At 43.6% G+C, this 72,089-nt stretch overlaps 1 protein-coding gene across 1 annotated transcript; it reads left to right on the top strand.

Annotated features, from left to right (window-relative positions):
• Nucleotides 1–1,620: 1,620 nt before the first annotated feature.
• On the top strand, nt 1,621–30,212 carry HIF1AN (hypoxia inducible factor 1 subunit alpha inhibitor). The gene is made up of 8 exons (XM_075841581.1): nt 1,621–1,910; nt 11,447–11,697; nt 15,580–15,728; nt 17,919–18,064; nt 21,587–21,693; nt 23,391–23,454; nt 25,132–25,242; nt 26,817–30,212. The coding sequence occupies exons 1-8, from the start codon at nt 1,725–1,727 to the stop codon at nt 26,859–26,861; spliced, it is 1,059 nt and encodes a 352-aa protein (XP_075697696.1). The 5' UTR covers nt 1,621–1,724; the 3' UTR covers nt 26,862–30,212.
• Nucleotides 30,213–72,089: the final 41,877 nt, after the last annotated feature.

Below are 72,089 nucleotides of genomic sequence, written 5' to 3' on the forward strand. Positions count from 1 at the left end.
ACTGTAATTATATAGGATATATTTAAAATAACGAAATTGCAGGGCAGATATAGTTGTTTTCAATTCATTGTATATTTAATGGGAACCTGACTGGTAGTTTTGACCCCTTGAACCGTCACCATGCGGTAATGACTTGACAATATTTAGTTTTTTTTTCAGATGCAGCAAAATCTATAAACTCAACTTTTAAAACGGCACACACACTATATGCTAATTACTCGTTAAAGGTTCATGGGGTGGTGCCGCTATCCTGAAGAGTCACATAGTCCTGCCTCCAAACCCACCTTTCCATGTTTGATTGACATCCCCCTGGCTGATACAACTTTCTCAGATGCATCATTGCCTTGTACTACTTGGGCACGCATCATGCAGCAAGGTGTACTCTGCCCGTCTTCATTGCTGCACCGTGCATGCCAGGGGTGTACAAGGCAACGGTGCATCCGCAAGAGTTTGAGGAAGCTGGTAGAACAGCCAGGGGGATGTCAATCAAAATCTGAGGGTGCCAATTTTCAATTTTCGCCTCAAATAAGCTAGAATCAGTCCTGCTGACAGCTGCTCACGAAGATGCATATGGAGGAGACTGTAACCCGGAGGAAGTAAGGCCCCATGTAAATCAAATTTGTGATGTCCATTGGGCGTGTATGTAAGGAAAGCTCCTGACTTACAGGCTAAATGTGTCCATAGGGCCCTGTTAGCCCAAAAGAGGCCAAAGAGTGTCCTTTTGGCTTATGCCAGGCTGGTATATGATGGAATAGCGAAGTAGACTATGCTTTTCCATTCGACATAAAAAAAATTAACATGGGAGCCTATGGGTCATAGATGCCACAGTATGGCATACATCACAGGTATATGTTTAACGTAGATGTCATGCCCCTTCATGACGTATACGATAAATGGATACTCTTATTGTCTGTGGGTGACGGATGTGTTAAATGGATGTCTTATAGTGGCAGCCGTTACCCATAGACTATAATAGTATCCGTGTAACGTATATGTCATGAACAGGGTCATGAGAGTTCATGGCGTATTCGTTTAACGTATACCATTAAAGTCTATGGTGATGAATCCATCACAGCCCATGTTTAACATAAACGTCGTATATGTTAAACATAGACTAACAACGTGATGTGAATGGGGCTTTAGTCTGGATTGGGGTAGGAAAGCTGCAGTTTTTACTTGTGGGTTGCAGGTTGCACTGTGTATGGGGACTTGTGGCAGGCACTTTGTATAGATGGGCATAGGGCAAGAACTTTTTGTATCAGGGCATGTGTACTTTGGGTGCATGTGACTGGCACTTTGTACGTGAGACATGTAGGCTGTTTATTTGGTGTGGCATCTGGCTGGCATTCGTTGAGATCCGTTATATCGGTCATGGCTCCAGTAAGTGAAGATATGAAGGTAGTGTGAATAGCGCCTAAGATAGACTTTACATTTTTATTGTGTTGTTTAATATAAAACCCTCCTAACTCCCCCTCTCATCTCTCACAATGACACTGCATTGTCCACTTCAGACACGGTTTACCTTATGCCATAAACCTATACCTCACCATCTATCAGATGGCTCTACACGCAACACCCCTGGCTGCCACTAGGTGTCCCTGTTGTGTCTAGCAGGATATTGCCGCTCTTGCCTGTCAGCGCTCGTCTCTGTGCTCCGCTCCGGGCCGGGCTGTTGTTTAGGTCGGTATTTGTTGTTGCGGGTAACGTTGTTGCGCCGCCCGGGGATGGCTGAGGCCGGGGTATCGGCTGCGGAAGTGGTGGATGAAACAAGTAGATCAGACGAAGGGGAGGCCGAGCTCCGGAGCCCCGGCTGGAGCGAGTCTCAGTTACGTTCATATCAGTTTCAAACCCGCCAGATCCCACGACTACACCATTCAGATCCCAGGGCGGAAGAACTCATCGATAATGAGGTGAGGGCTCCGGCAGTGAAGGGAGACGTGCACATGAAGCGGTGGCCAATGACATAGGGCTTCAATGGCGTTGGTTGCGAATTGAATGGAATGATCTTTGGGGGTCCCCCAGGTAAACGCTGGCACCATGTCCCCCCCCCAGGTGGAAGTGGCTCTATTCTGCTTCTAACAGAAGCCGTGACAGGTCAGTCACATGACAGGTAAAATGGTGACTGATGATGGACCCCACTGAGTTCTAGTTGGGTCCAGCGCTTCTCTGTCGTTTTGAGGGCAAGGATAGCTGTGTGATGCGTTATTCTCGGCCCCAAAGTGATGGAATCCGGTGCAGAACTCCCGACGGGATCTTAAGGGATTGTCCACACGTAACGGAATTAGTTCCGCAGAAACTAGCGGAAAAACCGCACCATTTCCTGTGTTTTTTACTGTAGAAAATGGTGCGTATTTTGCTGCGCCGTGCCATTCTTTGATACCAGATACCATGCACAAGAGTGACGCTATTTCTAGAAAAAAACAAAGTATCATGGAATTTAAAAAACAACTTTCTAATTGGTTTTTATTCAACTATTTTTTTTTTTAGATACGGCTTCTATATATCCTGGATACATAGATGTATCTTGCGCTCATGGCCAAATCCGTCGGGTCAGCGGGACTAACGGCATCGGTGACAGCAGGTCCTCCGTGTCTCTGACATGCAGCATCCACCGGTTATCCATCACATCTATAGTTCATTACTTAGGTGTGATTGATATCAGGTGTATCCTGCATATCTCCGCTGTCACCAAAGCCGTCAGTCCCACTGACCTGACGGATTCGGGTTTGAGTGCAAGATACATCTTCTACGTATCCAGGATACATAAAAGCTATATCTGAAAAAGTAAAAAATAAAATAGAATAAAAAGTTGTTGTAAATGCCATGATACATTGTTTTATTAAAAACAAGCAAAGAAAGTGTGTTCAAAGGTGTTCATAGCCTGTAATGCATTCTGTTGTCTAGGGAAGAGGATGGGTTAACACGCTTTCCTGGTGGTCTAGGGTAGTGGACTGTCTTGGTCACCTGGGGTAAGGAGGGTTTTAATCCCTGGTCTATGGCAGTGAAGGGGTTAGTGCCTTCTTTCCTATTGGTCTAGGTAGTGGAGGTGTTAATAGCTGGTGTCCAGTGTTTTACTCTCCTCCCCGGCTCCACAGATCTTTCTTGTGTCTTGTAGACAAGTGTTCCGTTTCCCCTTCCTGCACTCAGCTTGTAGATCAATGCAGTTCGGGAATTACGACTGTGCACGCAGTTCTCTCCGTGATCGGGCAGAGTTTAACCAATAGGGAAGCAGTCAATCTGGGTCTGGTGATCTTGTGATTTCAAACTATCAGGCTGGGTTCACACCTAGCAAACTTTTTCCACTGCTGATTTTGCTGCAAATCCATGGCAAAATCCGTTGTGTTACATGCAGATGGTGTAGGGGATTGTGCTGCGGACGTGTCGTGGATTTCTCTTTATGCATCGCAAATGGGAAATCTGCAACATTTCTGGATAACAATGAGCATGCTGCCTATTTGAAATTCCGCAATGTCTGAATTTGGCTGAAGCAGAAGCATTAGCAAAAACATTTCTTCCTGCTAAAAAATGCTAATAATTGTGGTATTGTTCTCTTCTGCCAAGTTGTTTAAAGAGGCTCTGTCACCACATTATAAGTGGCCTATCTTATACATGTGATCGGCGCTGTAAAGTAGATTACACCAGTGGTTTTTATTTAGAAAAAGAATCATTTTGGATGGAGTTATGACCTATATTAGCTTTATGCTAATGAGTTTCTTAATGCCTAACTGGGCGTGTTTTTACGTTTTGACCAAGTGGGCGTTGTACAGAGGAGTGTATGACGCTGACCAATCAGTGACCAATCAGCGTCTTACACTTCTCTCCATTCATTTACACAGCACATAGCAATATAGCTATATCGCTATCTGCAGCCTCATATACACACACTTACATTACTGTAGTGTCCTGACAATGAATATACATTACCTCCAGCCAGGACGCGATGTCTGTTCACAATCCCGACACTTTGGTTACGTTTGTGTGGGACTTAATGACAGCAAGCGTGATCTTGCGAGTGTCGGGATTGTGAATAGACGTCGTGTCCTGGCTGGTAGTGATGTCTATTCACTGTCAGGACACTTCAGTAACGTTAGTGTGTGTGTATGAGGCTGCAAGATCACTATGTGCTGAATACATGAATGGAGAGAAGTGTAGGACGCTGATTGGTCACTGATTGGTCAGCGTCATACACTCCTCTGTACAACGCCCACTTGGTCAAAAAGTAAAACACGCCCAGTTGGGCATTGAGAAAGTCATTAGCATAAAGCTAAAATAGGTCATAACTCCGTCAAAAATGATCGTTTTTCTAAATAAAAAACACTGCTGTAATCTACATTACAGCGCCGATCACGGCTGTAAAATACAGAGCTGTTTTTTGATGCTTTTTTTTTCTATTGACACAATGAAAAACGGCTCAAGAATTGACATGTACTAATTTTTACGGGGCGCTCTTTTATATGCCGTTTTTTCAAATGGCCGCGTAAAAAAAACGCCCTGTCTGAACGAAACGCCGTTTTTCCTACTGAAATCAATGGGCAGATGTTTGGAGGCGTTCAGCTTCCGTTTATTTAGGCATTTTTTTAGGTGTTTACGCCTTGAAAAACACCTGAAAACACTGTTTTTCACACAGTGCGGTTCTGCCGCGCAGCCAAAGAACCACACAGAAAAAAAACGGGTGTTTTTACTGCGATGCGCCACAGTTTCCATGCTAACTGCAAATGCATGTTTTTTTCAGTGTGGTTTTTGGCCTTGTGGTAAAAAAAAAAAAAAGCAGCAAAACCGCACTGTGTGAAGACACATTAATAAGTGTGCGCCATAAGTCCGCGTCGCAACAATTCCGGCGGTCCCTGCTTTCATTTTCAAATCTACTTTGGAAGGATGATAATATATAGGGGAAATGTATTTTGTTTGTTTTCGTTTCCTCTATTAACCCTTTATGACCACTGAAATAGTTACAGAAATAAAATGATATCTGCTGTGAAGTGAAGGTACAAAATATGACTGGAAAGCCTGAGGTTCTAAAATAGTTACAGCTTTCAATTCACAATGTTAAGTAGCATGAAGCCCCCCTATACCCCAGGACGACAAATAATATGATGTAATGTTTAGGCCAGGTTCACATTGTTTTTTTTATTGGTGCTGATTTAGACGTGGAAACCGCCTCAGAATCCGCAGCAAAAACCGCCCCAAATCTCACTCCAAGTCTCATTTCAATAGGAAGTGGAGGTGTTTTGTTTTCCCCGGACTGGTTTTGTACGCCCGTGGAAAAAAGTGTCATGCCCTATCTAGGTTTCCGCTTCTGAACTAAAAAACGGCCGCGTTCTTTTTACATTTGCTAAGTAAAAAAACCTACAAGAAAATAAGCGTAAAAAAAAAATGCATGCTTTTAAAAAGGTCCCTCAATGGATCGGAAGGAAATTTTGAGGCAGATTTTTAATTCCTGCCGAGAACCTTTACGTGAACCAGGCCTTACACTGCTCGATGGCGTTGAAATAACACAACGCACTTAGTGTCGGTAGACCAAACATGACATGGATTATGGATCAGAGCTGCGCTGCCACTGCTTGTCAGTGGTAAATGTATAACAGACGGGTGACGCTCCCAGGACTATTGCAGCCCTGTATGGAGATCACGAGTCTCCTCTTTGTAGGAAACCCTTATCAGATAAGGTGCATTCTTGGATCCTGGTTAATGAACCGCTCGCTACGTGTGTTTTATTGTGTAGCAAAGCTTCCAGGTAAATGTGGGTGGTGTTTGTTACCTAATCTCAGGCGGCGCCATTATCATTCACAGCACATAGATTACTTACGTGCCACAAATATGAAGGCCACGCTTGTAAACGAGCCCTAGATACAGTCCTCATTCCCTTCTATTATTGGACTGCCATTGTGTGTATAATACCCTAATCTACTGTATAAGGCCTCATTCACATGACCCCTATGGATCCGTAATTGCGGATAAAATACTGACGCGTTCATTTTATCAGCCGTGGACACCGTCCTGTATATTTATGGGTGCGTGTCCGGGTCATAGAAATGAGACGCAAAAATAGGACGTCCTATCTTTCACGTTTACGGACCACGCTCCTATACTAATTACTGTGAGCACGGTCCACAAATGCAGATGACGCTCCGCGGGCAGCCCGTGCAGTACCTACTGACCGTAAATACTGCGCGGTGGTGGGCATTAGTGCAGTAAGGCTTTGTTTACACGCCGAAATCCACCTCTTATTGATTTCAATGAAACATGTCACTTATTGACACTGGTTCAGCGCGTAAAGAGGTCGCATCAAACTGTAAATCCGCAAACACTAGTTTGGCAGGCCCATGTGAACATACGTGAACTGTAACTTAGATTTGGCATACAGTACTTTACAGATATAGAGACCACCCTTTTGTCTATTTAATTCCCAATCAAAATGGACGTACAAGTTGTAAAAAAATTTTGATGTGGGGAAAAAAGCAGAAACCTATATTTATCCCAAAATTGGCAAAGCCTCCAACACTGAATAAAATAGTCATTACAGGAGTTCAGAGAAAAAAAAAAGCTATTCGGCCTCATGCACACGACCGTATTTTTTCCCACCCGTAAATACTGGCGTAAATACGGGTCCGGTGTCACACGTATTCCACCCGTTTTGCACCAGTATTTACAAACCCGTGCCCGTAAATATGGGTCCGGTGTCACCCGTATTCCACCCGTATTTACGGGCACGTTTTTGGCGGCAAAATAGCACTGCACTAATCGGCAGCCCCTTCTCTCTATCAGTGCAGGATAGAGAGAAGGGATAGCCTTTTCTGTAATAAAAGTTAAAGAAATTTATACTTACCCGGCCGTTGTCTTGGTGACGCGTCCCTCTCTTCACATCCAGCCCGACATCCCTGGATGACGCGGTAGTCCATGTGACCGCTGCAGCCTGTGATTGACCTGTGATTGGCTGCAGCGGTCACATGGCCTGAAACGTCATCCAGGACGTCGGGCCGGATGTCGAGAGGGACGCGTCACCAAGGCAACGGGCCGGAGACCGGACTGGAGGAAGCAGGAAGTTGTCGGTAAGTATGAACGTCTTTTATTTTTATTTTTTACAGGTTTATTCTGATCGGTAGTCACTGTCCAGGGTGCTGAAAGAGTTACTGCCGATCAGTTAACTCTTTCAGCTCCCTGGACAGTGACTATTTACTGACGTCGCTTAGCAACGCTGCCGTAATGACGGGTGCACACATGTAGCCACCCGTTATTACGAGAGCTCCATAGACTTCTATGGACTGTCCGTGCCGTTATTACGGCCTGAAATAGGACATGTTCTATCTTTTTCAACGGCACGGGCACCTTCCCGTGAGAAAACGGGAAGGCACCCGTCGCCAATAGAAGTCTATGAGCCCGTTATTACGGGTCGTAATTACGACCCGTAATAACGGGAGTTTTTACGGTCGTGTGCATGAGGCCTTAGTCTGTAGTGAAATATGAGAGCGCCTACAAATGCGCTATTCCCTGCTCTTTTCTCTACGTGCTCCTCTATAGAACTTAAAAAACGCAACTACAAAATGACACGGAATAAAAAACCGCATGTAGAAAACGCCGCGATAAAGGCTTGAAATTCATGGCTTTCTTTTTTACTTTCGGTTTTAAAACACTGAGAAAAGTATGTGTGAAGGAGGCCTCGTGGACCGATGAGTTGGTGACTTGTGAATGTTAAGGAATTGACACCTTTGTACTTATCTGACAAACATTTAGGCCTCATGCACACGATCGTAGCCATGTGCACAGCCGTGATTTCTGGGTCGACCGGTCACGGAGTGACAGCCGCGAGCCGACCGCAAATCTGTGCACATGGCCGCGCCCATTATTTTCAATGAGCCCGGACCACAGAACACGGTCCGGGCTCCGGGGCCATACACGGACCGTGAAAACCACGGTCGTGTGCATGGCCCCATAGGAATGAATGGGACCGCAATTCTGTGGATTTTCGGTGGAATTGCGGCCGCAAAAGCACGTTCGTGTGCATGGGGCCTTGGTTTTTAAACATTCTACGAAAAAATAAAGACCCTCAAGCATACCGCTGTGAGGGTATGTTCACATGGCTTATTTTCATGGCGTAAATGCCCCAAAAAATGTCTGTAAAGACGGAAGCTGAACGCCTCCAAACATCTGCCCATTGATTTCAATGGGAAAAACTGTGTTTCGTTCAGATGGGAAATTTTTTTGGTGTCAATAAAAAAACAGCTCCAAAAACAGCTGGAAAAAATGCATCAAAAAACGTTTGATGGTTTAAAAATGGCTTTTTGGTTTTTAATTTAGCGTGTGAACGTACCCTGAAGATCAAAAAACGCCTGCAAATAAGCCTTGTGAACTTACCCTCAAACTAGAGATGCTGCCGGTGTACTCGGACTGGTTACCACATCATTGATTGGGATTACTTGGATCATAAGAAGCAGAAAATGCACCCAAATTCTAAGAGCAAGTCTACATGAGATGGAAATCCTGCAGATTTTATCAACTGATTTGCTCAGGTAAAATCTGCGTGACATTACAGTAGCAGGCGAGTGGATTACATGTTACAAATCTCATCCACAGGTTGCATCATTTTTAGGAATGGTGAAGAACATAGTTGCGATAATATCCACAGGTAATGCAGGGCTGTGGATCTCGCTGCAGATTACCGGCAGCCGATTATTTATTTTTGCTTCTTTGGAAATACTGCAAGATTCGGTGCAGATTTCCTCTCCGGATTTGCTATTCGCAGTTGAGTGCAATACTTGGTTTACAGGTCTGAACCCCTGCCTTCCACATCGTCAGAAAACGGGCACTGTAGAGCTTTCTGGCACCTGGAGTCCCAAGTAAGGAAGCTGGGGTATGAAATAGGGCTGGGCGATCATGACCTGAATGAAAATCACCATTAATTGAATATATAACCTACGAGTAATGAGCGATTATTTAGGCCACACACCTTTTTGCATGCCGCACCCCCAATTTGCAGGCTATGCCATTGAATAAATAATTAGCCCCTGAGCATGCTATATACTACTGTATGTAATATACCCCCTGACACTGCCCCAACACCGTATAATCTCCCTATAGCTGCCCGCACACATCATAATGCCCTCATAGCTGCCCTCCACACAGTATAAAGCCCCCGTAGTTGCCCTTGCACAGTATAATGTCACCATAGCTGCCACCACACAATATAGTACCCCCCATAACGGCCCTCCACACAGCATAATGCCCCCATAACAGCTATCCACACAGCATAATGCCCCCATAACAGCTATCCACACAGCATAATGCCCCCATAACAGCTATCCACACAGCATAATGCCCCCATAACAGCTATCCACACAGCATAATGCCCCCATAACAGCTATCCACATAGCATAATGCCCCCATAACAGCTATCCACATAGCATAATGCCCCCATAACTGCTCTCCACACAGCATAATGCCCCCATAACAGCTATCCACATAGCATAATGCCCCCATAACAGCTATCCACATAGCATAATGCCCCCATAACTGCTCTCCACACAGCATAATGCCCCCCAGAACTGCCCTCTAATGTATAAGGCCCCCACAACTGCCCCCACATAGTATAAAGCCCCCAAAGCTGCCCCTCACACAGTATAATGCCCCTATAGCTTCCCCCACACAGTATAATGCCTCCATAGCTGCCTCCACACAGTATAATGCCCCTATAGCTTCCCCCACACAGTATAATGTCCCCAAAGCTGCCCCCTCACAGATGATGTCACTGCCTCATGTCCGGCGATACGTAGTGAATGGTACAGCAGGGGAACTAACGGCCCCCTGTTCTACTATTGGATTCAACTGTATCTGCATCCTGACATTGCAGATACAGTTTAAACCGGGAAAAAAAAAAACGAAATGTGCAAGACGACGTCGGTTAATTGCGCTGAATTTCAGTTTTTTTTTCGATTAGTTGCTCAGCCCTAGTATAAAATGCAAGTAGGTTAAAGACAGAACATAACTGAGACGTGTGAACGCTGTTCTTTGTCACGTAATTTTGAAATGACGCCAACATTTCCTCTTCAGTTAGGAACGGCTGTTACTTGTGGTTGGGTTTAAACCTTTTGTGGTCATGTGTATGTGACAAACTTGCAGCATATGAAGCATATATAAAGCACAACACCAGAAGTATGCGGACGCCTGAATACAACATTCATATTGTGTCCAACAAGATTAAAGGGATAGAAGTTCTCACACTCAGCAATTGGAATAAAGTCACCTTTGAGGTGGTCCTATTAAAATATATATCTATATGCACACACACACACACACACACACACACACACACACACACACACACACACACACACACACACACACACACACACACACACACACACACACACTTTGAAATGAAATCATAGAAGAAATAAACCAGTTAAGATTAATAAAAATAACGGATTAACTTTGTTTCAACAAATTAAATGTAGATTGTTGACTCAAAGTATCCAGCTTTACACAACCGCTTTACACAACCGAGGCATTCGTTCTACAGTTACATTCAGATATTGTTCCGAAATTTCTTCCCAACATTTTTGCAAAAGTGCCTACAATGTGCTGCACTTGTAGGTTGCTTTGCTTTCACCCTTCTGTCCAGTTCATCCCAAACAAGCTCAATGGGGTTTAAGTCTGGAGACTGTGCAGGCCATTCCAGTTTTTGAAGCCTACCAGCTGCTTCTTGTCGTCTTAGGTAGTTCTGACATAGCCTAGAAGTATGCTTTGGATCATTGTCTTGCTGTAATATAAGCCCCTGACCAAGTAGGCGTACACCAGAGGGTATTGCATGGCGCATCAGAATGCTGTGGTAGCCCTTTTTGTCCAGTATGCCAGTAACCCTGTGCAAGTCGACATCTCTAGATCCAGAAAAAGTGCCCTAGACTGTCACGCTCCCTCCTCTATGTTTGGCAGTTGGTGTCACACACTGAGGAAACATCCTTTCACGTACTCAACGATGTACAAAAACACTGCGAGAGGTACCAAAGATGTCAAATTTTGATTCATCAGTCCATAATACCTTCTTCTACGCTTCAGTAGTCCACTGGAGACGCTGCTTGGCCCAGGAAAGTCTTTTTTATTTTGCAATCTGAGCCGTGGCTTTCAAACTGTTCCTCGACCTGTCAAACTTGCAGATCTCTGTCGGCAGCACATCTCTGTGAAACAGGGAGACGCGCTGCCGACATGATAGAAATGTATGGTGATGAGTGATCAGAGTAATGAGCGCCCGTCCCCATACGAACTACTTGTGAGAAGAGCAAACGAGCGCCGATCAACGAGCCGGCTCATTGATTGGCGTTCGTTTACACGGCCCACGTCGGGCCATGTGAGAGTACCCTTATACCAACAACAGTCATCTGTGGCCCGCTATTAAATATACTAGATGATAATACGTCACCCTATCTAATGCTGCTTTTTTTCTTTATTGGGGCAGGAGCCTGTGGTTCTGACGGATACAGATCTTGTGCACCCAGCCCTCAAGTGGGACTTGGATTATCTGAAAGAAAACATTGGAAATGGGGACTTTTCTGTGTACAGTGCCAACAATCACAAATTTCTTTATTATGATGAGAAGAAAATGGTTAATTTTAAGACTTTTAAGCCCAAGTCTGTTAGGCAAGAGATGAAGTTTCAAGAGTTTGTAGAGAAGCTCAGAGATATAGAGCAAAGAAGTGGCGATGAACGGTAAGTTCGCATCATGTCATCTGTATTTCACGAGTGTCCCTCCAAATATTTATTTTTAAAGCCGGTTTGCCCCTCTTGAGCATTTAAAGCACGTACATACATTACCTCTGCACGGCAAGGTCTGGGTTAACGGTTGCGTTTATTTGCAGTTTGCTTTTTAGTTTTTTTGCTAAACTGTTGACCAATTGACATACATTTTTCCGTTAATGAACCTCAATGATTAACCCAATTTCACTGCAGCCATTTTTACGTTTTTTTTTTATTTAATTTTTTTTCATTATTCCTCCCCATCTTCCAAAAGCAATAATTTTTTTTTATTGTTCCATCAAAATAGCCGTATGAGGGCTTGTTTTTCATGGGATGAGTTGTCGTTTAATGTACTATATAATGTACTAAGAAACGGAAAAAAATTCTTTGAGGTGGAATGGGGAAAAACAGCAATTCCTCCATTGTTTTTTTGGGGTTTCGGTTTTACCATGCGGTAAAACGACATATTAACTTTAAGGCTGGATTCACACGAGGTCATTACGTCCGTAAAGGATGGAACGTATTTCGGCCGCAAGTCCCGGACCGAACACAGTGCAGGGAGCCGGGCTCCTAGCATCATAGTTATGTACAACGCTAGGAGTCCCTGCCTCGCTGCGGGACAACTGTCCCGTACTGTAATCATGATTACAGTACGGGACAGTAGTTCCATGGAGAGGCAGGGACTCCTATCATAGTAATATAGGTTAAAACTTTATTTATATTAAGAAAATAATTTATTAATGAAGAAATCTTGTACACGTATATGATATTTAGCTAGCTTTCAATACATAGATTTACATAGAGAAACTGGCTTCCGGTCCACAAGTAAGACGCTGTGTGAATCGGCGAGTCGGTTTACAGATCACGTGACCGCATGGGGAAGCCAAACGGAGCCTATGTATTGAAAGCTTAGATGCTCGGTGAAGAAATAAATCATATACATGTACAAGATGCCCAATACAAATGTTCAAAGCAATAAAAGTTTTCATGGGAGTTCTTCTTTACATTATCTCTTGGTATTTTTTTCATTTTATTATTAATAAGAAAATCGAGATTCAAATTGAAAATCGCTCATAGGGTTGAAAACAAATCTGGATTTTTATTTTTCAGGAAACTCGACCAGCCCTCCGGCACGGTATAAATTATTTATTTTTTCACATGTGAGCCTATGTGTGACACCATGGCAACCGTCAGAGGTATACGTTAAACATATACCTCAGGGAGCTTCCCCAGGGAAGAGCATCCGTTAGCGTTTGGTCCGGGGATTCCGGCCCTGGGGAAGCCCCTGACATCACTATCCATATATGGGCGGTGATGTTAGGGGTTTTCAACTATGGAGCCCCTGACCAGAGAATCGGTAGCGCCCATGGCTGGGGACTCCGGGACTGGGGAAGCCCCCGACGTTACTATACTTATATGGTCAGTGATGTCAAGGGCTTGCCTGGGCACAGCGCTTCAAGTAGTGCTGTGCCGGGGAGTTCGGGTGACGTACTCCACTGTATGACTGATGTCATACAGGGCCTTAGGTATACACTGTGAAGCACTCTGTGTGTTACCAGGATGGTGCAGGATCACACAGTATGTGCTTTAAACAGTAGCAATTTTTAAAGTTTAGAAACCAAAAGTATCTCTGTGTATTGGCTAATCAAATATGATCTGAACAAGTGACCAAGACATATCTGGCTCTTCAGGAGAGTGTTTTGCTTCCCTCATACTATAAATTGTGTGCAATACAGAGCAAGAAGCTGGTAATGCATGGTACACTCCACTGAGATATGTCCTTAGCAGCAAGGACAGAGGCTCCAAGGCATAGCAGCAGGAACAAAAAGATCTTGGCTTTACTCTGTTTTGAGTTTTGCCATTAATGTATCTTTAAAAGGGTTATCCGGGAACTTAAAATGATAGCCTATTTTTAGGATAAGCCATTAATAATTAGATCGGTGGGGGTCCGACTCTTGGCACCCCCACCTATCAGCTGTTTTTGAAGAGGCCGCAGCGCTGGTACGAGCCCTACAACCTATATGTACGAAAAATGCAAAATGGAATTTCAATCCTCTTTTGAATTTTTTTTTTTTAGCTTTTTGTTGCTGTAGAGTCTGTGCGTCTCCTTTATGGGACTACCACTGCTAAGGGCTAACCTGAAATATCTGCTTTATTGAGAGCTCGCCATCTTGTCTCTACCCTTCCTCCTCAGAGTAGTGGGAGATACCAGCAGAGGAGGAGGAGGTTGTACACAGCGAAGACTGTCTGCACATTACGTTTTGGCCCTGTGTTTAGCGTGTACGGTGGGAAAGCTGAACAGCCCGACGGATGCCAAAAGTGGGTCCTGTCGGGCTGGTTTTCGTTGGTGTACCTGTTTTTTGGAAGCTGCAATAGCGTAGTAGACTATGCTTTTCTATCCCTAAGGATCCCACATAAAAACGTATACCGCATATTATCATTTTTTTAAATATGGTAGCCTATGGGTGACCTATGCTACTGTATGGCATACGTTTAACGTATACGTCACTGGCTTTTTAATTCCCTTTCATGACATATACTAATATTAAATGGATACCATTATAGTCTATAGGCGCTGTATGCGTTGAACGGGTGCCTACTAGTAGGGAGGGTTACACACTCCATCAGTATCAGAGGGGATGAGAGCTAGTGAAGTCTGCTGCAGCTTTTTCGATTCACAGAACACATGTCCAGCATGTACAGGGAGGGACATGAGCCAAGTTACAAACTGCCTATCGGAGGGCCTGAAAATGACTGGAGCTTAGTAGAACTTTTTTCTTTTTTTTTTTTAAGTCAAGGTAACCACTAGCAAAGGTGTACATAGCCTTTAGGATCACATGACTGATCAGTGATGTCATCGTAGAGGAATCTATCATATAGTATATTCTAAGAGTTCTGGATAATCATGAAGCTTTTTAACCTCTTAAGGATGCAGCCCATTTTGGCCTTCAGGACACTGCTGTTTTTTTTTCTCTTTATCTTCTTCCAATAGCCATAATGTTTTTATTTTTCCGTTTATGGAGTTGTATGTTCGGGCTGTTTTTTTTAATAGACTTCCTATTAAGCTCGTACATTGCTCGCTCGGCTTTCGGAGGAGAACCAAGCACATTGAAGGGGCACAGCGCTCATCTGAGCGCTTCTGCCGCATCGCTTTAGCAATAGGAGGGAGTCTCAGCCCTCAGGTCCCCTCTGAACAAATGTTCTGACACGTCACTATGAGATGTCAAAGGTTTTATGAAAGTTTAGTTTCCCTTTAACAACATTCAAACTTTAATCTACAGTACAATAACAGGGATGTAAATATGTATAGTGTATTTTATTTATATTTTACTACTTTTGTATAATAAAGTAATTTTTCAAAGAGAATTTTATTTTTGCCTAGTCAAATTCAAGGAGCCATAACTTTTTTTTTTTTTTATTTCGCCGTCAAAGTAACTTTGAGGACTTAGATTAACCTTCATTCATTTTTGTAGGCTGGAAGGGGTAATGGAAAAACACCAATTTGACCATTGATTTATTTTTCTTACATTGTTCACCGTGCAGTATGAATAACCTTGTAACTTTATTATATGGGTCGTTCTGAACAGTGATTTCAAATATCTCTTTTGGCTTCAAAATACTGATTAAATCTACAATGTGTGAACGAGGGCTAACAATTAATCCAGTTGCAATCGACGTTATGTCCCAGGCACCAAATGTTATGATTCGGCCGGCTCTATTTCTATTTGATTATATGGGGTCTGTTGACCACCAGCTCCCATCTGTTAACGTTTGGATCAAAAGGCCAGAATACACAATTGGCACAAATTCTAAATTGTTGTCTTTCGGTTCATTTTTGTTGTTTCCCTCATGTAGGTTGTATTTGCAGCAGACCCTCAATGATACCGTAGGGCGTAAAATTGTGGTGGATTTCTTGGGTTTTAACTGGAATTGGATTAACAAACAACAGGCGAAACATGGCTGGGGCCAGTTAACCTCCAACCTTCTGCTGATTGGCATGGAAGGTAAAGAATTAGAAATGTCCTGGAATAGCAGGACATATATGTGTATATGATGGCTGTAAAATGGTCTGTGGAATGTCTACAGGTGGGTCCAGTTATTCATTGTCTAAAGCAATGTATGAATCGTGAGACATAAAACCAGTAAGTAGATGCTGGAGGAAGCTCTTTTTCCATATGCCTTTGTCTCAGACACAGTAGAGGAATTTTCATGACATCCGAACAACACTTTAACCTCTTGCGGGGTGCTATTAGATGGAAACCTCTGTCGTTTCACCCATGTAAGACGTTTGTAAAAATTCTGATGTGTTAAGCCCCATTCACACGGCCGTAAAAATCATCCGTAATTGCGGTCCGCTATTACGGACCCATTCACTTCTATTGTCCACGGACACCTTCCCGTTTATTTACGCAAAGGTGTCTGTGCCGTAGAAGTTTCCTGCAATGAAGAAGTTTCCTATACTTTGTATAGGAGCACGGGCCCAAAATGCGGGCGGGTGCCCGCAATCGCGGCCTGTGACTATGGGCTTGGCCATGTGCTGAGTTATAACAATCTTGGTGAGCAATGGCTACACTGCCCCTCTTCTGTCTTCTGAATGATATTCTTGTAAAATGACAAGAGATGGTACATCTGCATACCACCTCTGCCCTGGCGATCGCATGACTGAGCTCCTCGATCAGCGTATGGCAGTAGGCTTTTGGAAAGAAAGGAATAAAGTCAGCCATAACATTAAAACACCTACCTAATATTGTGTAGGTCAACCTCGTGTCACCAATACAGCTCTGACCTTTCGAGGGACTGACTCAACAAGACCTCTTAAGATTTCCTGTGGTATTTGAAACCAAGAGATTAGAACCAAAACAGGATCATGTGCCCTAAGAAATGAGGATCTGCTGCTAATGTACTGGCCAGTGTATATAATAAAGATATGAACATTGATTTGTGTTGTATATCGTGTCCCTCAAAAGGATAAGGGGAGTGCCGAAACAATAAAAAAAAAGAAAATGCACACCATCCCTATGTGTAGCCCTAGCCCGAGCCTTACACTGTACTGTACTTACACCACATTATTATGTATCACAATAAACAATAGCTAATTATGTTAACTCTGCGGGCATGTGCCCACTTCCATTTTTTCCTAAACATGTTATAAAAAAATAAATAAAAATCAGGATGATATCTTTGGGGGAGCCGATTAAGTTCAGTTGGCTTAAAAATGTCTTTTTTTGTTTCTAAATTGGTGTCCATTTCCTAAACGACAGGTTGTTTTTTTTTGTCAGTGTAGAAAGTGCAGCATGCTGCAGTCCTGTTCTCTTTCCACGTGACTTGCTTTGCGGCAAATAAGAAATGGATCGAAAGCGGATACACGTTCGTTTTCCATCTCTCCTCCCTTTTTTTATTTTTTTTCTTCTCCTCAGAAATAGATACATCATGGCAATGTTAAGGAGTGACATCATGGGAAATAAGTGGACTGCATGTTGCAATGCAACTGATGCTGATGGATTGGTAATGGGTGAGAAGTGGGTACTAAGAATGCAAATTTATCACCATCCATCCACGTTAGTTATTACATAAAAAACTGATATCTAAATTGCAAGTGGACTCATACCCTTAGGAAGACTTTCAATTTATTACTTTGATGGGGTTATAAAAATGTTATGTTCTATAGCCCTTTTAAGGTCCTGTTCACATCTGTGTTAGAGACACCATTAGGGGACTCTATTGCAGATTCCGCCAAAAATACCGGAAACTGTATCTGGTAAATCCACAGAGACGCAGATGGAACCCTTTAAAGTCAATGGACTCCGGCTGTCTCCGTTGTTCAACGGAGCCAGCGCTTGTGGCATTTTCATTGTTCTGCTCCACTGACACAGCAGCACAACGGAATACCGAACGCTGATGTGAACAGGGCCTAAATAAAAAAATAAAATATAAAATTTATCTGTATGAAAAAGGGCAAAATAAAGCAGTGTCTGTAATAAGATAGCAAACTTTACTTTGGTTAGCCTATCAAAAGAAAAAGTTTAGAAAGTTGCAAGTCATAAAGTGGTTAATTGTGTATGAATGTTCTATTGGAATCAGTAAATGTTTATGAATACACTCAGGCAAGTGAGAACATTTTTGACATTTCTGTGACAGTATTGGGATGCTTTGCTCTGTGTACGTGTCTAAACTCATGTTTCTGTTGTACGCAGGGAATGTGACTCCGGCGCACTATGACGAGCAGCAAAACTTCTTTGCCCAGATTAAGGGATACAAACGCTGTATGCTCTTTCCACCCGAACAGTTTGAATGCCTTTATCCTTATCCTGTTCACCATCCCTGTGACAGACAGAGCCAGGTGAGGATCAGATCATGCCCATCGTGCCAGCATACACTTCTACTCGGAGATCAGGCATCTGCAATCAATGTTCACATATCGTATGCTCTGCTAACCGTGAGCAAATGTTTCCAAAGCTGCTGCGAGATGAAACATTCATGCAATGTCTGTACTGTGGTGTTTGGCTCTTAAATATTATCACAGGATTGGTTTTAATTTAGTCATTTACTCACATCCGCTAAATGGCACCCTGATCTTTTCGATGGGGAGTACTATATAGCTATACTGTATTCTAATGTGGACATGTTTAGCCTTTAGTACTTATTACTGTACAAGGTGGACTCATGTGACTGTTCCTTTAGGGTGCTCAAACCTGAGCTTTTAGTGGGCGCAGGAGCAGTCACTATCTTCCCTTTAGCCGGGCATCTTAGACATCCCCTAAAATAAAGAGCTCTGTCCGCTGAAAGATGCACCCCCAGCCAATACATTGTGCCGACTGTATAATAACGAATACAGGGAGACAATTTTTAATTTCTCACTGGAGTTTTCCTCTAAAGGGAGTAGTGTATCACTTGTAGTGATATAATAGTATAGTGGCTTTGAAATATTTTTTTTATATATGGGGCAGATTGATAAAAACATTGCAACCAATCACATTGAAGCTTTCATTTCTTATCGTGCTTTTACAAAATGATTACTATAAAGTTATTGGTTGCTATGGGCAACAGACAGTTTTCTTGTTTCACTCCCATTGTGCTTTCCCTGCATAAAAACTGTTTAGTGTTGCCCATAGCAGCCAATCAGATTCCCAGCATTCATTTTTAGTTAAAAGAAGTGATCGGATTACGGTAGTTATTAGCAACACTGACTTTTTATTAGAAGAGTTTTTCTGCATAATGGCGGTGCAGTTATGTTACGTGAACACTTTATCCTACATCTTACCTATTCACTGTGACTCCCTGTTGGACTGTCCATCTGGACTAGCGAGTTTGACTTCACATGGCAGGAAATCTAAATAGTTGGTACCGGCACTGACGACATATCTAGGGTGGTTGTCCTACCAGACAGTTGCTTTAAAGTGCCTGATTTAACCCCTTCCTGACTGCCCACTGTCTTTTGGCCACATCTACAGCGACGACTTTTGGTGTCGTTGTAGAAATGGCTCAGTAAGCCTGCTTTAAGTGTACACTATGTGCTGCCCTAATAGAAGCTTGTGTCATACTGACACAGTGTAATGTATTAGCGTATAGGAGCATGCTAATACATTATAAGTAAAAAAAAAAAGGTGTAAAAGTTATTTCTTCAGGGCATTAAAAACAATAAATAAATATTAACAAAAATAAATAGTCATTATTTTGACTAAAATAAATTTAGTGCCCATACATTACATAAAAACAAAAAAAAAACTAGACATATTAGGCATCTAGGTGACCGTAATAACCTGAAGAATGAATTTAACGTGAAACATGAACGGGATAAAAAAACAATGCCGAAAATCGCTTTTTCCTATATTCACACCACCTAATACACAGTCATTTTTTTTTTTCTACCCCCAAACCGCGCAGAAAAAAAAATAAAATTTCTCCCACGTATAGAGCCACGTCAATGAAAAAATAAAATAGTTATGGCTGCTGAAAGGCAGAGAGGCAAAAACTGAAAAATTTAGCTGATCATTAAAGAGACTCTGTCACTACTTTTTATTAATTCCCTATCTCCTAACTGATCTAATAGGCGCTATGATGCTGATAACTACAATGTGATTTGTTTCTTTAAAAACGTTTATTTGCAGTTATGAGCATTTTTCTAAATATGCTAATGCGGCTCTAATAGCCAAATAGGAGGTGACTCTTCTTTCATTCTGGGCGGTGTAATGTTTTCTGTATGACGCTGTCCAATCAGCATACAGCTTCTACCCCTTCCCTGCCCAGCAACACACTGATCATATAGTATACAGCTTCCATTCCTGACTGTGTATTCAACTGGTGATACCTCCGGTTGTGTCACAGCTAGAACTGCGATCCTGGTGCCATATGAAAGATTAGAATTTCCTCTTTCATATGCCAGAACCGCTGTTTGAAGAGATATGGCTGTTTGAAGTGATCCCCCTTCCCTCCAGCCTCAGTCTCTCACACTGTGTGAAGCAGCTTCGTGCTGATAGGACGGCGTCAGAGGCTGTGAGGTAGCTCCACCTCATCAGAATCGCTGCTGTTGACACTAGGGTTGTCACAATACCACAATTTGGACTTGGATACCCATACTTTGTGTGGTATTGCGATACTTGATGCCAAAACGATACTTTGCCAACAATAATAAAAAAAAAACTACACACGTCTGAATTGACAGTGTCGGCTCCTTTCCTCCTTGTGTAAAAAAAAAAGTTCTTCCGTTTTCTGAGCTGAGGCACGAGGTGTGATGAATTTTAACCCCCATGCGCCTCACATTAATAGTAATTAACCCCATGATGTTCCTCAGTTATAATGGACAACATTGGATTCATGTGTGAGGTACATGATGGTATTACATAATTAGTATTAATGGGAGGCACATGGAGGTTCAAAATTCATAATACATCATTCCTCACATTAATCAGTGAAAGCAGTCTTTAGTTTTTAACCGCGTAAACCTCATAAATGATGCTATAAATTTGTTATTACGGTCGCGATGATACAGAATGTGTATATTTTATGTATTGAGACTTTTATTTTAATGTTTATCGTAATAAAATGTGTTTTGTTTTGTTTTTTCACATTACATTATATTATTTCTTTTTAAACTTTAACGTAAAGACATATATCTATGAGGTTTCTCTGATCTCCGCCATTAGAGCGGGTCTACGGCTGTGTAATACAGCCATTGCCCCGCTCCTAACAACAAGTGTGCACACGCGGTCTGCACGAGGTGATGCGGCCGGCGCTGCACAATTGAGCGGCGCTGAAGACCTTACATGGGGGTGTTTGGCAGTGCGCCCGCCATGTTCCGTCTTCAGTGATGGCACTAATTAGTGCAGCGCTGGCCGCATCACATCATGCTGACCGCACGCACATTTGTCAGGAGCGGGGCAGTGGCTGTATCACACATGTATTACACAGCCGCAACCACGCTCTAACTACATTCATGTGTTACAATATCAAGCTGTGCGGCCGCACGGTATTGAACAGTTTGAGGGTGCACGGTATCTACAGTATCGATATTTCGATGCATCGTGCAACCCTACTTGACACCCACTTGTCTGATAAAGGCTCACTTACATATTTTGAAAAAAGCTCATAACTTCTAAAAATAATAAACGTTTTGGGACACCATTTTCACTAGCATTATCAGTGTGACCGCGCCTATTAGATTAGCTGGCAGATAGGGCATTACTAAGCTAGTGACAGATCCTCTTTAATGCCTTTTGAGGCCTGGTCATTAAGGCGTTTAAGTAATGTCATTATTACGGCCCATGTTACTGTTTGTTTCTGTTGTTGGAATGATGGAGTGAACTTAGTTGTAGTCTTTTCCAGCATTTAATAATTAGATTTATTAATTTTCACTACATGACAGGTGGACTTTGAAAACCCTGATCTAGAGAGGTTTCCGAACTACAGAAATGTGCTTGGTTACGAGACCGTTGTGGGGCCTGGTGATGTTCTGTATATTCCAATGTATTGGTAAGAAGTTTTTTTTACAGGCCTCAATTTTATTTTTTAGTGTTTATCATTTAGATTTTAGTCTGTAGAATAGAAATAATGTGATCTTCTTCTTTTTTTATAAAAATATGTAAACTTTTTTTTTCCCCCTGGGGCAGCCTTATATGAGAGACACCCTTGCTGCATTGTCTGTGTAGACATACATCAGGGTGTGTGTGCCTTTTTGCCAACTGAAATGAATTGCATTCAATTGAAAGAGAAGTGTCATAAATTATTAGCCGACAGGAATGTTTAAGTACAGCCCCCTACCCGTGAGACTGGGAAGTAACAGGGAAGATGTATATAGACCATTATCTGTGTGTATAGCAGTGCTATCCTACCTAATATATAGGCTACCAGCAATACAACAGAGCTGTTATTAACTTGCTCACCTCTAATGATAATAAGATGACTCTGCATATTCTGTCCCAATGTATACAGAAAAGCTGACAAGTGAGCTACAGAAAACTGACTGTGTTAGCCTAGTGTGAAAACTAATGTTTCAAGATGTATTTCTTTTATATGGATAGTCACAAAAAAAATACCACAAAGATTTTTGCAATAAAAACCTGATTTTAAAGAATTTTGTTCTCTAATGACACATTCCCATGAACACATAATCCAGTTTTGGTGATCATGGGTCCTGACTACAGAAAGTTCTGCACTGGAAGAATCTCTATTTTCAGATTAGTCTATACTAATACTATTGTCATTTATTCCTTCAATGTTACTCATGTGTTTTATAAAACAGTTTCTCAACCTATTTTAGGAAACCACACAGATAAGCAGGATATATTTACTGAAAATAAAACCTTTTCTCCTAACTTTTCCCATTGTTTAATCAGAAGAACCCTCATAATAATGTGACTTGTATGCAAATACTTGTACTGGCAATCAGCCAACTGGGCAGAGTTGTTCTTTCCTTGTCATCAGTCCCCTCTCCTTTGTAAATGTTCCTAGTCCCTGTTGTGTACTGCATTGCATTACATAGGGTGGCTCCATATAAACAGATCTAGCAGTCCTAGTTGATCAGGCTGGATCTTCATGCTCTTCTGGAGATTAGCATGGTCACTTTGTATTGCTCATGTGACAACAGCATTTGCGTTGCAAGTAAATAATGTGCCATGTGTATACATATCCTTTACTAACAGTGGAAATGACAAATGTCATTGTTCCATTTCAAGGACCTTCATAGATAGATAAATTCAGATGGCCATCATATTAATAAATCATTTAATTTTGCTGGCCTTGGGGCCTCTGCACATGGCCATAGTGCAAGCCCGATACTTAGTTTGGATCCGGTCATGTGCTATTCTTGCCATCAAAAAGCAATGGAAACCCAACAGAATGGAGACTTTATGCACTAATGTAAATAGAGCCTAAGATATGGCAACTAAAAGACATTTCTGAATGTGGGTGATCTAATAAACATTTTCTCTAAGTTCTAGATTCTCAAACTGTTACATGTTCCCCAAGAGGGTATACACCATGTCCCGAGCTAATACTCGCGCTATCCACATGCTGTGATTTTTATGTGAAGCACAGTGTATGATCATAGCCTTGGGGGTACTGTGATGTCATTTATTTGAGTAAGGGGTACTTCACTTACCAAATTTAAAAAAAAAAAAAAAAAGGACCGCTTTGGACTTTTGTGGTAAAATAGTATATGACTATTGCAGGTGGCACCATATAGAGTCACTCATGGATGGAGGGACAACAATTACAGTCAATTTCTGGTACAAGGTATGTTTTATATATGTTTAATGTGCTGATTTGATCTGCACTTATAGGGAACCGGTCACCAGAATTTCAGCTATCAACTCAAATCACCCCTCGCTGGCCGCTGCTATTAAAAGGTCGTTGCCGTTATCCCCTTTCCTAAACGCCTCCTCCGACCGTAAAGAACGGTCTGCAATCATTTTGCGCCTTTTATGGTAATCATACGTCAGACTCATTCGTTCCTCTTCTTATGCCCGCCCATCGCCGAAAACCGGCCTGCCCTGAATGCAGAAATCTCGTCCGAGATAGCGCACGTACGCCCGTCCTGTATGGGCAGACACCCTTCCCTGCTTCGTCCCGGCCTCAAATCTGGTTACTGCGCATGCACCGTTATGGTGTCCTGTTGTGCGCACGCACCAGAACAGGGCATCGATGCACAGGATTTAGTGTGTGCTCGGGGGAGGCGAGGAGCTGTCAATCAAAAGTAAGGAGGCGGGGTTAACGTGGTAAAGCTTGAGGAATGAAGATATTACTCTTTTCGATTGAAGATATGGTTCTTTTATGCTCAGTAACATATGGCGTGGGAACACTGAATACTAAAGGTACAGAGCCTCCTTAGAAGATAATTATAGGTTACATAAAAATGATTTTTCACCCACTTCCACCAGGCATTGCTGGTTTAATAGGTGAAATGCTGGTGACAGGTTCCCTTTAATAATTTTGAGACTGACAATAAATAGTTGCTGTTGGGGATGGTGCTTCACTAAGGCCTTTTTTCACTATATACCATGTCTGATGTGTCCTCGGGTACCTGGGTGATATAACCTATGTAGAATTTTACTTGAATTCTCTGGGGAATGCATGACAACTAGACAAATGTTTAAATAAAGATAATTCTTGATGTTGTAAAGTGCAGAATACCATGTGTACAGGTGTGTATAGAGGCAGCTGTCCACTATATTGTGTTTAATAATCCATTTACAATTTGCATCTTTGTCTCTAAGGGTACCTGCTACTTCAGTGCTTCTGTACTGTGACACACGACCTAGGTCATTTTTATGATTGGGTTTTTGGACTCGCTGCTTGTACATGCTGATCTCCGGCAAGTTGAAACCATGTGCTTCATCCGTACAAGCCACATAGAAAACCAGCCGCTGCGTGTATGTGCACACTAAAGGACTTGTCCCACTGGACCTGCAGACCTGTGCCTATTATTTGCTGCCCTCTCTGACTGGAGCATAATGTAGTGGCAGACTTCCTAATTTCAGCAGTCCGTCACTTATGTCTGATAGTTATTTGATTTTTGTTAACTTACATTCAAATTGTTGCATCGTTCGCATCTCGCTGGGAGGAAGGTGTCCAGTGCTCCCCGTCCAGTCACCGATCGTTGACGGCTTTCTCTCTTTTACGGTTTATAGAGAGAAAGCTGTCTCCATAAAGTTGCAGACAGGTTCCCTTTTAATTAGGCTTCTTGTCATGATCTATTCTACTTATCCAATAAAGATGGAAGGCTAAGTAATTTTCAGAATACTAATAGAAGTGTAGTGTTTAAATCTCCAAATTACATGACCTTGCTGGTTTCCAGACCTGCCTAAGACCCACCAGGGCTTGGTTTTAAAAGTAAAAACACTCAATACATGTTTCCCTTTCTATAGTTTTATCTTTTTAATATGATTTCTCTATGGTTTCCAATTTAAATAGGGTGCACCAACTCCAAAAAGAATAGAATACCCACTCAAAGCACACCAAAAGGTGGCAATAATGAGAAACATTGAAAAGATGCTGGGAGAAGCCCTTGGAAACCCACAGGAGGTAAGTGACATTCTATAAGGATTATTTAAATTAACACTATTTATTCAATTAAGTTGCAGCTGCTGTTTCTGGGGCTTTTCATTAGTGAATATGAAGGGGCATTACAGTAAGGGTCCTCTTACAAGGCCCAACATGGGCCATGTAAACGGGTGCCGGTCAACGAGACCGCTCGTTGACTGGCGCTCGTTTTCTCCTTTTAAAAGGAGCTATGTATGGGGCTCGTTACTACGAGCACCACTGTATTTCCCTCTAGGAGCGGGATTTCCGGCCAGAGCGTTACTGACGCTCTAGCAGGGGATTCCACTCTTAGAGGGAGCCCCTGATGTCACTGTCCATATATGGACAGAGATGTCAGGGACTCCCTCTAGGAGCGAAATCCCCTTCCAGAGCGTCCTAGAGGGAGCTACAGTGGTATTATTAACAAAGGTGGGTGCTATCTACAAGTGGGGGTGCTATCTACAAGGCGGTGGTCGCACTATACCTGGAGTACCTGCTTCCCCACGGAACTGCTATTCCGTACTGTATCATTTTCAGTACAGAACAGTAGTTCCGTGGGGAAGCAGGGACAGAACAGGGAGCAGATGGGGACAGAATGGGTGCAAGCCTCTCAGACTGGGAAGACCAGGCAGGCGTCGTGTTGGAGCTTCCTCCTGCAGCACGGCGCCCAGCCCTATAATGGGGTCACTTATTGAAGCGGTTATCTGGGAACCAAAAATTGCTTTGGATTTATATTTTTATGTGAAAAGTGATTTCAGGGGTTATCTATAGCTGGAGTCCCTGAGCAGAGCATCAACTGTCGCTCTGCCCGGGGACTCCGGCACTACTGTCACCGTCCATATATGGTCACTGACGCCGGAAGCACTGCTGGAGTCCCCGGGCAGAGCGCTAGCTGATGCTCTGCTCCTTGACTCCATCAATGTGACAGCCCCTTGTGGTCATATGCTTGATCTTACGCCGACAAGAACGGCACAGGAAGCAAGCACTCGGCGCATCATCAATATTAGGAAAACTACAGGATTTCCGGGACCACTTCACCAGGTTTGAACTGCACATTCAGTACAGAATTATAAATGAGAGTACATTAGAAGTGACTTCTTTTCACATAAAAATATAAATTCAAAGCAATTTTCGATAACCTGGATAACCCCTTCAATGTGAGGCATGAGGTGTTATGAATTTAGTACCTTTGTGTCTCACATTAATAGTAATTAACCATATCATGTACCTCACACATAAAAATTTTGCCCGTTATGACTGAGGTACATGATGGGGTTAATTACTATTAATGTGTGCCACGTGCCTCACATCAGAAAATGGAAGGACTTTTTATTTTTGTGGGTTTTTATTTTACTGTTGGCAAAGTATCGTTTTGGTATCGAGAATCGCAATACTACACAAAGTATCGGTACCGAAGTCCAAATTCTGGTATCGTGACATCCCTAGTTTCATCATAGATAAACTTACATTCTGATAATAGGTTATGTACAACTGTAATATGCAATATATCCTGTTGCTCTAAATGCTTCTGTAAGAAATTTCCTTTCGTTTGTGTCATTCTATTTTTCCTTTTTCAGGTTGGTCCTTTATTAAACACAATGATAAATGGTCGCTACGACTGACGCCGGTTTATCGAGCCGTGACCACGTGTGTATGAGACTGCTGCTGCTTTCTTTGATCACTTGTGAGACAACTGACGAGAAATACTGCGGATTGGAAGCACTTAACTGGCCAACTGTTCTCCTGTACATTGGTTTACACCACTCACTACTGTTTTAATTGACCTGTTTATTTGTTTTTGGGATTTTTGTTTATAAAATATTTTGGCCAGCAAAGAGGAAGGAAATATTCAACAAAACAATGCAACACCTGAAGTTGTTCTTTGCACTCCGTACAGACAGTGGACATTAGGGCTGTTACCCATCGCCCACCCTGTCCGCAGGCAAAAAGTGTTTACTGCATCCATTCACTCCGTCACGTACGGTATCCAAAGACCTGGGATGAGGAGCTTTTCATTTAACCAAGGCATTTTCCATGGACTTTCTTTTGTCGGTGTCCGGTTCTGTTTCTTAAGTAGTCGTTAAACATGTCTCTGTTTTCTGAGTAAAACTTGCGCCATACAGATGTCCTGAAAAGTAAATGGTTCTGAAGAAGGCAAGGTGACTACTCAGACAAATGGTTTTTCTGCAAAATAACTTGATACCTTCACCATTGGCAAGCACACAATGTTTAATGGCACCTGCTGTTTGCTGATTCCTAGGACCTTTTATTTTGAGTCTTCAATGGAATCAGTGTTTTGGAAACTTAAATTAATTTTTTTTCTATCGGTAAACTGTAAAGCACTTGCTGAATGCTAACCGAATCCTTCTTTTTACCTCTCATTGCTGCTTTTAAGGTGTTTGTACGTTCACAAAACAAGTGGATGAAACCAATTTGAGGACCTTCCCAGTGCCTAGAACAGCAAATCCTCCAGGCAATCAATATAATGCAAAATGTGACATCACTTTTAACTATGTCCATAGTCCCACCTCCGAGTAACCATGCCCTGTTATGATTGTGAAAGTTTTTGTGCACATGACTATAATCAACCACTGAGATGGCTTTGCGCATTAAAACCGTGCTGAATTTTTTTATGTAGACTTGGGGAAGCCGGTTTGTTGGTTGAACAAAAATTTATGGGAACGTTGGTTATGAAATGATAACGACCAATGGCCCCATGGATTCTAGTCCAAATCTATGAATGTTAGTTGTGAAGTGCCTCAGTGATGTCACTAGTAGTGCATTGGCAAGATGTTTTCCCAGAAGTATTGGTCCATCCCACAAAGTGACTTTGTGTAGGCTACAATTAATCACGAAAATTAAAGAAGCCTTCCACCTACCGCTGTGGTATTAATCAGATTTTTCTAAAAAAAAAAGAACCTTTTGTAAAGTTGATCAATCCCTGTGGGTTATTGAAAAATATGGCTTCGTGGGGAGTCTCAGCCAAATCTTTTTTTTTTTTTTTTTTTTAATGGAAACTCAATTTGTAATTAATAATGATCTCTACGTGCCCGAGTCACCTCTTGTGCTAGCCTTCCTAGACATAGCTGTGGTGTATTTTGCAGGTTGTTATTTTTTGTAACATCACGTGTTTTCTTTCTATGGTTACAGTGGATATTGAATGGTATTCTGATGTCATTTACTGTGAAGTAACGGGGGCTTTAGTTTGCTGTGCAAATTTATTTCCTTTTTGGCGAGTGTTGATGGAATTTTGGCTACAACCCTGTTAGGAGTGTGTGGTTCTCTTGTGTGAAAGCCAACACCGACAGATAAATAAATTCCTCTATTTTATAGCGATTGAACAATTAAGTTGTGAATGAGAGTTGGTTCATTACTATGTATATTTTTTAATTGAAGTTTTTCTGCCACATAAAGATACAAGGGCGATTTTAGAACCTGAAATAATTATCCAGTTGACCATGCCAAAGTCAAAAATGTCATTATTAAGCAATGCTTCATTATCCTCTCCTAAACTGTTAAGATGAGAACGGCCATCATAGCAAATCAATCAACCTAATCTATCTGGAGAAGTCGGGCGCTTCTAGTCAGTAGTCATTTGTGATTAAAAGGATTCCTATTCATCTATATCATTATAAAGCGCACTTCTACCCTAAACTTCTCAAATGCCCGCTCCCCTCATAAAAGCGGAGATATGGGAAGCCTTACGCTGAAGAGTTGCCTTTACTGTTTCTTTTGACCCTAGAATTTTGTTCGAGCAAAAGAACTGCGAGGGTGGCTCCAAGTTACAGGAAAGAAAAGTGACAGAGCAGCTTTAATATGCGAGTACCCTTCAAACATCTCCAATATGTCGGCTTCCTGTACCCCTGTCAGTGCGACTTCAAGGATTTTGGGTGATGGTTGAAGTGGTTGTCTCACCACAGACATCCCTTTTGGCATAGTGGCTCCCATAATAATCTGCTACTCAATGAGCCCCTGATAAAAGGGGGCAAAGAGATGATTGACGCCACCAGTCAGACACTTCAGAGGGAAAATGGTAGTATCCTATAGCAGCCATTCATGTTCTATATAGACGGGTCAGTCTGCCAGAGCGAGAAACGCCACTTGTTAGAGGCTCTCTGCCCTGGTCACTAAAGGGAGGCCCTGAGTGGAGGATGCCCCTCTATGATAACTATATGTCCTAATAAGGACTATATATAGAAAACAACCCCTTCCACTGCAGTTAAATCTTCATTTTAAAGTTTAACTAGAGGCGTGCTCCATTGTAGAGGACCCTACCACCTAGACTTGAGCTACACTGAGCTCGTTCATGTCACTCAAAATGTGGGACACTTTGTGCCAATTCCTTTGGCTTGGCAGCAATTGTGCCAGTTATACAACAATATCGCGACTTTCCATTGTCTTCTAGGGGAAGAACACATGAATCACATGACCCATTGACACTGGGGTGCACCATGTAGCCCAGGCCTAGGGAGAGGTCGTCGCTCCATGATTAGACCGTTATGAAGTTTTACCCTGTATTAAGTAGAAATACTTTTGCTGCTAAAAAGTTTTGCTGGCAGCACGCCAATTCAGGTACTGGTATTTCCGATACTTCTGGTATATTGCCCTGGCATTATTTCTATCAGATATCATGTAGTGTAAGTAAAGCTTCTGGTACAGGAAACCTATCTTATATCTACAATATACAATTGCTCCAGAATCTGCCCTGATCACTGCTTCTGTGTCAGGGCCGGCTCTCATTGACTTTGGGCTCCCAATTCTATTGGTTTAATGTGCACATTTATTTAATGTACGTTTTATAGTTGGATTTCCAGCCCTCAATGTTAGCAGCATTTTAATGTATTTTTGATTATTAAATAATTAAAACAATTACCCTAAATCTTTGTAACTGGAGGGAAACCTTTTGTTGCCTTTTATATCTACATGTGTTTGGGATGCATTTCTACCTCCTATAATAAAATGTTTGCATTGTATATTTTCTTTATTTTTAATGCATTCCATTTCAAATACTTCTATGCATCATGTATCCACCATAGGCAAGAGATATACGTTTTATATTTATTTCATTTTACAAGCTGCAAACAAGAACACCGAAATTCAAAAGTGCATTGCAGTACAAGCAGCAAAGTTTTTACCTTGTTTCTATTCTTTTTCGGAAAGTTGTAAAGGTTCAGAACAAGCGGTACTTGTTGGAGAAGCTACGGTTAATGATGCATAGTGGCGTTTATTAGAGACCTATCTGAAGAGACTAGGCACAACTACCATTTCTATACTAATGACAATGAAATTTACAGTTCTAGCCAACAGATCTGTAAGAATTAAAGCGGTTGTACCATGACTAAATATTGAATTTCTCTATCGCACTAAATATATGTTTCGATATTGCTGTTACATTGGCTTGTTATGGCTCCCCCTGGTGTTCTTTTGATTTCCTCTCAGACCATCCACCTAATGTGTTGAGTCCTGGTGAGAAGAAGCCGCTTGTAGTGCACCGATTTCTTATCGGCTGCCCTGCACAATAGTAGGAATCACACCACCGACCATGTACAAGACGGTCGAGGCGGTGGGACTGAGCAGGTGTGTCCACCGGCACTGGACACATTAGGTGGACGTTCTGAAAGGGATTCCATAGAACACCAAGGGGCACACGTAGGTAACAGCAATATAGAGTCACAAGCATTTTATAAAAATTATTCTAATTAAAAAATAGTTTTGTGTGATCGAACAGAGAAATGTAATATTTAATCGTGGGACAACCTCTGAGTGCAGTTTGTGCTTAGGCGATGTCCCTCAGGGCTCCGGCACACGTTTCAGAAATGCTGCTGAATTTCCAGGTTGTAACTGCACCGTATTTCAGTAGTAGCAAAGTGGTTGGAATCTCATCCAATCTCATTCACACGCTGCAGAATAATTCAGCACAAAACACGTGCGGAAATTGAGAATCCGCACAGCATGTCAACATATCTTGCGAAAATTTCCACACCGATAATTCAGGATGTAAATCTGCAACAATTACCCTCCGGACATTATATATTCTCCGTCCAGATTTGTGGGTGGAAGACTGACTTGTGCAGGCAAGTGGATGAGATTTTAAAAATCGAATCCACGATGCGGAACATTTTCTGCACGGAAAGCAAAGCACGCTGCGGATATTCAAATTACAGCGTGCTCGTTCTGTTCTGGATGTTCAGTGCGCATTAGCCTTAGGGGAGCCTTAGGCCACATGGTGCAGATTTGCTGCATAGCCAAAACCATGAACCTAAGCAGAAGAAATATATCAAGAAAGACCTTATGTGTCTGCTCTCCTGGATCCAATTCTGGTTTTGCCTTCAAAAATGCATGCAAATTTGCACTGTGTGAACAAGGCAGATTTTGGTGCAGAAATTTACTCAGACTGGAAATCAGTTTCTTTCATCTGAACAGATTGTTTCTGCATCCGGTGCATGGATTTCTGCAAGTTTCATTCAAATGAATGGAACTAATTTTCAGTGGCAAAAATTTCTGTAACAAAATCGGCTGTGTGTGACTGCACCCTAAGGCCTCATTCACACAAACGTATTTTGTGCTATCCGCTTTAACAACCGACACAGCACACTGACCAATCCATTTCAATGGGACCATTCACACGTCTGCGACGCAACGGACACATGCTCAGTGAAAAAACAAACACTGCATGTCCTATTCTGGTCCGTTTTTTTACGGACCTCGTCGCCCCTTGAAGTTAGTGGGTGCGTGAAAACAACGGACAGCACATGGACGACATCTGTGTGCTTTCCGTGTTTCATGTGTCAGTTGCTAAAGAAATGCAGTGAAAAAAAATAAATAGGAAGTGAGAAACACTGACGAGGAAAATTGATGCCATAGGGACAGTCATATGATTGAAACAGCCCGCACGCAATTTAGACATGCTTGTGTGAATGAAACAGGACTTTACTAATTTTTACAATACGCAAAACCTTTAGGACTCAGAGGGTGATAAACGCACCAAGCATCTATCCCATTGTATTGAAACCTTAGGCGAGGGACATCAAAATTAATTAGTTATGTGGTTTTTTTTTAACACATTTTTGTTTACAAAATAAAATTATTCAAGTACATGTTACAATAAAGTACAGGAACTACAGCCATTCAGCAGTTGGTTTGTGTAGGTGTGTTTTTTTTTTTGTTTTTTTTTAATGGAAGGTGTCAAAAAAATATTTTTTTATGTTATTGCTTTTAGTATGTTATTAAAATACATTTTATTTATTTGTGTTTTACTTTTTTCTTTCTTTAACATCTCTATGGGGGCTGCCATTTTTTTTTCATCTCTGTGTCGATTAATGACACATACAGAGATGGAATACGGCACATACATCCCCATAGTGAATGCGAACGGGGGCCGTTCCATTCACTATGGTGTACGCCGTCTGTGTGAGAACGGCGCATGCGCCACTCCCACGCAGTCCAAAAGGAAGGTCTTCGGCAGAGCGACATCCGGCGCCATTTTCTTGTGGACCGGAAGCCGTGGCCGGACAGTAAGATGACTACTTCCGGGCGCGGCTTCCGTCCATATCTTCAGAAGCAAGGACAGGGAGCGGAGGCAGCTGACAGCGGCGGCAGGAGCAGGTAAGTTATGTTTGTGTATGTTTATGTGATGTGTGTGTATGTTCGTGTTATACTGTCTGATTACCACTGTATTTAATCCTCTTACACTGTGCATTCGCTCAAAAAATGGCGGCACACAGTGTAGGAGGTTTGAACATTCAACCCCCTCCTTTTTTCCTGGCACTAGCCAGGATAAAGGAGGGGGGATTGTTTGAGCACACTAGAGTGAGTGTGTCTACTCAAATTTTTCAGCATAAAGCAATGAGGTTGCTTTACCACATGCCAATGCTGCAATTTTTGGAATTGCTTCCTCTAGTGACCAGCACATGGAAATGTTATAAATTAGAATCTAACTTATAATATTTTGTGACTTGTGAAAAAATTAGAACAATGTGTAATCATTTATATACCAACTGTTTAACTAAAAAAAAAAATATATATATATTTTCTAGCGACACATTCCCTTTAAATGGACGAAGAGTCCAACACTCACTTTCTGTTGGTTATCACAGATCACACTGTACATAAGTGATTCATTTGGTGACTCAATTATTGCTAGGTGGATATTCACATTCAACGAATGAATAACATTTAGAGTAATCGCGAAACAAGAAACATTGAACCAATTTAGGGCCTGTTGACCTCACCGTTCGCTTTCCGTTCCGGGGTTCCGTCGGAGGTTTCTGTCGGGTGAACCCTGCAACGGAAAGTGAAACCACATTTTCCGTTTCAGTCACCATTGATATCAATGGTGACTGAAACGTCGCTAATGGTTTCCGTTCGTCACCATTCCGGCAGTTTTTCGTTTTACCGACTGCATCAATAGCGGAGACTACTGCGCTATTGATTCCGTCGGGAAAAACGGAAATCTACCGGAATGGTGACAAACGGAAAATGTGGTTTCACTTTCCGTTGCAGGGTTTACCCGACGGAACCCCGGAACGGAAAGCGAACGGTGATGTGAACAGGCCCTAATCGTGTAACGGGACAAAGTAAAAAAAAAAAGAGGTAAAGAAAGAGGTTTAGGAGTTCTGTTGGGCCCAAAATGCCCAGATGGTTGTTAATGGCACACGGGCGAGACTACAGTATACAGGAGAATGTTACCTGCCTGACTGCATTGTGCCTACTGTAAAGTTTGGTGTAGGAGGGATAATGCTATGGGGTTGTTTTCAGGATTGGCCTAGGCCCATTCGTTCCGGTGAAGGGAAATCTTAATTCTTCAGTATACCAAGAGATTTTAGACAATTGTAGCTTCCAACTTTGTGGGAACAGTTTACCATCTCTGTACATGAAGATGTGTCCAGCTTGAGGTCTTTTGGTAGGAATAGCTGTGGTGAGAGAACTACATTGTGTAGTAGGAGTAATGGGCGAGTTGTGTATTGTGCCTACCTCGAGGAGATATCTCTGCCCTTTGTGTGTAAACCATCAATCAGACTGAGCTTGTCAAGCAAATTAGGTTTTATTGGGCACTTGCAGTAGTAGAGATTTGGAAAGCATGAACATGACCTACTAGAATAGTAGGATTTCTCTCGTCACAGGGCGACGACATGGGAACTTTTGGTTTAGTTTGGTAAAAATTATCTTAAAGAGGTCTTTCATAGTAAGGACATTAGTATGATGCCTTAATAGGCATTTTAGGGGTTTGATTAGTGGGTGCAATTCGAGCCACTATAACGGGAAGGTAAATTTGATGACTTCTTCCTTTTGAAATCACAGAACGTATCACATTATCTCATGTGGTACAGTATCTGACTCCACTGCTTTGGGAGCAGAAATTCTACCACCTGATCCTACTGACCTCATCAGCAGCACTGAGATCATGTGGTTCGCTCTGTCGTGCCGCAGGAACAGGAAGTGATTCATGTGGTTCGCTCTGTCACGCCGCAGGAACAGGAAGTGATTAATGTGGTATGTTTTGTCACGCCGCAGAAACAGGAAGCGATTAATGCCGTTTTGCGAGCCCATTGACACGTTTAATTGTAGCCATAGGTATAACACTATAGAGCAGCATACTAAGGTACGGTATATGGCAAAAAAAAAGAGGTGATAAGCAGGAAATGAGATGATAAAGTATGCACACCTATATCCTGCTTCTCTACCCGAATATTAAAAACTTTACTTGTACTCCTGAATGTTTCAACCGTCCATTAGATCTGTCAGAACAGATCACGTCTAGGAAGAGTATAAAATTTGGTTACTTGTTTTTTAAAAAATTGGGGGAACTATGATGAGTAAAAGCATTTTGCATAGATCTCATCTGAAATTAAATTTGTCTGATCATTATTAGCTAGGGGTATACGTACGTGGCTTATATAATGGCAGCAAGAACGCCACAATTACACATATTTTGCCACAAAATTGCAAAAAAAGTCATTTTAGTACTTCCTAACAGAATAGGTTTTTGATATTTTAATAAAGCTTAAACAAAACTGACCAATTTAGCTATAAAATTAGACCGGTTTAATCTAAATTCATATTTACTACAGCTAGAGCTTTGCTCACCACTAGAGGGCACAAGCAGCAAGCTCTCAATGCTCCTTGTACACTGCGTTCTTATCAGGGCTGCCAACTCTCCGTAAAATCACACACGGTCCATAAAACTATTAGACTTTCCAATGTCTGTTAAAATGATTGCGTCTGTGATCATGTCTTTATGTAAGCCGGTGGAGCTTGTGCAGGTTATTGTGATTGTAATTATCACGAGGTAATAATACAAATAAAAGACAGACAAAAAAAATTCAGCTTGGCAATGTTGTGTAGGTCTTCCTTGTGGTCCGAAAACACATCTGACCCGTCAAAGTTTATTGAAGCCACAAGACCTCTGAAGGTATATTGTGGTATTTAGACATTGGCAGCAAATCCTTTAAGTCCTGTAAGTTGAGCGGGGGCCCTCATGGATCGAACTTAATTCTCCAGCAGATCTTACCGATGCTCGATCGTGTTGAGATCTGGGTAATTTGGTGGCCAAGGCAACCTGTTCAAATCTTGTTCAGAATTAGTTTGAAGAACATTACAAAATTCTGCAGTGCAGTGGGGTGCGTTATCCTGCTGAGGCCATTGCCAGGTGTGTACGTGGTCTGCAACAATGTAGGTGTACGTTTGAAAGTAACCGCCATGTGAATGCCAGGACCCAAAGTTTCCCAGCAGAAAATTGCCCAGAACATCACACTGCCTCCGCCGGCTCGCCTTATTCCCATTGTGCATCCTGGAGTCAACTCTTCCCTAGGTAAGTGAAGGACACGCACCTGGTCGTCCACATGATGTAAGAGGAACTATGACCATGGAGCAATGAAAGAAGGTGGTATGGTCTGGTGCATCAAGTTCTGATGCTCATGTACCCATTGCAGGTGTATATATAGTTTTCACCTTTCAGCCATAACATTAAAACCACTGACTGGTGAAGAGAATAACATAACATGATTATCTCGTTAAAATGGCTCTGGCCATGGGGTGGTATATACACACCTCCCTACTTTGGTCCTGTTCACATGTGCTTTTTTTTTTTTCAGAAACAATAGCGTAGTGGACCGCTATTATTTCTGCGAGAATAACAGACCTTGCGGAACGGAAACAAAAGGAAACTATTTGCAACGGAAGTATTGCCTTTGAAATTAATGGTAATGCAAACAAGCTATGGTTTCCGTTTGACTTTCCGTTCATTGGTACCTCCGGCGGAAAGGTCTAACGGAACCCATGAACGGAAGGGTGGCGCCGATGTGAACACATGATTTCAAGTATCGCAAAGAGGGACAACATATGCATCGAGCCACGGCAAATTTCTTCACTGTTAAGCCACGCCTAAAACCACACTCAAACCCTGCCCATACAAACCCAGTTGAGCCCACGCAGTATCATTCTCCCATAGTATAATGTCCCCCATAGTATAATGTCCCCCACGGTGGCCTCTACACAGTAAAATGCCCGCACAGCTGTCCCCCACACAGTATTAGCCCCATAGTGCCTCCCACACAGTATAGTGCCCCTACACACAGTATAATGCCCTCTAGCAGCCTCCACACAGTGTAATGCCCCATAATGGCTCCAACACAATATAATGTCCTTATAGCTCCTCCCATATATTATTACGCCCCCATACAGTATAATGACCCATAACAGCCGCCCAAACCCAGTATAATGCCCCCATAGTTCCTAACAAAATAAAAAATACTCACCTAACCCTGTTCCCACATTGATTGCAGGAGATCCCTCTGCCTCTCCGGTCTATGCTATGAGTGGCTCAGCGCAGACAGGCGTGATGATGTCACTGCATCACGCCTGTCTGTGCCAAGCCACTCATTGCCGGCGTTACGTTATGAATGGTGGAGCAAGGAGCGGACTGCTTCCTGCTTCACCATTGGATTCAACTGTATCTGCGTCCTGAGGATGCAGATATGATTGAAACTGGGACATACCACCGGCCTGCTCGGGACAGCAGGACAACGACCAGAATTCGGGACGGTCTCGCTGAATCCGTGTATGATAGGGAGGTATGGGATATATTAGTCAGCAAGTGAATAGTCAGTTCTTAAGGTTGATATTTGGGATGCAGGAACAGGGGCCAACGTAACGATCTGAGCAACTTTGACAAGGGCCAAATAGTGATAGGTAGACGACTGGAAGAGCAGGACTTGTGGGGTGTTACCAGTATGAAGTGGTTAATGTCTACCAAAAGTGGTCCAAGGAAGGACAGCCGTTGAACTGGCAATAGGTTCATGGGCACTTAAGGCTCATTGATGCGTGTGGGAAGCGAAGGCTAGCCCATCTGGTCCAATCTCACAGAAGAGCTACTATAGCACAAATTGCTGAAAAACTTACTGCTGGCTATGATAGAAAGGTAAAGAAGTATTCGGCACACAAATTTTTAGATTAAATATTCTTTGTTTTTATGTTTTATTTTTTGGCAGCGGCTAAGTGCCAAAAATAAAGAATAAAAACAAAGAATATTTAATCTCCGATTTGAGTGCCGAATACTTCTTTACTGATTCAGGATTGGGTTGGGCCCCTATTCGTGCACCGCCTTGAGCTAGTGCTACCTGAACTTCTACACATATGATAGAAAGGTGTCAAAACACACAGTGCATCGCAGCTTACTGTATTTGGGGCAGCATAGCTGCAGACCGGTCAGAGTGACTAGGTTGACCCCTGAACACTGCCGAAAGCGCCTACAATGGGCAGGTGAGCATCAGATCTGGACCATGAAGCAATGGAAGAATTACGAATCACGTTTTATTTTACATCATGCGGACCTCTTTCAGCTACTTCTTCTTTGTCCCAGCTGCTACAGAACCTCCGTGACCTAAAACAGTTTGAGTGCAATGCACAATAACTTATAATACATACTCACCTGCTGCAGATCTTGTTTCAGAAGAGGAAAAGACATTGCTTTATGTCAAAGTGGTTCTGCAGCAGCTAGCTTGGACACAAGTTATAGTATATTGACCAGCTGCTGGTGTACAAGCACCTCTGTATCAGCTGAGACCGTGTAAATACCTTATTATAGAAAAAAAGATTAAATTTTTTTTTTTTAAGTCGTTTTGCAGCAGCCTAGTAACCTATATACCGCCTAGAATGAATTTGGGAAAAAAAAACGTGCCAACTATGAGATATAAATATAAATGATAAGCACTGTGAAAATATATTGTGTGAATATGAACCTACTGCAATCCTTTTCCCTAATATAGAATTATATAGAAATTATACCTAGACCCTGCTCTTTTTTTTTCTTTGACAACCCATCTCCTTGCTGTAGCCAGTGAGATATACTTGAGTCGCCATCAATGTCTGCTCGTTTTCCAGAGTGAAAACCAGGACTCAGCAGTTTCTCTGCCTCACTGCCTCTGTTGTCCTATTGCTACTGCGTTGAGCACAGATGTGCAATGCTATGCAAATCCAATTTACACAAAATAAATCACGTGTTTACAGATCCACAGGTCCCTAAAATCTACCGTATATATATTTTTTATTCTCCCTGGGAAACTTGTCTGTTATGACCCCAAAAACATCAGATTTGTTTTTGATCAATAAATTCTGTCCATAATGGGGCATATTTGACTTTATTTTAAGGGGATATGAGCTTTTTTTTTTTTTTTTTTTTTTTTTTTTTTTAGAACCGCCCCCCCCAAAAAAAAAACAATTGGTCTTTGCAATCAACTCTTTATTTAACAAAAAAAGACAAAACTTTCCCTTACTTTGAATGGCAAGTTTGCTTTATAATAAGTGGGGGAAGAGGGCGAGGAAGGAGAGATGGGGCATGTGTCTGGGAGCCCTCCACTACCTTGGAGACGAGGGCGTAACTAGGAAAGACTGGGCCTCATAGCAAACTTATGACTGGGCCCCCCTCCCCCGCATCCAGCAACCATCACCCCTACATCCCGCACCCTCCCGACAATGAACATTTATCAGTTTTGTGTGCAATGTAAAAATACAGCTAAGCCACCAGTGTACTCTTAGACCCAGTTCACACAGAGTTTTTCGGCCCTATTTTTGACATGGAAACCATGTCGGAAACTGTGCCAAAAAACTTCCGAAATTGCCTCCCATTGATTTTTTATAAAAAAAACACTCGCGGGAAAAAAAAGCAAAATGCTCTTTTTTCCCACGGTTCCGTCTCTGATCTCCCATGGAAGTCAATGGGAGGCAGAGAATGCGCTTTTCACTGCTTTTTTGCCTGCGGTGCTCAATGGCCAGGGCCGAAAAACACCATGAAAAACGCGGCAAAGAAAGCGCAAGCAGGTCAAAATCTGCCTTTCTGCCACCAAAAAACTCAGTGTGTACATACCCTTATTAACCTTTAGTTACGAAAATTGTATCAAACCGTTAATTAAGTGATAACAAATGTTAAAATATCAGTGCTTATGTTATTTCATAGCCATAATAGTTATTAAAAAAAACTGCCCCTAAACTTAAAGCACCCGGGACACACCCCTGTAGATAGTGCCACACACCTACTTTAGATTGTAGCAACCATAGTGGCACTGCGGTAGTTACGCCACTGTTGGAGACCTATTCAGTCCAGCAACACACGTAGCATAAATACTGCGGAAAACTTGCAGCGTAATACAGTAGCAGCAAAGTGGATGAGATTTGAGCAAATCTCATCCATACGCTGCGTAAATGATAAGCGGAAAAAACACTTTTTTTTTAAGCGCAGCATGTCAATTGTATTTGCTTAATCACTGTTTTTTTGTTGCGGGGTTTCCACATTAAATTAAATGGGGAAGTAATCCCACAACAAATAGCAGATGTCACGATTATTGTGACGGAAAAGCTGTGATTTGGCTGCAAAAATCAATCGCAACTCAGAAAAAACATCTCATACTTACCCAGAATTCTGTGCTTCTCCATCCAGGCTGGCCTCCTGGTATGACGTTTCATCCCATGTGACTGCTGCAGTCACATGGGATGAAACGTCATCCCAGGAGGCAAGGCTGCAGAATGTCAGAGGGTAAGTATGCACATTGTTTTTGTTTTCTCTTCTGTTTTCCGCAGCAGACATTCCGGCCGAAAAACTGCACCACAATTTGGTGCAGTTTTTCGGCCAGAATTTCCTGCGGCCGGCAGGGCGGATACGCTGTGTACCTTTACACAGCGTATCTCCCCTATGTGAATGTAGCCATACTGTTGGCCAAGGTGGAGAGGAGGCCACTCAGGCATGTGGCTCTAAGGGAGTCGCTGGGTGAGTTGGCTCTTTAACTCCCAAAGACCATTGGACAGGGCCATATCATCAGCTCTCCTATATGTGGCTGCGATAGGTGGTCAGGTGGGGTCTGAACTCAGTAGTTGAATTTTTTTTGTACAGGAGCCTCCATCAACCTTAATCCAAGCCTGGTGGGAATGCAGAACTTGGCTAGTTTGTCCATGAGAATTCTAGGAATGAGGGGTGACAACCCCTGTGGGAGCTGTAAAGAGATCCACATTGGTGAATCCTCAAACAGGGCCGACCTTATGTAGGATGTTGCCCTGGGTGAAACCTTCTGTTGGGGCCCCCCTTTTCAATATGGTGTCATACAGTATACAAATAACTATACCAAACAGTGCCTAATTATACGCACCATACAGTTCCATATGTTGGCCAAATAACACTTTTATATATATGCCCAAATAAAAATGCTATAAAGTGCAGACCTCACCACAATTCACTGCAAAAATTATTTACTGTACAGTGCCTAAGTAAATAGCACCACACAGTGCTCAAATAGTACCAACATACAGTCACCAAGTAACAGCGCCATGTATAATTGAAAGAAAAACAATATTTCTGGTGGTCTCAAATGCCACGGAAGAAACCTCCTTCAGCAGGGGTGGCCGATGAGCCCTGTGCGACCACTCCTAAAGCCGGCTATATCCTCAAACATTCTAAAATAACGCAAAATAGGTAATAATTCCATGATATCCCGTGCCCTAGTAACCTAAAACCTCCTGGAACTTTGTCCTGTTGGAAGAAAGCATTGTTTGTAGTTATAACAGTCTGTAGGAAACTGGATAACAATTTTAAAACTTGATAGGAAAGGACAACTTAAAGCTCCCCTGACATATCATGGGGAATGCAAATATTCTCTAAAATAGACATAATTCTGGATCATCTACTCTTATAACTCTGTGTTGCTCTGGGATTTATATTCACTTTAAATGCTCTTTAATATGTGTTGCTCAACTTATCCATCCCCATGCATTCTATAGGGTTCACTACTTTTTGCAACATACACTGTTTAGCCTGCCTTAGGCCAGGATCACACATGCCGTTTTGCTAAAGCCAGAAGTTGATCCAAAAGTAAGTAAAGGTGTAACGAATGAGACTGATTCTTCTGTATGTCCACTCCTGTGGTTGGCTCCAAAAACTAAACCAAAAGTGATCCTGGCCTTAATGAGACTCTTAATACAGGCTGTTACTTCTTTTCTGATTGAGTCCAGTCTGACAGTATAAGGGTATGATACCACAAATATTCATCCAGATGCAGCCGTGGCCACGTTCACTTGTGGTGCCCAATGCTTGCATGATTTGGCAGGTAATACCCGGCAAAATCGTGTGGCCATTGGTCACCACAAGTGAGTGGGGTTTTGGCCAATCAACACTATGTGGGACTGTACCCTTAATATCACATTAGCCACATGTGTAGGTGGTCCAAGCAAGTGATATTTGGCCAAGTGGTGCCCATTTTGAGTAAAAAATGCCATGTGTGGTCAGATGTATGATAATTACCTGTTCATTTAATTTATGTGCCCCAAATCAGCACTCTGTCTATCATATACATACACAACCCCACACCACCATTACAATACCTGATCTTGTATCTATAGAAAGTAGTAGCATTAGTGGTTACCATAAAGATGATCATTTGTCTTTTTGGAGGGAGTTGATCTTTTAGAAAGTGGAAATCAGTTCAGGAAAGACATCAAACTTTGTGATTAATGAACCCTTCACCTTCATATGGGTAAAGGGAGATGATGACTTGAAAAACATCTGATCTTACCATGATAAACACATGCCAAGTAAGTTCTAATTACTGCTTCGCAAAGTCAAATATTTGTTGTAAGCAGAGGAATAATTGGCTATGGCAGTGACGGGGTGAAAGGAAGAGGAAAGTAAGTGCATGGTGTTGTCGTGTATGTAGAACAGATGCCTACACGCCTTGGGGAAACACAGCTTTCTTTTTACAAATCAAAGCTTTAAATTACAAGGTTTTTACCAAAGAGAACAGTTGTGGCAAGGCGTCTGCTCTCATTTGCGTAATGGTTTCTGTCACTGGTGATTAGACACAGGATGAAGTAAAAGAAATTTGACAATTAGGAATGAGGGATCATTAATCTGAATCTTTGTTAAGAGGACGGAAGTATTCGGAAAAAAAGGAGAACTCCAAAAATATAATAAAGTTAAATAAAAAAAATGAGCAGCAAGTGCAAAAATATTAGTACTTTACAGATTACTAAACTTTTACACTTTACTAAACAGATCCGATACCTGCCAGAGAAAATGAAATAGTAAAAGTTTTCCTAAGGAGAATTAAAGGGATTTTAATTACAGGAGAAGCCAGAGAACTACTTTGTTCTCATGACAACACTCCATGCCTAGGCTCTGGCAGGGCCGCACCGTCCATGAGGCAAGATGAGCTTCTCGTCTCAGGCGGTGGCCTGCTGCCTCTCTGAGGGGGCGGCGGCGCCCCTGAAACCAGCCGCCGCCACTCCCTCCTGCACTAATTGTACCAGCGTCTATAGGACGAAGATAGAATTGCATGCATAAGCACTGAATGACCGGGCAAGTTCCATGCCGACCATTCAGCACCTTACAATGACGCTGATTGGCAAGGCAGACTGACTTGCCCTGCCAATCAACGCCTTTCAGCTATGCTAGCCGCACAATGACGTCATCGCGCTGCTTCCATTGTTGAAAGCGCTGATTGGCGGGGCAAGTAATTCTGCCCTGCAATCACTGCCATTCCACGATGCTAGCGGCGTGATGACGTCATTGCGCCGCTTCCGCTCTTGAAAGGCGCTGATTGGCGGGGCAAGTTATTCTGCCCTGCTAATCAGCGATTTTTAACTACGCAAATGGCGCAATGACGTCGTTGCGCCGCTTGCATCGTTCAGCCCCAGCAGACCTGCTCAGAAGAGAGCAGGCCTGCATTGACACAGGACGGCACGGGAACAGGATCAAGGTGAGTGTATAAAGTTTGTGAGTGGCATTATCTACAGCAGGGGTCTGAAACTCGGCCGGGTAAGTGGGCCGCATATAGAAAAAATGGGAAGTTGACGGGCCACATTACTTTCAAATTTGATACAATACAAAATTATTGTTAATCAATTAGTTATTTGACCTACTATAACACTATATTACTATAATAATAATACTACATTACTATAATAATACCGCTAGGTTTAAAATTTGAGAGAATTCTCCACGTGCTTATTTCAACAATCCAGTTTTCCAGTTTAAGTGTCGCTAAATGCAGTCCGGCGGCTCAGTTAGCAACATTTGGCAGACACACATGTCAAGATTGGGCAGCCCCTTTTTACATAGTGCCACCGGTGGATGCTGCCACAGTGCCCTCGGTGGATGCTGCCGCAGTGCCCTCTGTGGATGCTGCCGCTGTGCCCTCTGTGGATGCTGCCGCTGTGCCCTCTGTGGATGCTGCCGCTGTTCCCTCTGTGGATGCTGCCGCTGTGCCCTCTGTGGATTCTGCCGCTGTACCCTCCGTGGATGCTGCTGCTGTACCCTCCGTGGATGCTGCCACTGTACCCTCTGTGGATGCTGCCGCAGTGCCCTCCGTGGATGCTGCCGCAGTGCCCTCCGTAGATGCTGCCACAGAGCCCTCCGTAGATGCTGCCACAGAGTCCTCCGTAGATGCTGCCGCAGTGCCCTCCGTAGATGCTGCCACAGAGTACTCCGTAGATGCTGCCACCGAGTCCTCTGTAGATGCTGCCACAGAGTCCTCTGTAGATGCTGCGACCGTGCCCTCTGTAGATAATGCAACACACCCCTAGATAATGCCACAGTGTCCTCTGTACATACTGCCACAGTGCCCTCTGTAAATGCTGCCACAGTGCCCTCTGTAGATGCTGCCACAGTACCCTCGAAGAAGCTGCCACAGTGCCCTCGTAGATGCTGCCACAGTGCCCTCTGCAGATGCTGCCACAGTGCGCTCCGCAGATGCTGCCACAGTGATGTCAGGGGCATGCCCAGAGCTGGAGGCCCGGAGCAGAGCCGCTTCTAGCAATCTGCCTGGGATTCCAGCTCTGCTCCTGACATCACTGTCCATACTAGTAGTCTCTTCCTGGGACTCCAGCTGTGCTCCTGACATCATTGGGACTCCTGCTCTGGGAAAGCCCCTGACATCATTGTCGATGTATGGACAGCGATGTCAGAGGCTTCCCCAGAGTCCCAGAGCAGAGCCTATACTAGCGCTCTGCCGGGGACTGCGGCTCTGGGGAAGCCCCAGACATCGTGTGTCCAAACATGGACAGCGATGTCAGGGAATTCCACAGAGTCCCGGAGCAGAGCCGATACTAGCGCTCTGCCCGGGACTCCACTTTGAAGAAGACCCTGACACACTGTCCATATATGAACAGCGATGTCAGGGAATTCTACAGAGTCCCGGAGCAGAGCCTATACTAGCGCTCTGCCTTGGACTCCGCTCAGGGGAAGACCCTGACACACTGTCCATATATGGACAGCGATGTCAGGGAATTCCAGAGAGTCCTGGAGCAGAGCCTCTACTAGCGCTCTGCACGGAACTCCGGCTCTGGGGAAGCCCCAGACATCGTGTGTCCAAACATCGACACCGATGTCAGGGAATTCCACAGAGTCCCGGAGCAGAGCCTGTACTAGCGCTCTGCACGGGACTCCGCTCTGGGGAAGCCACAGACATCGCTGTTCATATGTGGACAGCGATGTCAGGGAATTCCAGAGTCTCGGAGCAGAGCCGATACTAGCGGCTCTGTGTCCCTGTGGGCCGCAGATGACAGCTCCAGGGGCCGCATGCTTGAGACCCCTGATCTACAGGGTGGGAGTTATATGTGTTGCACAGTCTTCAGGGGAGGCTATATGTGGGGCACTATCTCCAGTGGGAGGCTATATGTGGGGCACTATATACAGGGGGAGCTATATGTGGGGCACAATCTACAGGGGTGGGCTATATGTGGGACACTATATAGAGGGGGGCTATATGTGTGGCACTATACACAGGGGGAGCCATATATGAGGAACAATCTACAGGGGAGGCTTTATGTGCGACACTAAAGGGGGGCTATATGTGGGGGACTATATACAGGGGGCACTATATGTGGGGATCTATCTACAGGGTCTATATGTGGGGCACTATCTACAGGGGGGCTATATGTGGGGCACTATCTACAGGTGGCTATATGTAGAGCGCTATCTACAGGGGGGCTATACGTGAGGCACTATCTACAGGGGGCTATATGTGGGGCACTATCTAGAGGGGGCTGTATGTGGGCCACTATCTACAGGGGATCTATGTAAAGCACTATCTATAAGGGGATCTATGTAGGGCACTATCTACAGGGGGCTCCATGGGGAGCACTATCTACAGGGAGCACTGGCACTGTGTGTGTGGGACACAGTGTATGTGTTAGGGATCTGCCAGGTACTTCATCTAGCTATACTCCTGGGATTAATCAATCCACACCTGAGGCCAGACCTGCTCGACTGACACCATCTCCCACCAACCAGGGTGGCAGGCTCAGGAGTGGGAGAGCCTATCGCGGCCTGGTCTCTCGGAGTTAGCTCCGCCCCCTGCCCTTTATTACCTGCCCTGTGCTCTCCCTCAGTGCTTGTAATTCTTTTGGATTCCTGGCCCCACTGCTGCTTGCTCCAGCCTGCTTCTGCCGTGCTTCTGCCTTGCTGCAGTTCTGCTTGACCTGCTTGCTTGCCCTGGCTTGCTTCTGTCTCCGTGCCTGCTCGGGTGTACTCACTTCGTCCTGGTCCTGACTGTTCGTTCGCCGCCCCGTTTCCTCGTGGCGTTCCGTGGCTACTGCCCCTTCCCTTGCGTGTTCCCTGTTTGTCTTCCTGTGCACTTAGCCAGCGTAGGGACCGCCGCCCAGTTGTACCTCGTCGCCTAGGGCGGGTCGTTGCAAGTAGGCAGGGACAGGGCGGTGGGTAGATTAGGGCTCACTTTCCCTTCACCTCCTTCCTGCCATTACATAATTACAAGCCCTTACCTAGTCTACCATTTCTCCTACGCTGACGCTATCATGGACCCCCTTGAGACCCTGACCCAGCAGATGCAGGGCCTCTCCCTACAGGTCCAGGCCCTGGCCCAAAGGGTCAATCAGGGTGACGCTGCTTTAGTAGTACCCCTCACCTCACCTCTAGAACCCGACCTCAAGTTACCTGACCGGTTTTCAGGGGACCGTAAGACGTTTCTCTCCTTCCGGGAGAGTTGCAGACTGTATTTCCGCCTAAAGCCCCACTCCTCAGGTTCCGAGAACCAGCGGGTGGGTATCATCATATCCCGACTCCAGGAAGGGCCCCAAGAGTGGGCCTTCTCCTTGGCTCCTGACGCCCCTGAACTTTCCTCTGTTGATCGTTTTTTCTCTGCCCTCGGACTCATTTACGACGAGACTGACAGGACTGCTTTAGCCGAGAGTCAGCTGGTGACCTTACGTCAGGGTAGGAGACCGGTTGAGGAATACTGTTCTGATTTTAGGAAGTGGTGCGTAGCTTCTCAGTGGAACGATCCGGCCCTAAGGTGCCAGTTTAGGTTAGGATTATCTGACGCCCTGAAGGATCTGCTGGTTAGCTACCCCTCGCCTGACTCCCTTGACCAGGTTATGGCCCTAGCAGTACGACTTGACCGACGTCTCAGGGAACGTCAGCTAGAACGCTTCAGTGTGCTCCCCTCTGACTTTTCTGCGATTCCCCCCGAGGTCCCGTCTCCTCGCCCCTCCACGGAGGACTCGGAGGTACCTATGCAACTCGGGGCCTCCATGTCCCCTCGACAACGTAGGGAGTTTCGCAGAATGAATGGTCTCTGCTTCTACTGTGGGGACGACAAGCATCTACTGAACACCTGTCCCAGGCGCAAGAATAAGAAGCCGGAAAACTTCCGCGCCTAAGTGATCATCGGGGAGGTCACTTGGGCGCACAGGTATTTCCCGTTAATGTGAAACGCAATAAAATTTTGCTTCCCTTTCAGGTCTCGTTTGCTGGCCGGTCTGCCACGGGCAGTGCTTTCGTGGATTCTGGCTCATCTGCTAATATCATGTCTGTGGATTTTGCTATGTCTCTAAAGATGCCTTGTATTGATTTACCTTATCCCATCCCTGTAGTAGGAATCGACTCAACCCCCCTTGCTAATGGTTATTTTACTCAGCATACTCCTGTTTTTGAACTCCTGGTTGGCTCCATGCATTTGGAGCAGTGCTCTGTACTGGTGATGCAGGGATTATCGTCTGATCTGGTATTAGGTCTTCCCTGGTTGCAGTTGCATAATCCCACATTTGATTGGAATACTGGGGATCTCACCAAATGGGGTAATGAATGTCTTATGTCATGTCTTTCTGTTAACTCTATTTCTCCCCGGGAGGAGGTAAACACGCTTCCTGAGTTTGTTCAGGACTTCGCCGATGTGTTTTCTAAGGAGGCCTCCGAGGTGTTGCCCCCCCATAGAGATTACGATTGCGCTATCGATTTGGTGCCTGGTGCCAAGCTTCCTAAGGGTAGGATATTTAATCTTTCATGTCCTGAACGTGAAGCGATGAGGGTGTATATCCAAGAATGCCTGGCCAAGGGTTTCATTCGCCCCTCGACTTCTCCTGTAGGTGCTGGCTTCTTCTTCGTGGGGAAGAAGGATGGTGGTCTTAGGCCGTGCATTGATTATCGTAACCTGAATAAGGTCACCGTAAGGAACCAGTACCCACTTCCTTTGATTCCGGATCTTTTTAATCAGGTTCAGGGAGCCCAATGGTTTTCTAAGTTCGATCTACGGGGGGCATATAACCTTATCCGCATCAAAGAGGGGGATGAGTGGAAAACTGCGTTCAACACACCCGAGGGTCATTTCGAATACCTGGTCATGCCCTTTGGGTTGTGTAATGCCCCTGCTGTCTTCCAGAATTTTATTAATGAAATCCTGAGAGAGTACCTGGGTAATTTTCTTGTTGTGTACCTTGATGACATACTGGTGTTTTCCAAGGACTGGTCCTCCCACGTGGAGCATGTCAGGAAGGTGCTCCAGGTCCTTCGGGAGAATAATCTGTTTGCTAAGACTGAAAAATGTGTCTTTGGGGTACAGGAGATACCATTTTTAGGGCAAATCCTCACTCCTCATGAATTCCGCATGGACCCTGCCAAGGTTCAAGCTGTGGCGGAATGGGTCCAACCTGCCTCCCTTAAGGCGTTACAGTGTTTTTTAGGGTTCGCCAACTATTACAGGAGATTTATTGCCAACTTCTCGGTCGTCGCTAAGCCTCTTACGGACCTTACCCGCAAGGGTGCCGATGTCCTCCATTGGCCCCCTGAGGCCGTCCAGGCCTTTGAGACTCTCAAGAAGTGCTTTATCTCGGCCCCCGTGCTGATTCAGCCCAACCAAGAGGAGCCATTTATTGTGGAGGTTGACGCTTCCGAGGTGGGAGTGGGGGCCGTCTTGTCCCAGGGTACCAGCTCCCTCACCTATCTCCGCCCCTGTGCTTACTTCTCTAGGAAGTTTTCGCCCACGGAGAGTAACTATGATATTGGTAACCGCGAACTTCTAGCCATTAAATGGGCTTTTGAGGAGTGGCGGCACTTCCTGGAGGGGGCCAGACACCAGGTAACGGTCCTTACGGATCACAAGAATCTGGTTTTCCTAGAATCGGCCCGGAGGCTTAATCCTAGACAAGCTCGGTGGGCACTATTCTTTACCAGATTTAATTTCTTGGTTACCTATAGGGCTGGGTCCAAGAATATTAAGGCTGACGCTCTGTCACGTAGTTTCATGGCCAATCCTCCTTCCGAGAAGGATCCCGCTTGTATTTTACCCCCTGGTATAATCGTCTCTGCCACGGATTCTGATTTAGCTTCTGATATCGCGGCTGATCAGGGTGCAGCTCCCGGGAACGTCCCTGGGGACAAACTGTTTGTTCCCCTGCAATACCGGCTGAGGGTACTCAGGGAAAACCATGACTCCGCTCTATCTGGTCATCCTGGCATCTTGGGCACCAAACACCTCATTACCAGAAACTATTGGTGGCCTGGGTTGCCTAAAGATGTTAGGGCTTACGTCGCCGCTTGTGAGGTTTGCGCTAGGTCCAAAACCCCTAGGTCCCGACCTGCGGGCCTACTACGTTCCTTGCCCATTCCCCAGAGACCTTGGACCCATATCTCCATGGATTTTATCACCGATTTGCCTCCATCTCAGGGCAAGTCGGTGGTGTGGGTGGTAGTCGACCGCTTCAGCAAGATGTGCCACTTTGTGCCCCTTAAGAAGCTACCTAACGCCAAGACGTTAGCTTCTTTGTTTGTGAAACACATCCTGCGTCTCCATGGGGCCCCAGTCAATATCGTTTCTGACAGAGGGGTACAATTTGTTTCCTTATTTTGGAGAGCTTTTTGTAAAAAGTTGGAGATTGATCTGTCCTTCTCCTCCGCCTTCCATCCCGAAACTAACGGCCAAACGGAAAGGACCAACCAATCCCTGGAACAATATTTAAGGTGTTTCATCTCTGACTGTCAATTCGATTGGGTCTCATTCCTTCCCCTTGCTGAATTTTCCCTGAATAACCGGGTCAGTAACTCGTCAGGGGTCTCCCCGTTTTTCTGTAATTTCGGGTTTAACCCAAGGTTCTCCTCTGTCTCCCCTGGTTGTTCCAATAATCCTGAGGTAGAGGAGGTTCATCGGGAACTGTGCACTGTCTGGGCCCAGGTTCAGAAGAACCTAGAGGCGTCCCAGAGCGCACAAAAGATTCAGGCGGATAGTAGACGTTCTGCTAACCCCCGGTTTGTCGTCGGGGATTTGGTCTGGTTGTCGTCCAGGAACTTGCGCCTTAAGGTCCCGTCCAGGAAGTTTGCTCCCCGATTTATTGGACCTTATAAGATCATTGAAGTCCTCAACCCTGTATCCTTCCGTCTGGAGCTCCCCCCATCCTTTCGCATACATGACGTCTTCCATGCCTCCCTCCTTAAACGCTGCTCCCCGTCCTGGTCCCCCTCGAGGATACCTCCTGTTCCCGTTCTCACCCCTGAGGGGGTGGAATTCGAGGTGGCCAAGATTATGGACAGTAGGATGGTCCAGGGCTCCCTCCAGTACCTGGTCCATTGGAGAGGATACGGGCCGGAGGAGAGGACTTGGGTACCTGCCCGTGATGTTCACGCTGGGGTATTGATCAGGAGGTTCCACCTCCTCTTCCCCACTAAACCGGGTCCCCTTAGTAAGGGTCCGGTGGCCCCTCATAAAAGGGGGAGTACTGTTAGGGATCTGCCAGGTACTTCATCTAGCTATACTCCTGGGATTAATCAATCCACACCTGAGGCCAGACCTGCTCGACTGACACCATCTCCCACCAACCAGGGTGGCAGGCTCAGGAGTGGGAGAGCCTATCGCGGCCTGGTCTCTCGGAGTTAGCTCCGCCCCCTGCCCTTTATTACCTGCCCTGTGCTCTCCCTCAGTGCTTGTAATTCTTTTGGATTCCTGGCCCCACTGCTGCTTGCTCCAGCCTGCTTCTGCCGTGCTTCTGCCTTGCTGCAGTTCTGCTTGACCTGCTTGCTTGCCCTGGCTTGCTTCTGTCTCCGTGCCTGCTCGGGTGTACTCACTTCGTCCTGGTCCTGACTGTTCGTTCGCCGCCCCGTTTCCTCGTGGCGTTCCGTGGCTACTGCCCCTTCCCTTGCGTGTTCCCTGTTTGTCTTCCTGTGCACTTAGCCAGCGTAGGGACCGCCGCCCAGTTGTACCTCGTCGCCTAGGGCGGGTCGTTGCAAGTAGGCAGGGACAGGGCGGTGGGTAGATTAGGGCTCACTTTCCCTTCACCTCCTTCCTGCCATTACAGTATGGTGCTATTATATTTAGAGGTGCAGTGTATGGAACTATTATATTTAAGGGTGTAGTGAGTGGCACCATGAGAATGTTATCTTCGTTTATAGGTGCAAAAATGTTTGAAAAGTGAGAAGCTGAAGACATCTGAGCGGCAAACGTCAGAAATTGGCTGTGGCTGGTAGAAGTCGTCATAGAGGTCTGGACCGGATGGAGAAGAAAAGAGAAAAAGAACAACTAGAATCTGAAAAGATGTCACCGGTGAGTATATTAATGTAAATCTTTATTCTGCCTCTCTTCAGCACTGTAGTCACTGTATGATCTCCAGCGAGATGATGGGTGGTATGATTTTTTTTTTGTGAAACAGCAACTCCCAGCATATCCTTACCATTGTTCGGGCCATGCTGGGAGCTGTAGTTTTATGACTTACAACCCTTTACGGCAGGGGTTGCACTAAATTGAGCTGTATTTGTGCTGGTGCTGTATTTATGTGCTGAGCTTTGTTCTGGTTTTGTATTTAAGTACTGAGCTTGGTTCTGGTGTTGTATTTATGTACTGAGCTTTGTTCTGGTGCTGTATATATGTACTGAGCTTTGTTCTGGTGCTGTATATATGTACTGATCTTGGTTCTGGGGCTGTTTATATATGTACTGAGCTTGGTTGTGGTGCTGTATATATGTACTGAGCTTGGTTCTGGTGTTGAATATATGTACTGAGCTTGGTTCAGGTGCTGTATTTATGTATTGTGCTTTGATCTGGTGCTGTATATATGTACTGAGCTTTGTTCTGGTGCTGTATTTATGTGTTGAGCTTGGTTCTGGTACTGTATATATGTAATGAGCTTGCTTCTCGAGCTGTATATATGTACTGAGCTTGGTTCTGGTACTGTATATATATACTGAGCTTTGTTCTGGTGCTGTATTTATGTTCTGAGCTTGGTTCTGGTACTGTATATATGTAATGAGCTTGGTTCTCGAGCTGTATATATGTACTTAGCTTTGTTCTGGTGCTGTATTTATGTACTGAGCTTTGTTCTGGTGCTATATATGTACTGAGCTTTGTTCTGGTGCTGTATATATGTACTGAGCTTTGTTCTGGTGCTGTATTTATGTGCTGAGCTTTGTTCTGGTACTGTATATATGTAGAGAGTTTGGTTCTGGTACTGTATGTATGTACTGCGGTTGGTGCTGTATACATGTATTGAGCTTGGTTCTGGAGCCTTATATGTCAGAGCTTGGTCCTAATGCTGTAATTATATAGGATATATTTATAATAACAAAATTGCAGGGCAGATATAGTTGTTTTCAATTCATTGTATATTTAATGGGAACCTGTCTGGTAGTTTTAACCGCTTGAACCGCCACCATGCGGCAACGCATGACCTGACAATATTTACAAACATTCTCCTGTATGTTTTTTTTTCAGATGCAGCAAAATCTATCAAACCAACTTTTAAAACGGCGCACGCTATATGCTAATTACTCATTAAAGGGTCATGGGACGGTGCTGCTATCCTGAAGAGTCACATAGTCCCGCCTCCAAACCCACCTTTCCATGCTTGATTGACATCCCCCTGGCTGATATACATCACTATCAGTCTCCTCCAACTTTCTCGGATGTGCCATTGCCTTGTACTACTTGGGCACACACCGTGCAGCGAGGTGTACTCTGCCCAGCTGCACCACACATGACAATACAAGGTAACGGCGCATCCGCAAGAATTGTAGGAGGCTGCTAGTGATGTAAAACAGCCAGGGGGATGTCAATCAAAATCTGGGGGGCACCATTTAATTTTTCGCCTCAGGCAGCAGAAAAGCTAGAATCGGCCCTGGGCTCTGGCCTTGTTTAGCCCTGTCATAGGGACATATTTAGATATTTAGAACAGCGTTCTGACTGAATAAAGCCCCTTTACCACTTTTACTGATACAACTTGGTGTAGCTCAGTAGCTGCGCCATACTCATTAAACAGCATTTGCTATATTAAGGAATATGGTGCATTTTACACAAAGATACATACTCTCATATTGTGCCTCATTGTTTTGAACAAATAAACATCCATTTCAATATCCACACATATCCACAGATTACATCTTCATAGTTAACATTGATGTGGATGGTGATTTAAATACACACATTGTACAGTACTTATTAACCAGTAGAACACAATAACTAATATCTCATTCTCATTGCTGTTAATTCTATATAGTGCTCATCTCTTGGTCTTCTTCCATCTAGGAGACTGTGACTACATGGGGAGATAATGTTTTTTTGCTACATGCCACACATTTATACTGGCTGCTCTATGAATATATGGAGCATGTTCACAGAGAGATATGATGAACTGCATATAAATAATCCTCCAGCATTTCTAGCAGTGTTCTGTATGCATGTAGACTGATATCACCCCTTTAAGGAGGATCTGTCACCTCAATATGCTGCCATAGGTAAACGCAGCATCCAGGGCCAGATATATCATATATGCAATCTGTGCAGTTTCACAAGGGCCCATTTAGTAAGGAAGCCTACTGCCACCCTAAAAGCAGCTTCCTACTAACTATTAGATTGCATGTAAGTGTCATGTCCACGGCCACGGCCTTCAGGCTCACTCACCTCCTGACGGCCGCAGCCTAGGGTCTGCGAGCGCTGGCCCCAGTCTCCTTCTCAGCGCTCACTTCCGCTTACCTTGGCCGGGTCCCGTATGGTGCGCCGGTGCCCGCTCTTAAAGGGACAGCGCGCGCGCCGGAGTTAAATGTCAAAATTAGCCCATGAGTACCTTGGACTATAAGAAGGGCCCAGCCCCTTCCTCCCATGCCTGAGCCTTGTTGTCGTACCCTAAGTTTGTCTAAGCAAATGGTCTCCTAGTGTTTCCCAGTTCCCAGTGTTCCCCGTTCCTGTACCTGTATCCTGTGCTACCTGGTCAAGTGCCGTGCTGAGCTGTAGTCGTGCTGTGCTGTATTCCACGCCTGTCCTGCTACACCACGCTTGACGTCAGCCTGCTGTCTAAGTCCCAGCCGAGCCTGTCATTGGTACTGACTGAGCTGCCACAGGTACACTATACGAACTATAGACTGTGACTTGCGCCCTGTTGGCCAGCTGCCATACCGTCAAGGCGGTACGGCCCAGTGGGTCCACGCACCCAACGTGACAGTAAGGGACTGAGCTAATTCATTTTATAGCTCATAAGTATTGATGGGTTGTTGGAGAGATGTAAGGCAGATGCTCTATGAAGACATATTGGAGAGAAAGGGGCCCATATACTGTTCTTGCACAGGGACCATCAGCCGTCTCTTTCCGCCCCTGGGCAGCATATTAGAGGGGCAGTTTAACGAGAAAAATATTGTGCTCTTTGGCAAATAGAAGCGTTCAAAGAATACACCAGACTCATGGTTATGTGTATTCATGAGGAGAGCATTCCCCCCGCCTCCCCTGTAAGTAATTGACGGATTACTGTGTACACAGATACACTACACAGCAGTCAGCTGCCAATCACAAGGAAAGTGACAAGTAACCTAAAAAAATTAAAACAATTAGAAAAAAAGGAAAGTGGCCCCTGTGTTACGCCACTGGTGGTGCTCAAGACCACAACTCCAGAAAATCGCTATCACATGGGTGAAGCGCGCATCAACACTGACAGAAAAAAAAGGCACAAGTAACTCAATAGTGGATGAACAGAACCGAATAGTGAAGGTAGTAGAAGATGGAGACGATGCACAAATGGGGTGGATGGCAGACGAATAGCATGTAGGCAGATAACAGACAAATAAACAGTGGACAAGAATTCGCAGCACTCACTGACCTTATCTGGTCTTGCCCTGCTGTAGAAAGGAAGGAAGGAAGGAAGGAAGGGAGGAAGGAAGGAAGGAAGGAAGGAAGGAAAGAAGGAAGGAAGGAAGGAAGGAAGGAAGGAAGGAAAGAAGGAAGGGAGGAAGGAAGGAAGGAAGGAGTATAACCAGCACCTGAGTAAGCCAGACCTGAAGTATATATAGGCTCCAGAAACAAGTTATTACATATTCTGATTTCCAATTACATGTTTTCTTCTCCATGTCTAAAGTTAAATTCAATTTCTGATTACCGTAGAGCAGTGCATTGTGGGAGCTTAGGATACCCAGTTAGTCACACAGTCAGAGCTTAGCTAGACCACATGTCTGACAGCGGAGTGGAGATAAACCCATGTCTGTTTCATAGAGCAACTAGCAGAATTGTAAAAGCATGTGCATGAATTTTAAAAATAAAACAAGAAATTAATTAAAATGGACACATAAGCAGTGAAGCAAAGAATTTATATAAACGTAAACTGTGAAAGATTGTTTGAAAATAAGAAAATGCATAAAGCATTAAGATAATTAAAAAAAGGCCATAAGTATTATTGAGCTTACATACACTAAATGGCTACTTTATTAGAGACACCCATCTAGTAGCGCGTTGGACCTTCTTTAGCCTTTATAACTGCGGCAATCGTCATGGCATAGATTCCACCGGGTATTGAAATTGTTATTGGCCCATGCGGACAGGAGAGCTTCTTCAGTTGCTGATAAAGTGTCCTTCTGCCATAGGGTAAAGAGCTGCCATGAAGGGATAAACTTGGTCGGCCACAATGCTTAGTTAAGCCCTTTTGTTTAAACGTCATCCACAGGTATCAGAAAACCCAGCGTGTGCCACAAAAACATTCCCAACCCCATTACTCCATGTCCACCAGCCTGAACTGTTCACGCCTGACAGGAAGGGTTCATCAATTCATGCTGCTCGGGCCAAATTCTGAACCTTCCATCAGCATGGTGCCTAGGAAATCCGGATACATCTGACCAGGCAATATTTTACCATTGCTAGGTGATCCCATTTTTGGGCTCTTTTGCCCACTGGAGTCTTGCCTTTCTATTTCCCTTAGACAGCAATGGCACTTGAACTGGTTGTCTGCTGTTATAGGCCATCCGTGCTACGGAAGAACGAGTTGTGCGTTCAGACACATTAGTCGGGGCACTAACGTTGCATTCGGCTGCAATTTGCTTGACTGCACCGCCTGTTTCTCAGAACGATTCTTAACCTCCTCCTCTGACCCCTTTGGTCGATGAGTTGTTGACGTCCACAGGATCCGCTTTTGCTGGTTGTTTTTCTTCAATCACATCATTCCTGGTATACTCTCGACATCGTTACATAAGTAACCCCACAATGTTGGCAGTTGCTATTCTAGCACCGATGACCATGTCTCGTTCAAAGTTGCTCAGATCACTCGATTTTCCCATGTGAATTTACACTAAAACTGATCCACGGAAAACCTGCTCACTTGATTTTATGCAGCAATCCGGGTCCCGTGTCTAAATGCCATACAGCAAATAACTAATTGTGAAAGGGTAGATGTTTCTAATAAAGTAGCCATTCAATGTATATGCCAGTGCCAGATCAAACTTCAAACTTCTTTATTCTAAATGGATCAAAACTATAAGGAGCAGTAGATCACGTTTTTTGCCAGTGAGTGGTGTCTTAACTTATACCCTATAGACATCAATTCCATTTGATCCTTAAAGGGGTTGTGTCATCAATAGTAGTGGCAATATATAAAATCAATAAACATTTTAGAGTGACTTTGTAAAGTATTGTTAATAAAAAAAAAAATTCCTTGCAGAAATATGGCAATTATCTGCTTGTAATAGCCCCCCTGGTGTTCAAATGTATAGGTCTCTGCACGTCATTCTAGTAAAGCTCTGTTAGACGTGAAACAAACAGAGAGAAAGAAAGCCCAGCAAGGGCAGTAAGAGGTGCACTACCGTTCACAAGTTTAGGGTCACTTAGAAATTTCCTTATTTTTGAAAGAAAAGCACAGTTTTTTTCAATGAAGATAACATTAAATTAATCAGAAATACACTCTATACATTGTTAATGTGGTAAATGACTATTCTAGCTGCAAACGTCTGGTTTTTAATGCAATATCTACATAGGTGTATAGAGGCCCATTTCCAGCAACCATCACTCCAGTGTTCTAATGGTACATTGTGTTTGCTAACTGTGTTAGAAGGCTAATGGATGATTAGAAAACACTTGAAAACCCTTGTGCAATTATGTTAGCACCGCTGTAAACAGTTTTGCTGTTTAGAGGAGCTATAAAACTGACCTTCCTTTGAGCTAGTTGAGAATCTGGAGCATTACATTTGGGGGTTCGATTAAACTCTCAAAATGGTTAGAAAAAGAGAGCTTTCATGTGAAACTCGACAGTCTATTCTTGTTCTTAGAAATGAAGGCTATTGCCAAGAAACTGAAGATTTCCTACAACGGTGTGTACTACTCCCTTCAGAGGACAGCACACACAGGCTCTAACCAGAGTAGAAAGAGAAGTGGGAGGCCCCGCTGCACAACTGAGCAACAAGACAAGTACATTAAAGTCTCTAGTTTGAGAAATAGATGCCTCACAGGTCCTCAACTGGCAGCTTCATTAAATAGTACCCGCAAAACGCCAGTGTCAACGTCTACAGTGAAGAGGCGACTCCGGAATGCTGGCCTTCAGGGCAAAGTGGCAAAGAAAAAGCCATATCTGAGACTGGCTAATAAAAGGAAAAGATTAATATGGGCAAAAGCACACAGACATTGGACAGAGGAAGATTGGAAAAAAGTGTTATGGACAGACGAATCGAAGTTTGAGGTGTTTGGATCACACAGAAGAACATTTGTGAGATGCAGAACAACTGAAAAGATGCTGGAAGAGTGCCTGACGCCATCTGTCAAGCATGGTGGAGGTAATGTGATGGTCTGGGGTTGCTTTGGTGCTGGTAAAGTGAGAGATTTGTACAAGGTAAAAGGGATTTTGAATAAGGAAGGCTACCACTCCATTTTGCAACGCCATGCCATACCCTGTGGACAGCGCTTGATTGGAGCCAATTTCATCCTACAAGAGGACAATGACCCAAAGCACACCTCCAAATGATGCAAGAACTATTTAGGGAAGAAGAAGGCAGCTGCTATTCTATCTATAATGGAGTGGCCAGCGCAGTCACCAGATCTCAACCCCATAGAGCTGTTGTGGGAGCAGCTTGACCGTATGGTACGCAAGAAGTGCCCATCAAGCCAATACAACTTGTGGGAGGGGCTTCTGGAAGCATGGGGTGAAATTTCTCCCGATTACCTCAGCAAATTAACAGCTAGAATGCCAAAGGTCTACAATGCTGTAATTGCTGCAAATGGAGCATTCTTTGACGAAAGCAAAGTTTGAAGGAGAAGATTATTATTTGAAATAAAAATCATTACTTCTAACCTTGTCAATGTCTTGACTATATTTTCTAGTCATTTTGCAACTCATTTGATAAATATAAGTGTGTTTTCATGGAAAACACAAAATTGTCTGGGTGACCCCAAACTTTTGAACGGTAGTGTATACAGACTGCAAATACTGAGGAAAAAAAGGCATTAGATAAACACTTCACTGCTTGTGCTGGATGATAGATATTATCTCTGTCCCTGATAAGGAGGAGAGCAGCACAGACTGGTTAGGAGGTTATCTGATAACTTTAACCCTTACTGCTTGAAGTCTGTGTACTCTGAGATGTAGAAGGCATATGTCTAGCCTTAAAGATATGCCTGTTCTTTAACTGCATTGTACTGTGCATGCACATCTGACATTCTCTAGAATGACGTGCAGAGACCTATACATTTGAACACCAGGGGGGCTATTACAAGCATATAATTATCATATTTCTGCAAACTGTTTGTTTTATATTTGTTTTGTATTTGTTTTAATAATAATGCTTTGCAAAGTTACTCTATTGAGTTTAAATATTGCCATTTCTATTGATGGCACAAACCTCTAATGAGCACAAGAAGAGTCACTATTAGAAAACAAATGGTTCTAAATTTAAAGGGAATCTGTCAGCAGTCTTGAACCCTCAAAACGGCTGACAGCGCTGTATAGATGAAGGTAAGGGCAGTGTAACGATACCAGTTATGTCGGTCATGCATGTTGCGTGACCAGGAAATCAACATTTAATGCCTCCGGTGGTGTGGTCACAAGTGTCACTCTCTAGGAGGGATTGGCAGCATTTGTAGAGCCTGGAGCATGGTGCCGGGAGTATTAAACGTCGATTTCTCGGGCATGCAACTTGTATAACCAACATGAAAGGTATCATAACACCACTGGGATTCGTAAAATTTATACAGAATTTGACAGAAGAAAAACCTCTGTATTCCTCCGTATGAAATCTGTGGCATACAAAGGCACAGTAAAGTCCCAAATAATTGATATTCATGAGCTGCTGCAGGTGACATTTTGGAGGGTTTACTAGTTCAATCATTTTATAATCTTTCCAGGCATCAAACTTCAGCTACTAAGGCGGATTATGCACGGTAATATGGATTACATTTGGAAGGGGCCATATTACACTGAAAAAGTCCAAAGTTATTAGGTGGCATCACTAGAACAACGTATTCCTCTAAGTATAGTATAAGCAGATGCCATATTTGGAATCCATGTCACATGGGTCCAAAATACAGCTGCCATAGAGATCTATGGGCCCATACTGTACCTATATGTACCTTCAAAGCCTATTCTTCCCCAGGAGCATTGCGGCACATGGAATAGCGGTGTCCATGAGGCCCTACACATGTAGTAGTCCTAACAAGGACATATACGTTCACAGGAATATATCCTTCAGTTTTCCATAAATTTACCCTGATCATTTCAGTGGGAGTGGGAGAGATTCTGTCAATAATAACATTTTCAGGGAATGCAGTTTCTGTAATTCCTTAATATGTTATACAAAGTATATGAATAACAAAATTGAGTTTGGGCCTTAAAGAGACTCTGTCGCCATATTATAAGTGCCCTATCTCCTACATAAGGTGACAGCAGTGCTTTTTATTTAGAAAAACGATCTATTTTTACCACGTTATCAGCGATAATAGCTTTACGCTAATTACTTTCTTAATGCCCAAGTGGGCGTGGTTTTACTTTAGACCAAGTGGGCGTTGTGCAGAGGAGTGTATGACGCTGACCAATCAGTGACCAATCAGCATCATGCACTCCTCTCCATTAATTTACTCAGCGCATAGTGACACAGCGATGTTCACTATGTGCTGTCTTATACTGACACATTAACGTTACTGAAGTGTCTTGACAGTGAATAGACATTCCTTCCAGCCAGGACGGGATGTCTGTTCACAATCCCGACACTTCGTTAACGTTTCTGTGGTATTTACAGCAGAGCAAGCGTAATCTCGCTGTAACCTGTCATTTATTTTGCTGGAGCATTTTGGATCTTTTTTTTGCTGGACGAGCTGTAGTTTCCATTGGTACCATTTTTGGGTACTTATGACTTTTTGGTTATTTTGACTTTTTATTCCTTATTCTGGGAGGTGGGATGAACAAAATATAGAAACTCTGCCAATATTTTATAGTTGTTCTTTTTTACGGTGTTCACCGTGTGGGATGAATAACATGATTATTTTATAGTTCGGCTCATTACGGATGCGACGATTCCAATTTGTATTGTTTTTTCATTTTTTTCCCGCTAGTAAAGTACTTTGTTAGGAAAAAAGTTTTTTAAACTTTAATAAACTTTTTTTTACAATATTTTTTAGTCCCACTAGGAACATGAACATACAATTGTTTGATCGCTTACATATTACACCACAATACTTAAGTTTTGCAGTGTAATAGGCTTATTAGGCCCTGCCAAGGCAGACCTGGGTACCTTTATTAAATGCCCGGCTGCCATGGCAACCCATCGGCTATTAACCACAGCATATAAGGAGTTAAATGGCCAGGATCTGAGCTAGCTCTGATCCCGTCTGTAGCAGCAGGGTGCCAACTGTATGCTACAGCTGATTCCCACTGCTCATGGCGCATTCTCAGCTTCTGAGCTTGTGCCATCCCCATGCCGTATATTTATAGTGCTGTGCGGGAATTACCAGCCGCCACTACCATATATGTACAGGGCAGGAAGGAGTTTAAGGGGTTTTCTCATAATATTAAGTTATGGATCGGTGGGGGTTTTACTGCCGGGACCACCGATCCTGAGAATGAAGGAGTAGCGCTGCTGCTCCTCCACAAATTTTCCCGGCACATCAATGATCCCGGCCACCCACTGTGAAGGGAACTACAACTGAGTAGTATTATTCTGTTGAATGGATCTGGCTGCGGATCCCTGCACAGTGGGAATAAGTGGAAGGCATCTTGGTCTCTTCGTTTTTCTGATCCTAGTGATAAGCCATAATATTACTAGCTAGGCTTGATAAAAAGACAAAAAAAGAGAGAGACGGCTCTCCTCTAAGGTGATAGCGTACAGATATGGTGAAAAAAACTGATGTGGTAGAACTCACCTGATTGGGTTGTGCAGGGTCGTCAGCACAACTTAACTTTGTTGCTTGTCAGGTGCTTGTCCACCTTTGGTCTTGTTCACACTGTGCTTGCCTCTGGAGCTAAACCACGGCGAGTGGATCCAACACAGGAGCCTCTTCCTCGTGGTCTTTTTGAATGAAGAAATTTAGATTAAAAAATGCTCCTTAGAACGGGCGCTCTGGCGTGAGTGGTTCACTGATTCCACGGAGTCATGGGTGTAAATTAAAAGGTTTATTTCAAATACGAATAATAAAAGTGTTAAAAGAATATGCTGCAACGCGTTTCAACCTCGCACCTTTGACATGCCTGACGAAGACCTCGGTGCGAGGTTGAAACGCGTTGCATCATATTCTTTTATCACTTTTATTATTCGTATTTGAAATAAACCTTTTAATTTACACCCATGACTCTGTGGAATCAGTGAACCACTCACGCCAGAGCGTCCGTTCTAAGGAGCATTTTTTCATCTAAATTTCTTCATTACTAGCTAGGAATACCTCTTCAAAGGAAGTGTGGCCATGAGGTCAGCACCCTCTCATGGCCCTGTTGTTTTAAAAAGGCTACGCGCTATGATCTGTCGTTTAGCATTGCTTGTATAACGTTTTACTTTATTCCTATCATTTATAATACCCAATCAATGTGCTCACTAGGCTTTTTCTCATGTTTTCTTCATGTTCCTTTTCTTTTTTTGAAGTAAAGTGACTATCTATAGACGTTTTGCTCGCATAATATATAACAGAGCATGCTCTTAGATTGACCTTGTACTGAGAATGCTCAGCCCAGCGTCATACAGTGAACGGACTGTCTTGATTTCATGGTGGTGTTTTCATTTTCTCCACTCTTCTACCAAGTCATAGTAAGAAGGAGGTTAATGTTGCAAAAACAGGGGCTCATTAACTCCTCCATTGTTTTCTCTCCGTCTTTTACAATATTTATAGATCTTCATTTTCTCCTGCATCTTTCTTTTAAGTTCTTGTTTTCAAATAATGAGAGAGGACTTCCCTCCTCCCAAGCCCTTCCTTGTCCACGAGCTACAATTAGCTTCTCATTAATAGAATCTTCAATTTTTAATGTCTCTCTCTGGACAATGTGAAACTGAGGAGAGGTCATAACAGAAGTGAAGGTGGGACGAGGAGCACCAAATTCCTTCCATTGTGTGGAGCAGGTAGATTTCTGATGCTTGATACCTTAATCCATGTATACCAGCTGTGCATGGACTCTCGTATTTATGAGCCTTCCACAACATGACCAATTTGGTATCTCCTGTCCAATGGGCTATACAAATACTTCTTGCATGTAATTGTACAGTTTAAGTAAATTGAATCTGAATCTATTGGATGATGTTGTTTATGATGTTATAAAATACTAGATGTTATATTTTAGTTTTTTTGTTTTGCCAGAAAAAAAAAGAGTCATGTGGCTGGTGCATGAAGCTTGATGATAATAAATGATATGTTCTTTAAAATGTTAGTAAGTTTTGAGAACAATCCTTAATGTTTGTATGTAGAACATTGCACATAAAGAAGTTTCAAGCGACCCTTAGGCCTTATTCACACGAGGATGTACGTTTTGCGTGCGTAAAAAATTCAACGTTTTGCACTCGTTGCAGTTCCGTGTGATATCCATGTACGGTGCGCATCTGAGTTTTTTACGCGCGTATGTTATCCGTATGTCATGCGTTTTTTACGTCAGCAAAAAAAACTGAAGGAGGTGGTTTTCTTTTTCTCATCATTTCTTTAGCAACTGCTGCGTGAATCATGGACAGCACATGGATGACATCCGTGTGCTGTCCGTGATTTTCACGCACCCATTGACTTCAATGGGTGCGTGATGCGCAAAAAACGCACAAGTATAGGACATGCAGTGAGTTTCACACAGCGGACACACGCGGCATGAAAAACACTGAATGTTTGAATGGCTCCATTGAATTGCATAGGTCCATGTGACGTCCGTTGTTTTAACGTGCGTAACACGGACGTGAAATAAGCTCGTGTGAATAAGGCCTTAGGGTATGTTCACACGTCGTTTTTCAGGCGTATTTCTGAGCGTAAACGCATTGAAATATGCCTGGAAAACACTTGAATTCAATGGGAAATACACTCTGCTGGTCACATGAGGTGCTGAATTAAAAAAAAAAAACGCTTGGTAAAAAGAAGCCTCGTAAAAAGAAGGGTATGTTCACAAGCTAGACTAAAAACGACTGTAAAATACAGAGCTGTTTTCAAAGGAAAACAGCCCCTGATTTTCAGCTGTTTTTTTATGTGTTTTTTTACGGCCAATTTTGGAGCTGTTTTTATGTTAAGACAATGAAAAATGGCTCCAAACAACTGCGTAAAAAACCGCTCCGGCAGAACAAAACACCTTTTTTCTCATTGGGGCACTCAGCCTCCGTATTTGTAGCCGTTTATGGGGCATTCACAGCCGAAAAACAGCTGAAAATAAGCCCTGTGAACATACCCTTCTTGTTTTTTGAGGCGTTTTTCATACTGTCAATGGAAAATCAGCTAAAAAAACACCTAAAAAAAACCTCAACAGAAGCTTCAAATGAAAGAAATATTCAAAAACGCCTTGCAATCAGAGGTTGTTTGAAAACAGCTCGGTAATTTTCAGCCATTTATTCACACATCAGATTTGTTGCAGAAATTTCTGCGACAGTCCCATTTATAGGCATTGCGAAAATAAAATGCAGCTTGCACTACTTTCATCTGTTTTGCGTATGAAAAACGCTGCATCTGTATTTGTTCCGTATGTGCACCGTATTGCATCAGGGAGTCATCAATATTGCGTCTGTTTTTTAAAGGGGCTGTCTTATGTAATACATCACTGCAAAAGACCATAATGAAGCTAGACGCACATGTAGAGCAAAAATCCACCGCGGATTTCACCACAAATCCAAAGCAAAAGGGAACATGCGGAACAATCAGATATTGCGGTAGAATTTGTTGCAGATTTCACTGTGGATTGTGCTGCAAAAAATTCCTCACTACGTAGATGAGATATGTTCAAATCTCATCTACATGGCTAGTACTGTATTCTACTGTGGATTTTACGTAATCCACAAATCTGGACAGAAAATTCACAGCATTTCTGCTATGTGTGCGTCCAGTCTGACTGTTATGCTGGGTTCACACAACCTATTTTCAGGAGTAAACGAGTAAATATGCCTCGATTTACGCCTGAAAATAAGGCTACAATAAGTTGGCAAACATCTGCCCATTCATTTGAATGGGTGTGCCGACGTACTGTGCCGACGACCTGTAATTTACGCGTCGTCGTTTGACAGCTGTCAAAAGACGACGCGTAAAATGACTGCCTCGTCAAAGAAGTGCAGGACACTTCTTTGGACGTAATTTGAGCCGTTTTTCATTGAATTCAATGAAGAACAGCTCTAAATTACGGCCGTCAATGACGCCTCGCAAGATGCGAGGACGAGCAATTACGTCTGAAATTACGGAGCTGTTTTCTCCTGAAAACAGCTCCGTAATTTCAGACGTAAATGCAGTTTACGTGTGCACATACCCTTACAAGGGCAACTCCCAGCAGAATGCAGATAAGCCATAATGCTATATGAGGAGGACCCCCTTCTCAATGCACACAAGCATTGTGGCTTGTCTGCATCCTACTGGGAACTGGTGTTTTAACCTGCCCTTGTAGCAGGAAGTATGGCCTTTTTCTGGGATATGTTGCAAATTTCATCCCATTTTCAGTGATTGGCTGTCTTATGTCATTTTATTATCTCCCTAGAAGACAGTGCGTCAATATTCTGGATCAGTAATACTGATGAAATACTGCTGAAATAGTGATGACATACTGATGCAATATCATCCGTAATATGTCCGTATTGCAGATCCATATATTACGGACCTCTATAAATAAACTTGTGTGCAAATGGCCTCAGGTTGGATCCAAACAGACTGGATATGAAAGACAGCAAATATTTTTTTTCCTTTAATCCCTTAACCCCTTCCCCCTGCTTGCATTCTGGGCCCTAATGACCAAGCTATTTTCCATTGTCACATTCGAAGAGCTATAACTTTTTTTTTTTGCGTCGATATAGCTGTTGAAGGTCTTGTTTTTTGCGACACGTCTTGTAGTTTTTATTGGTATCATTTTGGAGAAGATGCGACTTTTCGATCACTTTTTATCACATTTTTTTAAAGTCGGGATTAACAGAAAACAGCAATTCTTCCATAGTTTTTTTATTTTATTTTTTATGGCGTTCACCGTGCGGGTTAAATAATGTAATCAATTTATAGTCGGGGTCGTTATGGACGCGACGATACCAAATATGTGCAACGTTTTTGCTTTATTGTGGTTTTTTTAAAATAGTAAAGCAGTTTGTAAGGGGAAAAAGTGTGTTTTTCATTTTTTTTTTTCACATTTTTTTTAATTAACTTTACTCAACTTTTTTTTACTTTTATACTAGTCCCACTAGGGGACTTCACTATGCGATCCTCATTATAATACACTGCAATACTTTTGTATTGCAGTGCATTATTGCCTGTCCGTTTAGAAACGGACAGGCATCTGCTAGGTCATGCCTGCGGCTAGTGCCTGCGGCTAGTGCCAGGAGAAGGAAGGGTTTGAATGTCTTCAAACCTCCTACACTGTGTGCTGCCATTTTCTGAGTGACTGCACAGTTTCGGAGGATTAGATACAGGGCTCAGCAGACATTATCACACGAACATACACGAACATAATACACACGAACATAATATACACGAACATAATACATACGAACATACACAAACATAAATTACCTGCTCCTGCAGTCGCTGCCGCTGGTCTACGCTCCTCTTCCTTGCGCCCTCGCTTCGTTAAACATATGGCCAGAAGCCGCGGCCGGAAGTCGTCATCTTACTGTCCGGCAGCGGCTTCCGGTCCACATGAAAATGGAGCTGGATTTCGCTCTACGAACGAGCTTCGTTTTGGTCTGTGTGGGAGCAGCGCATGCGCCGTTTCCACACAGACGGCGCACGCAACTGAGAATGGAACGGCTCCCGTTCACATTCTGTATGGGGCTGTATGTGCCGTATTCCATCTCTGTATGTGTCGTTGATCGACACATACAGAGATGAAAAAAAAATGTCAACATTAAAAAGTAAAACATAAGAACACAATTACATAAAAAAAAATATTATATTAAAAGCAATATGATAAAAAAATAATTCATGGTGGTGCAGTTTTTCGCCCAGAATGTCCGCTGCAGAAAACTCCAGCACTTAGTCGGCCTTCTAGCAGCCCGGCCTCCTGGGATAACGTTTCATCCCAGGAGACCGCCACTACAAGCCTGTGATTGGCTGCAGCGGCCACATGGGAGGAAACGTGCTGGAGAGAGGAACACAGACTTCTGGGTAAGTATGAAGTCGCGTTTTTTTGTGGAGGAATCGCTGCGAACACGCCACAAAAAATGCAAAAATAAGCAACGTTTACGCAGATACAATTGAGATTCTGCAGAATTAAATTCAGGTCAATTTCTGAGCGTTTTTTCAGCTCAGTATTTACGCAGCGTGTGGAGATTTGTTTTATCTCATCCACTTTGCTGCAACAAATTCCATTGCGGAAAAACCCCAGTATTTACGCAGCGTGTGAACTGACCCTAATCGTTTACCACATGGCCAGTAAATAAAATTGTTACATTTTATTTGCACATTCCACTACAGTTTTATAACATGCTGATGTAAGATTGACATGCAGTTTTTGTCATACAGTCAGCAGTAGCGGCTGCTACGGGGCACGCGGCATGAGGGGGCCCGTGTCGCCCACCGGCCCGGGACCCCACCATGGCCGGAGGCTCTGCTAGCAGCCGCTATGGCTGCTACAGCGCGACGCCACTGAACAGTACGGCAGAGCAGGGAGGTATCTCCCCGCTCTGCCATTAAACAAAAGACATGTATCCCCCTATCCACAGGATAGGGGATACATGTGTGATCGCTGGCATTGATAGGGAGAACTGGGGACTGAAAGTCCCCTGAAGTTCTCCATCACAAACCTCGGACTTCCGGGGTCTGTGTCGGCAGCTCCGAAGAAATTAATGGAGCGCCGGTCCCGCTTGTGCGCATGCGTGACCAGCGCTCCTTTCATTTTTATTGAGCTGCCGACACAGACCCCGGAAGTCAGAGGTTAGTCATGGAGAACTTGGGGGACTTTCAGTCCCCCGTTCTCCCTATCGCTGCCAGCGATCACACATGTCTCCCCTATCCTGTGGATAGGGGATACATGTCTTTTATTAGGACACACTGTGGGTCGCATTTTTTTGGGAGGGGGGACGCTGTATGGCGTTCCCTACAGGGAGGGGGCTGTATGGCGTTCCCTACAGGGGGGGGGGGACGCTGTATGGCGTTCCCTACAGGGGGGGGGGCTGTATGGCGTTTCCTACAGGGGGGGCTTATGGCGTTCCCTACAGGGGGGGGCTGTATGGCGTTCCCTACAGACCCCCCCTGTAGGGAATGCCATACAGTCCCCCCTGTAGATAACGCCATACAGCCCCCTTGTAGATAGCGCCATACAGCCCCCCCTGTAGATAGTGCCATACAGCCCCCCCTGTAGGGAACGCCATACAGTCCCCCCTGTAGGGAACGCCATACAGTCCCCCCCTGTAGGGAACGCCATACACCCCCTGTAGATAACGCCATACACCCCCCTGTAGATAACGCCATACAGTCCCCCCGTAGATAACGGCATACAGTCCCCCCGTAGATAACGCCATACAGCCCCCTCTGTAGATAACGCCATACAGCCCCCTCTGTAGATAGCACCATACAGCCCCCTCTGTAGATAGCGCCATACAGCCCCCTCTGTAGATATCTACAAAGGGGTCTGTATGGCGTTATCTACAGGGGGGCTGTATGGCGTTATCAAAAGGGGGGGTTTGTAAAAAAGGCACTATCTACAAGGGGGGGGGTTGTGTGACACCCGGGGAGGGGGGGCCCCAGTCAAAAGTTTGCTATGGGGCCCAGTCTTTCCTAGTTACGCCCTGCATACAGTAACACACGCAGGGATTTCAAGAAAGACAGTTCTAGCAACATCTCCTTGATCTGTCACTTTAAAATAAAACAGACCCAAATCACATAAAAAAATGCACGTCTCAACCGTAGCATTCTCACCCTTATTAACCCATGTCCTATGGCAGTGTTTCCCAGTCCAGCCCTGAAGGAACTCCGATAGGTCATGTCTGAATGATTTCCTTAATGTTATAGAGGTGATGTAATTAGTTTCATAGCCAGTCATTAGCATATGTGCTTTCTCTATGGCAAATCCCAGGGACTTGACCTGAGGACTGGCTTGGGAAGCACAGTCCTATGATATTGTTCTGAACAGAAAACTATGCATTGCAGGAATGTTTTATTTCTAGCAGAGCATATAGGAATAGAATATTTTAGAAATTCAATTATCTGCCACGTTTAATTATTTCCTACCATGTTCTTTTAAATATATATTGCTCTGTAAGTTTTTTATGTTTTATATTTTTTTATGTTTTATGCTTGAAGTTTTTTTCATGTTTTATATTAATACTACTTATTATGAATAAATATTCCTATTTTTATTAACGTGATCAAGAGATGGTAAAAATGACTACATATATTAAACATTATATTTGTGCCATTTTACCTAATTGTGTAGGTCTTTACCCTAATGTTCTTTGTACCTCTTTCTGGACCCATTAATACACTGGAATATTATAAAGCACTGAATTATATGTAAAATGTACTTCTTCACGGTTTATATTCTGAATATGTGTAAACGTGCAGTATACTTCGATCGAACAGCAAACATACATATCCAATAGTTATCCTATTCTATGACTATATACACAGTGCATGGATCCTCCATGGATGGACGTGCATATAAGTGCTGAGGATGTTGGAAATGACACCAGCGTATTCTCTCAAGAACATATTTGTCTCTTGTGCTTTGGAGACTGGAATTATTGTTCTTTCTATTTACATATTCACTTGTGGTTTTTTCCCTTCCTCTGCTCTATCACATTCTCCCTCCCCCATATAGTATTCTCAAAGCTATTAATCATTTTGACAGGTTCAGATATGGCCTTTATTTTCTGGAGGCAACCAAGAAATGTCTACCAGCACCTTTCTGACATCCTCGTATTCTTTCACCAATCACCCTGCCTTCTACCAAAGTGACACCGCAATGAAGAGGGAGCTGGTATCATTGGCTGCCAGCACCTACGCAGCACGATGGCATCCTGTCCTTCTATCTACCATTCACTTCTTTACAGTTTTAAATTTATGTTTCCACTTAATCTTTAACCTGTAATTTCTAAATTCTCATTCTGCAGGATTGCAAATAGGAGTAAAAGCAAATGCAATTTTAAGAACACTGTCCCTTTACACCCAGAGAGCACTTCCCAAGATCAGACCTGACTTTAGAATATTATTTATTTATATATATATATATATATATATATATATATATATATACATACACACACACACACACAAACAACAACACCACAGTTTATAGAAGGTGCATATATTTCGTTCCATTATTGGATATAACGATTTTCACATTGTCTGCTGTTAGCATTGTGGTTTCCATCTATCATGGGCGTAACTACCAGGGTAGCTGATTTAAGGTCCAATTAGAGATGACTATTGATGATGGGAGTTGTCATGGAAAAGTGAATGTTGTCTCATTCTATGTTTAACTATGGAGCCACATGGTTACCTCTGCTGTGTGCATTATCGCTCCTCTATTGCATCATTATTTGCATTATCCCTGTATTGTGACATTCAAACTTTATTCGTCTGAACTGGTGTACATTAATCCTGGGCTATGACATCACTGTGTACATTATGCCCCTGATGTTACATTACTTTGTGCATTATCCCTGTGCATTAGGGAGGCCAAAATAATCATAATTTTCATGATCTCTGCTGAAGCTTGTCATAGTAGAGTGAGGCCCCATTCCAAGTTTTGCTATAGGGCCCCATGGTTACTTGTTACACCCCTGCCTGTAGGCACAAATTCTATATAATATATTAAACTGGACATTATGTGTATGTTTATGTCAATTAGGTGCTCCTAGTGCTATGTGAATGAGAGGAGGACACCAGGGAAGGAACAAGTGGAATGCTGAAGACAATGCTACATGTTGTGAGAGGGACATCCCAGCTTTATTTAAGGGCAGACAAACGTTTTAAAGCCATACATGACTTAAGGTGGGGTCTACTTGAGGGGTGGAGGTGACAGAAAATCTGTGTCTACGGACTTCTGAGATATCAATTCAGTACTGTGTACAAGAATTCATGCTAAGGATTTGTTCTGCATACCTGACAACTTTCAAGTATCGCAAAGAGGGAGAACCGCACCGCAGCAATTTTTCTCCCTTTTAAGTGAAGCCTCTAACCCCGCCCATACACACCCGGTTCAGCCTACACAGTATCTCATAGTGCCTCCCCACAGTATAATGCCCCCATAGAACCCCCCACAGTATAATGCCCCTATAGCTGCCCCACACACAGTATAATGCCCCATAGTGCCTCCCACACAGAATAATGCCAAATAGCTGCCCCCACACAGTATAATGCCCCATAGATGCACCCATACAGTATAAAGCCAATACAGATGCCCCATACAGTATAATGCCCACACAGATGCCCTTATACAGTATAATGCCCCAAAGCTGCCCCCAAACAATATAATGCCCCCATACAGTATAATGCCCCCATAGCTGCCCCTATACAGTATATTGCCCACACAGATGCCCCCATACAGTATAATGCCCAAATAGATGCCCCCATACAGTCTAATGCCCCCATAGCTGCTGCCATACAGTATAATGCCCATACATTTGCCCCCATACAGTATAATGCCCAATAGCTACCCCAATACAGTATAATGCCCCCATAGCTGCCCCCATACAGTATAATGCCCCTATAGCTACCCCCATACAGTATAATGCCCCCATAGCTGCCCCCATACAGTATAATGCCCCCAAGGTTGCCCCATACAGTATAATGCCCCTATAGCTACCCCATACAGTATAATTCCCCCATAGTTGCCCCCCATACAGTATAACGCCCCTCCCTTAACTGCCACCATACAGTATAATGGCTCCTTAGCTGCCCCCATACTGTATAATGCCCCCTTAGCTGCCACTAGTGCCAGTGCCCACATATAAAGTGCCAGTGCCCACTTAGATAGTGCCAGTGTCCCTTGTAGATAGTGCCCATATAGTTCCACAGTGCCCATGTAGATGGCGCCACAGTGTCACTTGTAGATAGTGCCCATATAGTTCCACAGTGCCCATGTAGATAGTGCCATACCCCGCATGAAGATAGCGCCACCTTCTGTACAAAGAGCTACTCCCCACCGTTTATAGTGCTATTATGGCTCCCTCTAGGATTGGATTCCCCGGCAAGAGCGTTGGCAGCACTCTGGCAGGGGATTACGCTCCAAGAGTAGCCCCTGTCGTCACTGTCCATATATGCACAGTGACGTCAGGGGTACACTCTAGGAGCGAAATC

Source organism: Rhinoderma darwinii, chromosome 11, assembly GCF_050947455.1.
Source record: "Rhinoderma darwinii isolate aRhiDar2 chromosome 11, aRhiDar2.hap1, whole genome shotgun sequence".
Lineage (NCBI taxonomy): Eukaryota > Metazoa > Chordata > Amphibia > Anura > Rhinodermatidae > Rhinoderma > Rhinoderma darwinii.

Coding starts and splice junctions, on each gene's coding strand:
- HIF1AN (XM_075841581.1), top strand. CDS start 1,725: ATGGCTGAGGCCGGGGTATCGGCTGCGGAAGTGGTGGATGAAACAAGT. Junction 1,911..11,446: donor AAGAACTCATCGATAATGAG/GTGAGGGCTCCG, acceptor TTATTGGGGCAG/GAGCCTGTGGTTCTGACGGA. Junction 15,729..17,918: donor TCTGCTGATTGGCATGGAAG/GTAAAGAATTAG, acceptor TGTTGTACGCAG/GGAATGTGACTCCGGCGCAC.